At 32.5% G+C, this 72,089-nt stretch overlaps 1 long non-coding RNA gene across 1 annotated transcript; it reads left to right on the forward strand.

The window, feature by feature from the left end:
• Positions 1-2,103: 2,103 nt before the first annotated feature.
• On the forward strand, positions 2,104-29,242 carry LOC116423130. The gene is made up of 3 exons (XR_004233596.1): positions 2,104-2,298; positions 3,661-3,707; positions 28,652-29,242. It is a non-coding gene; the product is annotated as an uncharacterized LOC116423130 (long non-coding RNA).
• The last annotated feature ends 42,847 nt before the right edge of the window (positions 29,243-72,089 follow it).

Below are 72,089 nucleotides of genomic sequence, written 5' to 3' on the forward strand. Positions count from 1 at the left end.
ATGCAGGATTGAACAGGATGGAAGTAGAATCTCTCCATGTCCACCTTCTCCCTTGCCCACTGCTGAGAGTGTGTCCCTGGCTAGCTTTACTCCCCCCACCCCCAGTCCCTTCTACAATCCTCTATACACCAACCATTGAGCCAGTACTGATAGTGGAAAGGACCATTTTCCAAGCATATGCCCATAGAGTACTGTCTATCAATAGTTAGCCTCAAGTGCTTGGCAGTCCTAACCTCAGTGCATCGAATTCAATAGTTTCAACCCTCTACAGTGGGGCAGGCCATTTTTCAAGCAAATGCTAATAGAGTATTGTCCAATTGGTAATTAGCCTTAAGTGCCTGTCCAAACCTCAGTGCATCTGCTCAGTTTCAGCCCATTACTGTTAATGTTGAAAAATTATCCATGCATATGTTTTGAAAATGAAAAGCTTTTTTAAAAAGGGGGAAAAAAAGGAATGTAGGGTTAGTTCCATGCCAAGGTGAATGATGACTTTACAGGAGGATTTTTAGATATGCTATTTCATCCAAATAGGGAGTTCCTTTTTGTAGAGGACTGAAACTCTGAAAAGGTCTACTTGAATCTAGGGCAGCATGGTACTTATAGTTAAGCACCTACTCAGTATGAGATAATGGTTCTCTGTGGTGATGTAATGGTTGCATGTGCTCAGTGTGCTGTAGTGATGTAATTGTATTGAGGTATTCAAGGGAATCTCAGACACAAAAGGCTTTCTCAGCCACAGCTCTCAGCCACAGACACAAGAGAAGACTCCATCCTCATGGTGACTGTCCTTCTTCCTTCATTTCTTAACTAAGACCAAAGATTCATGCTGATCCTGAGGTCCTCCAAAGAGCTAGTCTGGACATTACACCTAGTAAAGAAACGTCCTTCATTGATACAAGTTGGCAGCTCTTCTGCAATTTATACTCTTTTGGAGTTGATGATCAAATTGTCATTTAATGATTTATGCTTCTGTTAAATTATTGTTCATGGTTGCATTTGAAATTTTATGTGTCAGCAGGAGTATTTGAATCCAGGTCTCCCTGACTCCATAAAGACCAATCTCTATATGTTGTACTTTATTGTATCTCCAACCTTCAGTAGGCTATAGATATGGTAGTCTATTTGGTGTGAGGAAAGGTATTATTGAATCTGTAATTTTATAAATATAGGAAGATATAAAAGTAAACTCTCATTATCAATGTAGGTCTTCAAAGGCAATTTAGATTCTTAGATAATTGCCTAGAAGATGTAAAATAATTTACACAAAGACACTATGCCAGAATATTTCAGAGGAAATACCCTGGATCCCATTTTTACCAATGCATAAGCCAGCATCTATTTTTAACCTCACATTATTACTATGGTTGTACAATATATTATGGATATGCATCCATATATTCATACATATTTTAATAAATGTGGATCTATTGTATTAATTATAGATGAATATGTATTCACACATATTTTTATTGTCATTCATCAGAAAATTCTAACATCCTCATATCAAAGATATCCTTCTTATCCTGAGATAAGTGATTTGAGAGAGAATTTGTGAGAATGCTAGGGGCACACATAAAAGAACAGAATTGTTCTAATTCTTTTTAACGTTTGGAAGGAGCTTAAAATTAGTGAAATGCCAAAATAGTATTATCATTCCTGTAGTCATAAGTATCCTATCTTTAATTGTTGAACATTGTGTGAATTCACCTTTAGAACTGGATCCTCCATGAGTATGAAATAGATGGGATTTGAAATATAAGAACTGCTCAGTATTATTTTTAGTAACCTAGTTGTAATAAATCCAGAAAAAGAGAGCATCAGGAGCTCAATCTGAGTTAAAATAGTTTCATCATTTAAGATATTCCCAAAGAGAATCAGAAGAATGCCAAGTAATGCATTAACCCTTATTAATTATCTAAAAATAAAGTTATAAAGCAATCTGATAGTATTCAAAGATCATAGAAAATGACCCCCCAAAAAATCTGAATTAAAAAAAACTGCTTTCACAATATTTACTTTTTTCAGCATCGTCACCTGATGTAACAAGTACAGTTTCTCAGGTTGATAAAGTGTACTTTAAAAGCAGGGGAGGAAGGGTTTAAAGTCCTATTTTGCACATAGGAGTAATTTTATACCATTTTGAAATCAAATGGATTAAGTAGTTACAGACAATTGTTAAGCATTGAAAATAATCATAAAAAAGAATGGATGGAAAAAGAGATCCTTGCAACAGACCCATGTTAATTACCCTTGCAGCTGGGAGATCAATTTGCATATGGAGTCTTTGAAGCCTGTCAGGTATGAATTGAACCACTGAACTGCTACTTTTGATAATCAGGCCTTCTAAAGGTCCCCCCCCCATCTGAAAATGTTGTTTCACTGTATCAGTCTTTTTTCTGTGTGAAAGTACTGACTTTTAAATAATCTGTTCCTATGCATTTTATGTTTTTGATTTGCAAAAGAATTGATAGCAAAACACTCTCATAAAAGCATGAATGTCATTAATTAATTATTAAAAATCCAAATAACAAGAGATTTAGCTTTAGTTGACAACAAAAGCAGAGTGTTCAAAATGTAAGTCTCCTAAGGAAATAGATGGTTTACAGATTTTTAGTAGGATAATATGTTCTCCTATTTAGATTTCTTATATTAATTCAGACAGGGACAGGAGCAGTGGTGATTCACTATACTTAGCAATAACTAAATTTTCATTGGAGTATTGTTTCCATTTCTGGGTTTCACATCCTCAGAAGGAATTCAGAACTAGTTTAGAGGGGAGTCACAGATTGATTAAAGGATTATAGAGTTAAACCTTGGAAGACAGGCTAAAGAACAAATTGTTCGCCTGAGAGAGAGAAGTTTGAGAAGTGATTTATAATAGCCTTCAAATGTATGTAGAGTCTTTAAAGAAAAATGTCCATTTAGCCTCAATGTCTGGTTATGTTAGAACAAAGAAAGCAGACTTATAAGTTTTTGTTGGTAAACATATAGAAAAAAAAATACTGATGACAAGGGTTTCAGGACATACTCCTTCCTACTCAGTCAAATCTTAGCCTTCCTTTAAAAAAAAAAAAAAAAAAAAAAAACTTTCCTTGTCTCTCTTTTTTTCATCATATTTACAACTTGTTACAAGTCATATTCCATCACCTTCATGTACAACAATTTATTTATTCAATCCCCAATTATTGAGCACCAATTTTTTCCCATAATCTTTCTTACCATAAAAAAGTGATGCTATGAATATTTTGGTCTACCTCTGTTCTTTTTCTTTATCAATGATCTTCTTGATATATAAGCAAAGAATTTCTGGGTCAAAATGGCATTTTTGTCACTTCATTTGCATAATTCCATAGTAAGATTTTTTTTTTTCAAATCTTAATCATCTATCTACATGGGACTCCTCTCCTATCACTCAAAAACATTGTTTTCTCTTTTCCTTGAACTTCTAAAACAGTTACTACTTTTAATAACAACATGGATACTTAATTAGATGGTTTTAAATATATTTAACCACTTTACATAGTTAAGCCATGTCATTTCTTGTTTTGTTGCCATTGCTGTAGTACAGACCTTTCTCATCTCATATTTAAATTATTGCAATAATTTTCTAATTGATCTTTCTGCCTCCTATCCATCTACTTCTGATACTCCCCTGTCCAGACATGCTCACTGGAGGATTTCGATATTAACCTGAATCCTGATCATAGGTAAGGAGTGAAGGGGTGAAACTCATGAAGATGGTCAAAATAGGAGTTTGTTTATTCAAAATCCCCTCAGCTTATATGCCCTAATATTCTTACATAACTATAGTACACTGCATATGCACTAACTATATTATGTGCATGTGGGACCACATAAACAACTTGCTATTGTGTGCAAATGCTTCCTTGCTACTTAGTATAACTCTGCTTTAATTACAACATAGATTGTCATGCCCCCTGACTTCTCAGGAAGGCTGAGAAGTCAGTAATTGGGATGGGTAGACAAACCAGATACATTAGCAGGTTCCTTGCTGGGCCAGAGGCCTTATATGCCACCCAGAATTTCCCTTCTATCTGTGACCCTCTACACTCCCCAACCAGAAATATTTTACATATCATAATCTACACCTTTTAATAGGATAAATTCCAAAATTATTACTTTGACTTTCAAAATATGCCACAATCTATCCTTTTGCCTGCTCTGTTTACTCATTTTCTATCAGTCTTCCATTGTACATCCCTACTTCCATACTATTGCCATTGCCATTGCCTCTTAATGAAGTATTTGCTTTATTTTTACTTGATTTGCTTAATTCCCACTCTTTCTTGAAGTTTAGTTCAAATCTTATTAAATATAAATCCTCAGCTGGGTACTGAAGTAAGCAATAGGAATACAAATAGCATAGGATATTCTCACTCTCAAGAATTTTATAATTTATTTGGAAACACAAGGCAGAAATATAAAAGTCACCATATGCCATTTATACTGGTCTTCAAAAATATTTGATTATAAGTAGTGATTCTCATGGTAAGAATGTGTTTTCAATAAGATTGCAAACCATATTTTTCTTTACAAAATGTAGAATGCATAGAGTTGCATATGTGATAGATTCTCAATAAATGCTTGTTGAATTAAACTGACAAAAAGGTTAAAAGGTCACAAAGACTTTCTTACTATAGAGGTTATTATAGGCAAAGCACAGTCTCATTAGTGTTGTATAATTTGGACATCAAGCTTCCTGAGGGTAATTATTGTCTAATTGACCTAAAAGTACTTTTTACAATGCTATATTTATCTAGCCTTCTTTTAGTTTTTATTATGGTTATTTGTCTTTTGAAGAGGACAAAATTGTCAGGAGATTAACATCTTGATTTGCAAGTGAATTTTATTTAGGTGAGTGAGAGTTGTACAAAGTTATAAGACCCCCTCTCTCCTTTAGAGTCATAGTAGTCTAGTGGCAAGACATAGATAGGATGACTAACACTGATTCAGACCACAGCAGGTTTAGTTTCTAATCTATTATTTGATAAACCCCCAAAATCCAGCTGTCAAAAATAGCTTGGAAAAGAAAACTGGAAAATAATATGTCAGAAACTTGACATAGACCTACATCTACCATCCCATAGCAAAATATGGTCAAAATGGGTACATAATTTAGGCATAAAAGATGATACCATAAACAAACTAGGAGAACAAGGGATAATTTACCTATCAATTATTTTGGGAAGGGATGAATTTATTACCAAAGAAGAACTAAAGAACATTATGAGAGGCAAAATGAACAACTTTGATTACCTTTAAATTAAAAAGGTTTTGCACAAAACAAGTCAAACAAAAACAAAATTAAAAGGTAAGTACAAGGTGAGGAAAAAAAATCTTTATAGCCAGTGTCTCTGATAAAGGTTTCATTTCTAAAATATATGAAGAATTGTGTCAAATTCATAAGGATACAAGTCATTCCCCAACTGATAAATGGTCAAAGCATATGAACAGACAATTTTTCAGATGACAAAATTAGACCATCTATAGTTATATGAAAAAATACTCTAAATCATTATTGATTAGAGAAATGCAAATTAAAACAACTCTGAGGTACCACCTCATATCTTGCAGATTGGCTAAGATGACAGGAAAAGATAATAATAAATGTTGGAAGGGATATGGGAAAATTGGTAGAATTGAAACTATCCAACCATTCTGGAGAGCAATTTGAACTATGCCTAAAGTGTTATAAAAGTATATATATATCCTTTGATCCAACAGTGAAATTACTGGGTCTGTATCACAAGGAAATCATAAAGGAGGGAAAAGGATCCACATGTGCAAAAATATTTAGAGGATGTCTTTTTGTAGCAGCAAAGAAGTGGAAAATGAGTTGATGCCCATCCATTAGGGAATAGCTGAAGAAGTTGTGGTATATGAAGGTCATGGAATATTATTGCTTTATAAAAAATGATGAACAAGCTGATTTTAGAATTGCCTGGAAAAATTTACATGATTTGATGCTTACCAAAACAAGCAGAACCAGGAATACATTGTACACGATAACAGCAAGAATGTGAGATGATAAACTATGAAAGACTTTGTTCTTATCAGTGGTTCAGTGATCCAAAACAATTCCAATAGACTTTGGACAGAAAATAGTATCTGCATCTGGGAAAAAAAAAAAAGATCTAAGGAGACTGGATGTAAAACAACACATGTTATGTTAACTTCTCTTTTCTCTCTCTTTTTTTTTTTTATCTCTCCCATGGTTTTTCCCTTTTGCTCTGATTATGAATCTGTCTAGTGAGGGACACCTTCTTTAATCAGAAAAATATCCATGAGGGCTAAATGGTCCTCCAGGAATATTACAGTATTGTTTGTCCTTCATTCTTGAGGAGGACCATGACATCAGAAAGGTGATGCCATGCTGCTATGAAAAGAAATTTGGAAAAGAAAGACAAAAATTAAGAGAAAAATAAAGGTGTGTTTTATTTTTTAAAATTCTGATTTAAGATTTTACAGTTTTAAAAAGTGAAACAAGAAAATCAGAACCGCCCCATTTTCTCTCTCAATCAACCATTCTTTTCTTTCTTTTTTTTGTTGGCTATCAATAGTTACTTATCAATAAATACTTTAGCATTCAATTTTTATAATAATAATGTTTCATTTTTCAAAATACATGCAAAAATAGTTTTCAACATTCACTCCTACAAAACCTTGTGTTCTAAATTTTTCTCCTTCCTTCTTCCAAAAGCTTGTAGGCAGTTGATATAATTTATACATATAAAACTTGTTTTTAAAAAATATATTTCCATATTAATCACAGTTGTTAAAGAAACAGATCAAAAGGAAAAAGAAACACAAGAAAGAATAAGGTAATGAAAGAAAAAATATGCTTAGATTTGCATTCAGAGTTCATCAGATCTTTATCTAAATAGCATTTTCCTTTATGAGTCCTTCTTTTGTACTTAGATCACTATGTTGCTGAGTAAATCATGGCTGATTATCACACAATGTTATTGATACTGCATGAAATATTTTCCTACTTCTGTTCATTTTACTTTGTATCAGTTTGTACAAATCTTTACAGACTTTTCTGAAATTTGTCTGTTTATCATTTCTTATTGCGCAATAGTACTCCATTACATTCATATATCCCATTTATTATTTAGATGGCAATACATTCATTTTGTTTCACTGGCTCCGACTTTATGAAAGTATGTGGCTTTAGTCCTAGAACAGATCTCAAATCCTTATTGTTCCACCAACCTGCTACATTCATTTCTGCTTTGGCCCACCATTTTTTAAAATTGTTGTTGCTGTCTTTTCCTGGAACTGTTGTTATCTCCTCTATCTCAACACTTATAGACAAGCCCAACCTCTTTCAGTCCAAGTGGCTACTGATAGTGGCCAGTTCTGTAACTATTCTCCTCAAGTCCTCTTCCAACTGCAAAGGCTACCTGACTATTCTGATGTGTTCCTACTTGCCTCAAAGTTATGGTATCTAAATCAATACTAGAAATAGGCATAGCATCTTGCTCTTTTGTCATTTTGTTTTTGTTTTTGCTCCAAGCTCAACTGTTTCATAGCTATTGACATTCTAATGTTAGTTATATTGTCACCAAGTTTAGCAACACTGTGCCTAGAGAAAAGTGAAAAGTCCCTTAGTATAAAGCCTCAGGAGTCCAAGGCCAATCCAAATGTATATTTTTTCTGACTGAGAGCAAATAAGATGCCAAGTAAAATGTGATGGTCTCTAAGTAGGAAAATGACAATCATAACTTTCAAGTGGTGTCCTTCTGCTCATTTTGTAAGTAACCTGAGGATTAGAATCATAAGAATCATTTCCTGTGGTCACAAGACAAAGTTTTCTAGTATTCAGTGGTTCCCAAACTTTACAAAGTGCAAAGTGCACAGTGAAAATATATATCTGCTTGATTCAGATTAATACCTTATTACACATGGATGTATATAAGGACTTGTAGCTAAAGTGTCAGAGTGAAGGAGGGAAGAATTGATAGTGAAGGAATTGACATTATAAACAGTGATTTGGGAAGATAACCAATATGTTTATTTCTGACCTCTAAATTGGAATTTCAGATGTATCTTTAAAGGTAAGCTTACCACAGACTTACACAGATATTAGAAAATTAAATCTCTATTTTTATAGGAAGAGCACATGTATAACATGCATGTGTACATACACATATATACAAATTGTTAACCAGAAAAGAAAGTTGAGAGTGTTGGGAAGAAATTTAACTTTTTCATTCCCCTCTTCTTTAATCAAGACAGCAAATGTCTACTGTGTCCAGTAAAAAGGTAAATACCAGGACAGTACAAATTAAGCATAAAAATTCATCTTGCCTTGATAAATTTATAAATTTTTGAACATGTCATATTTTTAAAGAAATACAAAAAGACCATCTATCATTCTGCCAAGTTTAAAAAAAATGTCTCCATGGTCCTATATTATCTGTTCCTTACTATTAACTAACCACCACAATGTCAGAACCTAGTAATAATTATAACAGCTAACATTTACAAAGTGCTTTAAAGTTTTCAAAGTACCTGATATATATTATTTTATTTGCCTTCAGAAATGCTCCTCAGCTTGGCATTCAAAACCTTAGTCAATCTATATTAGTATAAATCTCTCAGAATGGTCTTAAACTTCAGCCATGCTTAGTAACTCACTATTCCTAGAACACATTTATTTATCTACTTATCTCTGCCTCTTAGTTTTTACATTTGTTAAACTCTTACTCTTTCTTCCATAAATCAATTTCTCCCATCCACTTATCAAAATTCTAACAAACTTTTAAGACTCCTCTCTTTCAAATTTGACATTTTCAGTTTAGTATTTCCTGATCCCCCTCAACTATATAGGATCTCTGTTTTGTATAAATTCCAAGATTTCTTTGTTTCCATTGACCTAACACAAACCGTCTTACAAGCCTATAATTGGAATGTTGCCTCTCCTCCCCTTTACTACTTAGAATTCCTAGTTCCTGTCAAAAGTCAATTTTTTCACTCATTACGTTCTGAATAAGCCCATTTTTCATACCTCATTTCTAATTTATTCTAACCTTTTCAACCCTCATGCTGATTACTTTGTATGTGCTTTGGATAGGTTGAAGTCTGAGTCTTTGGACCATCTTATATACTCAGATACATTCCCTCAACTTTTCCCTTCTGAATAGGAGTGGGTAGAGGGTGGGAATTTAGAATAATAAATTCCTCCTTTCAGCCATCCTTTATGGAAGGCAGAAAAATGATTTCCGGATCACTTCAATCTTTATCTTGGCTGTTATCCTTTGTTCTCTAAGAGGACCAAAATGACATCACTATGTTAGTCAAGTGTGTTGGACTGATCAGACCAATATAAACTCTGAATGATCTGCCACAAGTTGAACAGAAATAGTTCCTATGAACATTTGGAGTGGACTTTCCAACTTTGCACATCTTGGTTTCTTCTGAACTATTCATCCACCATTCTCCTTGGCTGGGGAACAAGATACTCCCTACTGTCCCTCCCTCTCTTTCTAGCTTCCTTTACTATATTATCTTTCTTCACATAACTTTACTATGTTATCTCTTCTCATTATAAGTTCCTTGAGGGCAAAGACTGTCTTTCCTTTTCTTATTTATATCCTAAGCACTTAGTACAGCTTCATTGACAAAGTAAGTGCTTAATAAAAATTTATTGAATTGAATTAAATTTGTATGTATATGATAAGTAGCTTGGCATAGTGGATTGAGAATGGATAGTCTCTAAGTCAGCAAGCCCAGAGTTTTACTCCTGTCTTTGATATGGCTTATATGACACTGGCCTAATCACTTAACTTCTCAGGATTCTAAGAAATTTTCTAAAATTAAAACTTTTAGAGATGGTATTGATCTGAATTAGTAAAAAACATTTCCTATCTAATTTTAAATAATAGATCATCAAATCACTATATATGTATGTTTAAACATATATATATATACATATACATTCATATGTGTATATAGATATATACATTCACATATAGATATAGATAGATTTTTCTATATAGATATCTATATAATCTATCTATATCTATATCACCTATTATATATGTATGTATATATGAGAAAAAACACACACTCACATACATATCCTACTCTTTGAGGGTAGAGACTATTTTATTTTGCTTTTCTCTCCTCAGAAATGAGGGACACACAAGAGGAGCTAAAATACTAAAATATATGCTTTGCTTGTTAATTTTTTTTTCCTGCGGCAATTGGGGTTAAGTGATTTGCCCAGGGTCATACAGCTAGGAAGTCCAGATTTGAACTCGGGTCCTCCTGACTTCAGGGCTGGTACTCTATCCATTATGCCACCTAGATCCCCCTATGCTTGTTAATTCTTAACTGATAGATTTATTTATACATTTCTTGTGTTATTGATTATTTAGTGCCTTGAAAAATTGTTATCTATGTATTTGTCTTGTGCCTCCACTAGATTATTGTTATTCCCTCCTTGAATGCAGGAACCATATATTATGTATTTGTATATTTCCACTGGTGCCTACCATAGTGCTTTGTCCATATGATGTCGTTAGTAAATACATGTTAGATTAAACTGAATTCTTTCCAGTTACATTGTCTTATTTATACTCTTCTAAATTTGGATGAATGATTTCAGTAGTATGTTTAGGTTCCAATACAGAACACAAGATACAGTTTTAATGCTCTTTAATAAGATAGATATCTAGCCTGAAAAACATGTTTATTTAATGATTACATACTCAAAGAAAAGAGTATACCTATTCTTAAAGCCAATAAAATATCCCAATCTATGAAAACAAATCATGCTGAGTGAAATAAACTTTCTTTGTGTTATCTTAAACTCTGAGATTTAGTAGGATAGTACATTCCTTGATCTAATGCAAAGAACATAACACACACAAAGTAAGCCTTCTTTTTTATAGTTGGGAGACAAAGTTTATATTATGGAACTGTTGTCTTAATACAGAAAAGAGGAAAGGTAATTACCACTATTGAATATAATTAAAATATTATTTAAATGCATTTTAAGCAGAAGAAGAGTTTTACATAAAACTTTCATTGAGACATAGAAATAAACTGAATGGATATAAGGTAATATTGTGGTACCATGGAAATGGAATTTGAAGACCTAGATTCAAGTCTCTGAGTTTCTACTTACAAGTCACATGACTGTAGACAGGTCCTTTAACTCCCCTAATTTTCCTTGGGTTCTTAGAGTTTCTCTGAAAGGCTGACTGGCTGCAATATTTCATCTGGAATCCTGACTCCAAGGTCAATATGACTAGCACTCCTGGGTTCATAGTTAATTTCCACATGCATTTGAAAAAGCCCATTTCTTGGAGTTAAAGCATAAAAGGACAAAAGGCATGTCCCTTTCCCAATTTATTTCATAACCTATTAGTACATAAATTGTGTGTGATCTTCACCCCCAGGAAGAAGCAGGAAATTGCTACTCAAGGAAAAGAGAATATGCCAGTCTGGATTTTATCAATTTTTTTTTCTGCATCCACTGAGATGATCATATGGTTTTTTGTTAATTTGGTTATTGATATAATCAATTATGTTAATAGTTTTCCTAATATTGAACCAGCTCTAGTAATGCTCAACCAGCATTCCTGGTATAAATACTACTTGATCATGGTGTATTATCCTGGGAATGATTTTCTGTAATCTCTTTGCTAATATTTTATTTAAGATTTTTGTATCAATATTCATTAGGGAGATTGGTCTATAATTTTCTTTCTCTGTTTTCATCATATCTGATTTAGATATCAGTACCATGTCTGTGTCATAAAAGGAATTTGATAAAAGCCCTTCATTCCCGATTTTTTCAAATAATTTATATAGTATTGGGGTTAATTATTCCTTAAATGTTTGGTAGAATTCACATATAAATCCATCTGGATCTGGGATTTTTTCTTAGGGCATCGATTAATAGTTTGTTCTATTTTTTTTTCTGAAATGGAACTATTTAAGCAATTTACTTCCTCCTCTGTTAATCTGAGCAACCTATATTTGTCTAGTTATTCATCCATTTCACTTACATTACCAAATTTATTGGCATAAAGTTGGGCAAAGTAACTCCTAATTATTGCTTTAATTTCTTCTTCATTAGTGGCAAGTTCTCCCTTTTAATTTTTAAGACGAATTGTAGAGAGTTGAAAGTCTGTATGATTGATTTAAACAAAATGTTAACTCAGTGGAATTGATAAGATAATGGTTATCTAGTTTAGCATGGTTGTGATGACCACGTTAGCACCCTGGATACCTTAGAATCAACCAGAGTCAGGATAAGCAAAAATCCTTAGTCTTTATTCTTGGTCTTTAGAGGTAGGATTGAATTAGTTGGAAGCAGAATCTCCACCATCTCCTTCTTCCTAGTCTACTGCCAAAGTAACCCTGGCTTATCTTATTCCACCCCCTAGTCCCTTCTACAGTTCTCTGTATACACCAATTATCGAGCCAGCACAGGATAGTGGGAAGAACCATTCCCCAAGCACATGTCCATAGAGTATTGGCCAATCAGTAATTAGCCTTAAGTGCTCGAATTGACCTCAGTGCATCGACTCAAGAGTTTTAGCCCTCTACACATGGTGATTAATAGTTCTCTAGTTCAGTATGATTGAATTACTTTTACAACAAATTCCCTAGTAATATAATGATTGGCTTATACTCAGTACACTGCATATAAACTGGGACAAACTTAACCAGAGATGATACTGGAACAGACTCGAGGAAGACAGAGGACTGCAGGCTGGAGCACAAGCTCCCAGACTCAGGGAAACTTGAAGACAAAGATCATTGTGGTGGTCCTCCTGCCTTCCCCACAGAAAACAAGATACTTTCTGGAGGACCTCCAGAAAGCTAGCCAGGGCCCCATGCAAGGAGACAAGACTGTGAAAGAGACAATAAAGACTTTTGGACTTTATGTCTGCTATTCTCAAGGTGATTATTCTGATGAAATGAAGGCTGCCCCAAAGACCTCCAGAAAACTAACCAGAACATTACATTTTGGCGCCCAAATATGGGACTAATGATTTACACTTAGAAGTCAAGACTAACATGATCCTCAGTTCAGTAGGAAAGTCTCTGTGATCCAGAAATTAGGGTGAGTACAAAAATAGACAAGAAGGAAACTTTGTTAAGGGTTAAACTAGTGTTTCAGCTGAAATGGGACAAATGTTTAGAAAACAGTCTTCTCCACCACAAAGATAGCGTGCAGAATGAATAGTTGAACTAATTAAAAAAAAAAGGTTTGATTGTAACTTGGGAGCAGATCATTGGACTTTTAGAAACATTATAGTACTCATCTCTTTGGTTTTCAAAGGAAGAAGGATTAAAGCCAGACAAGTGGAAACTAGTGGGAGAGCAATTAATTAAATATTACAATGATAATGGTCCTGATTCAATTCCTAAAGAAACATTCTATACATATAACAATATAATTGGCTTTAAGGAACTACAAAAATTTCAGAAGTAGGAAAAATGAGAAAGATCAGAAGGGGGATACTGACAAACTAGATGAAAAGCATGAAGAATTAAACAAAAAAGGAGTTAAGTACAATGCTGATCAAATTAAGGAATATGGTGCTTCACAGCAGAAACCATTAGGGCATTACTCATCCCCTGACTTAACCCTTTCAATTAACCCTTCATTGTTGGAGGGAGAAGGAAGGGGGGGGCAGTAACACAATCAGCACCACCCATGAAGCAGCTTTGTACACCCCATAAGACACAATTAGAAAAGGCACTAATTAAAACTAAAAAAAGGACAGGATATATCTGATTTAATAAAAGCATACTCTGTTATTCAAGAGTTTGACTCTTCAGGTCAAGTAAGGAGAAGGCACATTCCTTTTGGTCTGGAAATTATCAAAGATTTGAAAAAGGGTTGCACCCTTTAAGGGACTACATCGTCTTATGTTAAGATGGTATTAGAGAATTTGGCTTATGAAATTTAAACCCCAGTGATTGGAAATCTATAGCGAGGACATGTTTAGCATCTGGATAAAACCTGTTGTGGCTTTCAAAGTATAGTAAACTATGTAGAATACAAGCCCAATGAAATAAGCAAACTGGAGTTAATATACAAATCACTTTTGACCAACTAGCCGGTAAAGATCAGTATGCAGCCACTTTAGCACAGATTAATTATCCTTTGATAGCATATGAGCAAATTGCTGCTACTACTATCAAAGCATGGGCCTCCCTCCCAGGAAAACAAGATAGAGGGGAAGCCTTCACGAAAATAGAACAAATTCCAAATGAACCTTTTGCTGATTTCGTGGGATATCTGCAGACAGCTGTCATACAAACAATTGGTGAAAATGGAGCAACAGCATTAATGATAAAACAACTTGGTAGAGAAAATGGTAATGAGGTTTGTAGAAGAATTATTCTAGAATTACACAAGAAGGCTCCTTTAGAGAAGATTATAAAGACACTGTGCCACAGTGGGCACAAATACATTTATACCCAGGCTATGATGCAGGACATGGGAAGACAGGGTCCCTCTCATCAAGGAACTTCCAGAGAGACTTGCCAATGCATGGTAAAGTAAGGCATCTGAAAATTTAATATAGGCATAGAGATAGAGTGAGAAAACAGGATGGGAGAACAAGACCCAAAACCCCATGTTCAAAATGCAACATGGGCTTCCACTGGGTCTCAGAATGTAGATTGACCCAGAGAAATGAGTGGCAGGGCAAGAGGGTAGCCAAGTTTACACCCAGAGAGTCTTTAGAAGTTCAATACCCTGATATGATCAATCAGTCGAAAAGCAATCTGATGGAAGAAAGGGATTACAATTGGGGAGAATAGAGGTTTTATAATCCAACAGAAGAACCGTGTCCAGTGCAAGCAGCTCTAATATAATCTCCAGAAAGTGGTGAATGGAAGGGACTAGATAGGTTAACTGCTTGGTGGAGAGGGTTTGCTTGTATCTCAATAGATGGTGAAGGAATCTGATGGATGCCAACAAGCACCTTGAGAGGAAGAAAAAGATAAAAAGCTCAAAATAAAGAAGACCAAAGAAACAAGTGACACTGAAAGGGTATAGCAAAAATGAGACTGTTACAGAACTTCAAAACCAGCAGGAATCATTGGATTCCCTGAGACATGATACGACTGATATAGGACTTCAAAACCTGCCGGAATCATTGGATTCCCTGATACATGATGAGATTATTGCAGGACTTCAAAACTTGTAGGAATCATTGGAATCCCTGACACATGAAATAATGGACAATCAATTGGTTTTGGACTATTTCTAGGACTTATTGACATATATAATTCCTCATGTTGATTCATGTTGTTTGTTACATCACAACTAGCCTGTGATACTATGTGCTTATGTAATACCTGCCATGTTAATGGATTTATGTATACCTGACTCAAGTGAGACCATTCAGAAACCTGCCAATCTAGTTTGATTCCCCATTTCATTTTGGTATTTTCATCTCCCTTCCTGAGACATCAGAGAGGACATGATCACCTCATTTTTGGGGTTCTCATCTCTCTGAGAAGTCAGAGAGAGCATGACCACCAATGTTCTAAAACAAAAGAAAGCGGGAGATGTAGAGTGTGGAAACTCTGTATGATTAATTTAAACAAGGTGTTAACTCAGTGGAACTGATAAGACAATGGTATATAGTTCTCTAGTTCAGTATGATTGAATTAATCTTACAACAAATAATGATTCCCTAGTGATATAATGACTGGCTTATACTCAGTATACTGCATATAAACTAGGACAAATTCAGCCAGAGTGGGGACTGGAGGCTGGTGCACAAACTCCTGGACTCAGGGAAACTTAAAGACACAAATCATTGTGGTGGTTTCCTGCCTTCCCCTCAGAAACCAAGACTTTATAGGACATGCAATTTTGAGGTGGATCTCAATCTCCTTTGCTTTTGAAAATATATTTTCAAAATCTTTTCTTTGACTTTTTATAGACAAAATTTAATCCTGAACTATTTGAATTGACATTATTTTATAGCTGAGGCTGTATTTACAAACTTTCTTGAGTACTGAAATGATAAAATTCAATTTCTTGTGTGATGAAATCATTAACTATTTTTTCTACTTAATCCATGGGTTTTATTGATCAATATTCTAATCTTCTTGCAATAATATATTTGTAGTTCTACTCAATTTTGATATTCAGATTGATTTATTTAGTATGTATTTGGGGGAACATCAATGACTTTGTCTTGTCATCAACAATAATCACTACCTCGTGCAGAATTTTTATGTTCTTTTATGATACTTCTGCCAAAATATCATTCACTTCTGCAATTTTGGGTTTCAGATGGTCATTCATGTTAGTCATTCTCTTCTCTACACCCTCTGTGACTTTGTAGAGAAATTCTTTTTATGCTTTGTGTTGAGTATTTTATTATTTTTCTTATTTATTTTTTCTTTGAGAAATTTAATTTCCAACCTGCTTTCCATCCTAACACCTTCTTTGAAAAGACTGAATTATCTTTAAAACCATTAAAGTAAACAGAAGTTAAATGACCTAGGGTCACACAACTAGTAAATGTCTGAAGTAACATTTAAACTTTGGTCTTCCTGACTCCAAGACTGAACTATTAATATGTCTTATTCATAATATACTGGTCTTTAAAAAATATTGTATCATTTATCCTTGTTAAATTTGCATCTCCTTTGTATCATCTCTGAGTAACTAGGATTACATTTAGCCTTTTGCTCTTTGACATTTTGTCAATTCACCTTTTTTTTCTATTGCTGGTAATTTATCTCAGGTTTCCCTCCTCACAGATTAGCCTCTACAACTTTCTTTGTCATGGAATCCATATGCTCTCTCTTAAACATCCCTGTTACTGAATGTTCTTAAATTCTGATCTGAATTATCTCATTGTACTCTGTAAACTCTACAGGGAATGGATGGACAGCAACTACATTTCTAGTCTCCATTTCCTCAGGCAAGGTAGCTCTTTTCCCTTTAGCAAGATGTTAGTTCTCTGTAACCATAATTTCCTTACCAAAGTCTCACTCTCTTTGACTCTGACTAAGTAGAATTATTATTTTCTATCTTTCATTGGGTATAGAAGAATATGACTTAATCTTTGTTGGATGAAGGCATAACTTTAGTTATTGCTGAAGAAATTGGAAACACAAAACTTTCAAGTTAGTTACATTAAAAGTGCCTTCTGTAGGTGAAGGTCAAAAGTTAGTTAAGATGAATGTTAATTCTATTTGTCTGCTATTTTTTAATAAGGCCTTTCATAATGTGGAAATGTCTATTGCTTTACTTTTCACAGTTTTGCTAATTGTTATAAATTTGATGATTTTCTTCTAATTTATAGCTTTTCATATTATGCTGAAGAATTATGCTTAAGAAAAAAAATACTCTTTCATTTTGCTAATCATTTGGCCCCCAGATAGTCCTCTCCCCACCTCCAGGATCTAATACATACTGTTACCTAAGACTGAGGTATATCAGAGTTGAATAGGCAGGAGAGGAAAAAAAAAAAAAGGACTTTAGATATGACAGAAAAGTTAAAAAATTCATGGAGTTGCCATGCTGAGTAATTCCAGAAGCATTAAGATCTGCTTCCCAGAAAATTCAATTTGGGAAGTTTGAGGAAGTAAAATTGGACATCATATGGGGATCTCACTGTGAAAAGCCTGGAAAATCAAGCATTAATTTAGAGTTGTTAAGCTAAGTTTTAGGCATCATAAAAAAGTAAGAATGGAAAAAATGATGTAATAAAAGTTATTTAATAAGAATAGAATGGCATGTATCCAAATTAGGATAGCAGGGAGAGAGAGTATAGTTAATTTAGACATTCAGAATAAGTCACATGAATTCAGATCTTAAGAGAATCTAAACTATATGACCTATATTCTCCCATATTCACCTCCAAACAATCATAAAATAAAACACACCTAAAACAAATTCTGAGCATATTTCAAGCTCCTTTCAAGATATCATAAAATAAAAAAAAATCTTAGCTTTGATATGCAGTAACCAGAAGGCTAAATAGACATTGTAAGAATCTACCAATCACCTCAGGAAAGAGATCACAAAATAAAACTAAAAGGAACATTATAGCCAGAAGTCAGTACTATCAAGTCAAGGGAAAAAAATGATGCGAGTGTCCAGGATGAAACAATTCACATATCAGGGAGTTAAAATTAGTATTACACAAGACTTATACTTGCAATATATTATGTTTGGACATCATGGAACATTATATTTCAGAAAGCAAATTCTAGGATTACAACCTAAAATCATTTACTGAGCATAACACTTCAAAGGGAAAATGGTTATTTAATGACAAAGAAGAATTTCAGACTTTTATAAGGAGAAGACTCAAGAGAAGTCTAAAAAGGGGAAAGAAAGAAAGAAAACATCAGGAATTCAATAGAGCTAAACTGTTTACATACATGATATTTGTAATTCTTGAAAAAGTTATTCGTAATTACACGGATAGAAAGAAAATACATAGATAGAGTACAGCTATAAAGTTAATTTGATGGAATGACATAAAAATGATTAAGGGATAATAAAAAGGAGTATATTGCATGAAGAAGGAAGGGAGAGGTAGAATGAGTTAAATTATTTCACATGAAAAGGCATGAAAGACCTATCATAGTGGAGGGGAAGATGAGAGGATGGGTAAGGAAAATTGCTTAAACTTTGCTGTCATTAGCATTGGCTCAAAGAGGAAATAGTACACACAATCAATTGAATACATAAATCTATCTTACCCAACAGAGAATAAAAGAGGAGATTAAGTAATGAGGGACACTAATAAAAGAGATGTCAGACCAGGGGAGTGGTAGACAGAAGCAAAATCCTGTCAAGGAGGGAAAAGGTAAAAGCAGACAACAAACAAGAAGAAAAATAATTTGGAGGAAAATGCACAATTAGTAATCATAACAGTGATTGTGAGTGGGACAATCTCTTTCATAAAATAAAAGCAGATAGCAGAATGGAACAAAAACCAAAATAGCAGAACATGTTGTTTACAAATAACAGAGTTAAAGCAGAGAGAGATTCAAACAATAAAGATAAAGAGCTGGAGCAAAATCTATTATGCTTCACATAAAGAAAAAAAAAAACAAGGATAATGATGCCGATTTCAACAAAGTAAACGCAAAAATAGAGCTAGATGAAACAGACAAGGAAAAAACTATGTTTTGCTAAAATGTACTATACATAATAAAGGATTAACAATACTATACATGTAAGTATCAAGTAATATAACATCCAGATTCTTAAAGGAAAAGTTAAATGATCTACAGGAAAAAAATAGATAACAAAATTATACAACTTTGCCTTCTCAGAATCTGAAAAATCCAAGCAATAAAAAAAAAACAACAAGAATGAAACTAAGGAGATAAATAGAGTATTAGAAAACTCAAATATGACAGACTTTTCAAGAAAACTGAATGGAAGCAGAAAGGAATAGATGTATGTTTTCAGCAACACATGGACCTTATGCAAAAATTTATCATGTCTTAGGGAATAACATCCTCTAAATCAAATGTAGAAAGGCAAAAATATTAAATATATTTTTCAGGTCATAATACAATAAAAAGTTCATTGAACACAAGACAGTCAAAAGATAGAATAAAAATTAAATGTTAGCTAAATAATCTAATGCTAAAGAATAAGTGGATCAAAAAACTAATTATAAAAATAATGATTTTATCAAAGATGAATGACAACAGACCAAAATTTATGGACTATACCTACGCAGTACTTAGGAGAAATTTTATTTCTTTAAATTCTTACATCAACAAAATAGAAAAAAGAACAGATTAATAAATTGGAGATACAACTACAAACACACTAGAAAAAGAGAAAATTTTAAAGTCCTAGTTGAGTACCAAATTGGAAATCATGGAAATTATAAGTGAGATTTATAACAAATCAAAAAAAAACTATTGAGCTAAAAAAATAAATCTAGGGAAAAAAATTAAGATTCCTAAAATGATTTGAATAAAAGAAAAAAAAAAACAAATATTCAGTACTGAAAAAGGATGAATTCACCACCAATTAAGAAGAAATTAAAGCTACAATAAGTAAATATTTTATCCAATTATATGCCAATTAATCTGACACTCTGAACAAAATTAATGAACACTTATGAACATGTAAATTATCTAGATTCCCAATTGGGAAATGGTTTGCTTAAATAACCTCATCTTATAAAAAAGAAATTACACTGAGTGGAGACAAAATAGTAGAGAGTAGACAGGTTTTAGTCTGAGCTCTTCTTGGCTTCCCTCAGATCAACACCAGATGAAGCCTCTGAATTGGTTTTGGAGTGATGGACCATACAAATATTTGGAGTGTAATAAACTTCCAGCATAAGATATTTTGGAAGAACTTCAGTAAAGGTCTGTTTCAATCAGGTGGGAAAGAGGCATGATGCAGTGTAGTGCAGGCAGAGAACAGGGATACAGGGCAGTATAGTATCCACATGCTGAGGGAATCTACTGGGAGGCTCCTAGCCAAAATACAACAGCATTTGCTACTCTGTCTTGGTTCAGAAGACAGTGGATCAGCAAAATAGCTGTGAAACACCCAACACAACTACACAAAGCAAATAGTAATTCCCTGAACCCCAGAATAACATGGGGCTTGTCCATGCTCATCCAACACAAGAAGGAAGTCAGCAGCACTACACCCAGTGCAGTGTGAAGCCACTATTATCTGTAGAGGAAGTTTGATACAATCCCCCCTTTGCTTTAAGGGCAGGCAAATTTAAATGAGCAAAAAGGCAAAAAGAGTTCACCATAGGTGGCTTTTATATAGGTGGGAAAAAACCAGATCTCAAATCATGAGGACAGTAAAGGCAAATGAAAAAGAAACCAATTTATTGAAAAACAGAATTTCTGAAATAGAAAAAAAGAAGAAATGATCAGCAGGATGATTTTTAGAGAGGCTTGGAGAGACTTACATGAACTGATGCTAAGTGGAGTGAGGAGCACCAGGAGAACAGCATATAGCAAAAGCAAGATTATATGATGATCAATTCTGACAGATGTGGCTCTTTTCCCTAGTGAGATGATTGGAACATCCCAGTTCCAAGGGTCTTGTGATGAAGAAAGCCATCTGCACACAGAGAAAGGACTGTGGGGATTGAATGTGGCTCACAATATAGTATTTTCACTTTTTTGTTGCTGTTTGCTTGCACTTTGTTTTCTTTCTTATTTTTTTTTTCCATTTTGAATGCATTTTTCTTGTGCAGCATTTTCTTGTGGAAATGTGTATAGAAGAATTACACAAAATGAGCAAAAAGGCAAAAAGAGTTCACCATAGGTGGCTTTTATATAGACAGACAAAAAACAGATCTCAAATCCTGAGGACAGTAAAGGCAAATGAAAAAGAAACCAATTTATTGAAAAACAGAATTTCTGAAATAGAAAAAAAAAACAATGAATATAACAACTCATAACTTTTAGTTCAATTGGTCAAATACAAAAGAAGATTAAAAAGATAACTGAAGAACATAATTCATTAAAAATTAGAATTGAACAAATGAAAGTGAATGACTGAATGAGATATCAAGAATCAAACAAAACCCTCCCAAAAAAATTTAAAAAAAATAGAAGAAAATGGAAAATAAAACCAGACTTGATCTGATTTCTCTTGTGCAACAAGATAATTGTATACACCTGTCTTTTTTTTTTTACCATGCTTAACATATATTGGATTACTTGTCATATAATGGAGGGGGTTGGGGAAACGAGGAGGGAAATTGGAACACAAGGTTTTTCAAGGGTCATTGTTGAAAAATTATCCTTGCATATGTTTTGAAAATGACAAGCTTCAATAAAAACAAAACAAAATAAAATAAAAAAAGAATTCACCAGTCACCTTCTGAAAAAGACCCCAAAATGAAAACTCCAAGGAATATCATAACTGTTTCAGAATTATCAAACCAAGGAGAAAATCTTGCAAGCAGGCAGAAAGAAACAATTCCAATATCAAGGAGCCTATCCTTGGATTACCAAGGACCCAGCAGTTGCCACTTTCAAGGACTGAAGGACCTGGAATGTGATATTTCAAAGGGCAAAGGAACTTGGATTGCAGTCAAGAATCAATTATCCAGCAAAATTAAGCATAATATTTCAGGGGAAAAGATGGACATTCAATGAAACAGGTGACTTTCATTTATTTCTGATTAAAAGGCCAGAGTTGAACAGAAAATTCAGTTTTCAAATACAGAACTCAAGAGAAGCACAAAAACTGTATCTCTATTATGGATATACCAGAGAGTGTAGATAGAATTTGATTTTATTGTGATGATATAAAAAAGAAACTAGAGGCAAAGAGAGGATTGTACTTGAAGAAGAGGAAAATAGAAGTAAAATGGGATAAATTACATATCATGAAAAGGCACAAAAGATCTATTACAATTGAAGGAAAGAAAGTACAGGGACAAGCATTATGTGAACCTTACTCTCATTGGATTTAGCTCAAAGAAAGAATATCAGACATATTTAGCTTCACAGAGAAATTTACCTCACCCTACAGGGAAGTAGGAGAGGAAAAGAGGGGAGGGGCTGTAAAAGAAGGGGTGTTTGAGGGAGGTAGTAGTCAGAAATGATCCAACAATTCTGCACAGCAATATGTAATTAGGCCCAAAGGACTACCAAATTGTGCATACCTTTTGATCCAGCAGTGTCTCTACTGGGTTTATATTCCACAGAGATCATAAAAAAGAAAAAAGGACCCACATGCGCAAAAATGTTTCTGGCAGCCCTTTTTGTAGTGGCAAGAAACTGGAAACTGATTGGATGGCCATTAGTTGGTGAAAGGCTGAATAAGTTATAGTATTTGAATGTTATGGATTATTATTGTTGTTCTCTAAGAAATGATCCACGGGATGATTTTTAGAGAGGGCTGGAGAGACTTACCTGAACTGATGCTAAGTGGAATGAGGAGCACCAGGAGAACAGCATAGAGCAAAAGCAAGATTATATGATGATCAATTCTGACATATGTGGCTCTTTTCACTAGTGAGGTGATTCAGCCCAGTTCCAATGGTCTTGTGATGAAGAGAGCCATCTGCACACAGAGAAAGGACTGTGGGGATTGAATGTGGATCACAATATAGTATTTTCACTTTTTTTGTTGCTGTTTGCTTGCACTTTGTTTTCTTTCTTATTTTTTTTTCCATTTTGAATGTATTTTTCTTGTGTAGCATTTTCTTGCGGAAATATGTATAGAAGAATTGCACATGTTTAATATATATTGGAGAGGGGGTGGGGAGAAGGAAGGGGAGATATTTAAAAAACAATTTTTAGCAAGGGTGAATATTATTTATGCATAGGTTTTGAAAATAAAAAGCTTTAATAAAATAATTAATTAATTGAATTTCTTAAAACAGAAATTGAACAAGCCATCAGTGAACACCCTAAGAAAAGAATTCCAGGGATAGATAGCTTCATAAGTACAGTTTACCAAATTTTCAAAGAACAATTAATTCCTAGATGATATAAACTTTTCAGAAAAACAGGCAAGGTAAGGACCCCTACCAAACTTATTTTATGATATAAATATAGTACTGATACTTAAGTAAGGAAGAGCTAAGACAAAAAAATGAAAATTATATACCACTTTCATTAATAAATATTAATGCAAAAAATTAAAATAAAATAAAATAAAATATTTAAATAAAATATTTTAAATAAAATATTTCAGGAAGGCAAGGTTGGATCAATACTAGGAAAACTATCAACATAATTAGCTGTATCAATAACAAAACCAACAGATATCATAAGATCATATCAATAGATGTTAAAAAAGCTTTTGACAAAATGTGATATACATTCCTTTAAAAACATTTGAGAATATAGGAACTAAAGGAATATTCCTTAAAATGATAGGCAATATCTATCTAAAACTATCAGCAACCATTATCTATAATATAAATAAGCTAGAAGCCTTCCCCATAAGATCAGGAATGAAATGAGGAAGCTTATTATCAATACTGTTATTCAATACCATACTAGACATATTAACTGTGACAATAAGAAAAGACATAGAAATGGGAGGAATTAGAATAGTGAATTAAGAAACAAAAGTAACAATCTTTACAAATAACATAGTGGTATACTTAGAAAATCCTAGAGAATCAACTAAAAAATTACTTGAAACAATAATTTCAGCAAAGATGCAATACATAAGATAAAATTACATGGATCACTAGCATGTCTTTATATGACCAACAAATCCCAGCAGGAAAAGACAAAGACACTCTATTTAAAATAACTATAAACAATGTAAAATACTTGGGAGTTTATCTGCTAAGACAACAAAGCCAGGAACTATGTGAACATAGTTACAAAACACTTTTCACACAAATAAAGTCAGATCTAAACAATTGGAAAAATATCAGTTTTTCATGGGTAGGCCAAGCCAAATAATAAAAATGACAATTTTGCTAAAATCTACTTATTCAATATAATTTCCATTAAACTTCCAAAAAGTGTTTGATAGAACTAGAAAATATAACAACAAAACTCATTTGGAAGAACAAAAGGTCAAGAATATCAAGGGAATGAATAAAAAAAAATACAAAGGAAGGCATTCTAGCAATACCAGCTCTCAAACTATATTATAAAGAAGGAATCATAAACAATATCTAGCACCACCTAAGAATAGAGTGATAGATCAATAGAACAGATTCATTAAACCAGACACAGTAGTCAATGAACACAGTAATCTAGTCTTTTTTTTTAATAACTTTTTATTGACAAAACCCATGCCAGGATAATTTTTTACAGCATTATCCCTTGCACTCACTTCTGTTCCAATTTTTCCCCTCCCTCCTTCCACCCCCTCCCCCAGATGGCAAGCAGTCCTATACATGTTAAATATGTCACAGTATATCCTAGATACAATATAATGTGTGCAGAACCGAACAGTTCTCTTGTTCTACAGGAAGAATTGGATTCAGAAGGTAGAAATAACCTGGGAAGAAAAACAAAAATGCAAACAGTTTACATTCATTTCCCAGTGTTCTTTCTTTGGGTGTAGCTGCTTCTGTCCATCATTGATCAATTGAAACTGAGTTAGATCTTCTCTTTGTCAAAAAATCCACTTCCATCAGAATACATCCTCATACAGTATCGTTGATGAAGTATATAATGATCTCCTGGTTCGATTCATTTCACTTAGCATCAGTTCATGTAAGTCTCTCCAAGCCTCTCTATGTTCATCCTGCTGGTCATTTCTTACAGAACAATAATATTCCATAACATTCATATACCACAATTTACCCAACCATTCTCCAATTGATGAGCATCCATTCATTTTCCAGTTTCTAGCCACTACAAACAGGGCTGCCACCAACATTTTGGCACATACAGCACCTTTTCCCTTCTTTAGTATCTCTTTGGGATACAAGCCCAGTAGTAGCACTGCTGGATCAAAGGGTATGCACAGTTTGATAACATCTTGGCCATAATTCCAGATTGCTCTCCAGAAGGTTGGATTCGTTCACAATTCCACCAACAATGTATCAGTGTCCCAATTTTCCTGCATCCCCTCCAACATTATTTTTTTTGCCTGTCATCTTAAGCAATCTGACAGGTGTGTAGTGGTATCTCAGAGTTGTCTGAATTTGCATTTCTCTGATCAATAGTGATTTGGAACACTCTTTCACATGAGTGGAAATAGTTTCAATTTCTTCATCTGAAAATTGTTCATATCATTTGACCATTTATCAATTGGAGAATAGCTTGATTTTTTTATAAATTAGAGTCAATTCTCTATATATTTTGGAAATGAGGCCTTTATCAGAACCTTTAACTGTGAAAATGTTTTCCCAGTTTGTTGCTTCCCTTCTAATCTTGTTTGCATTAGTTTTGTTTGTACAAAGGCTTTTTAATTTGATGTAATCAAAATTTTCTATTTTGTGATCAATAATGGTCTCTAGTTCATCTTTGGTCACAAATTTCTTCCTCCTCCCCAAGTCTGAGAGATAAACTATCCTATGTTCCTCTAATTTATTTATTATCTCATTCTTTATGCCTAAATCATCTACCCATTTTGATTTTATCTTGGTATACGGTGTTACGTATGGATCCATGAATCTAGTCTTTAATAAACCAAAACACTACACCCTTTGAAGTAAGAACTATTTGACAATAACTGCTGTGAAAACTGGCCACAAATTTGATAAAGACCAATATTTCATATCATATATCATAAAGTCAAAATGGATGCATGATGTAGACATAAAGGATATTAACATAAGCAAATTAGAATTTTCAAGTAATAGTAAACTTGTCAGATCTATGGGGAAGAGAAGGATTCATGACCAAAAGCAAACTAACAAAAAAAGAGAACACTGCAAAATATAAAATAGATATTTTTAATTATATTAAAATTAAAAGATTGGCTTTTTTGGTTTTTGAGGGGTTGTTTGTTTTTGGTTTTGGCTTTGAGGGTTGTTGTTTGTTTGTTTGTTTTTACAAATAAAATTAATACAACCAAGATTAGAAGGAAAGCAGAAAGCTAAAAAAACAATCTTTATTGGTAGTATCTCTGATAAAGACTTCATTTCTAAAATATATTCAGAACTGAGTCAAATTTTCATAAATAAAGGGCTTTCCCTAATTGATATTGTCAAAGAATATTAAGAGCAAGTTTTCAAATGAATAATTCAAAGATATTTATAAGCAAATGAAAAAGTGGTCTAAATCACTATTGAATAGAAAAATAAAAATTAAAACAGTTTTGAGGTACCCCCTCACAACCATAACATTGGCTAATATGACAAAAAGGAAAAGTATAAATGTTAGAGACAATATGGGAAAATTGGGATATTAATGCATTGTAGATAGAGTTGGGAACTGATCCAATCATCCTAGTGAGTAATTTGTAACTTTATCTGAAGGGCAACCAAACTGTACATATCCTTTGATCCATCACTATGACTATTAGGTTTGTAACCTAAAGAGATCATAAAAAATGAAAAGGACCAACATGTATGAAAGTATTTATGGCAGAGTCCTTTTCACAATGGCAAGATACTGAAAATTTAGGAAATGTCCTTCAACTGGGGAATGGCTGAATAAACTATGGATGCATATGATTGTAATGCAATATTATTGTGAAATAAGAAATTATGAATAAGCAAATTTCAGAAAAATCTGGAAAGATTTGTACAAACTGATGCAAACTGAAATGAACCAGGAAAACACTGCATACAGTAAGAGCAAACTTGTGTGATGATCAACTATGAATAACTCACCTTTTCTCAGTAACATAATGATCCAAGTCAAGTTCAAAGCACACATGAAGGAGTGTTATCAACATGCAGATAAAGAACTTATTGACCCTGAATGCAGATTGAAGCATATTTTTTCACTTCCTTTATGTTTTTCTTTTTTTTTTTCTTTTGATCTATTTCTTCTTTCACATCTATGACTAATTTGGAAATATGTTTTACATGATATCACATGTATAACATATTAAATCTGTGTATCTCAGAAGAACAGAGGAGAAAGACAGAGAGAAAAATTTGAAACTCAAAATCTTATAAAAAATGAATGCTAAGAATTTGTCTTTACATGTATTTGGGAAAAAATACTATTTAAAAAATGGTTGTTACCTTCAAGAGACCATAAAGAAAGAAAGAAATCCTGTCACTTACCTATAATTTAAGGGATAAGAAAAGGAAAATGAATCACTTAAGAAAAAAATAAAGAAAGATTAGAGAGATGGGAGGACCAGGATATTTGTCATTATTGAAATTCAGGAAGAAAGATTTTTCAGAAAGGGAGTGGTCAACAATTCAAGGACAGTAGAAAACTCTCCAACAACCTCTTAATCTACATATAAAAATACATTAGGGGGAATGGCAGGCAAAATAAAAAGAGACAATGCATATACATGAGCTATGGTGTCCTTTAGGATGAAAAATCCTGTATAGGACAGCAAACTTAGCTCTTCCCTTAGGCTAAAAATTTAGTTTTACAAATGATAGTACCCAGACTGGGCACCTTTTAAAGGCCATTTTTCAAGCCTGATCACAAGCAGTCCAATTATAAAGGAATTCATCTTTTTTTAAACTTATTCTTAAATTTTTTATTTTCCTTCTTAATTAATTCAATCTCCTTTCAAATGAATGAATCATCAGAACACACTGTGACCCATTCAGTCACAATGGAGATAATGTTGTATTATTGGAATGGACCTAAGAGAATTCAGGGGGAACAAAGTTAGCCAAGGTCAAATTGAATTGTCTTAACTCAATTTCTAAAGTAATCCCAATGTTTATTGTACATTGCAGTTCAGACAGCTTAAAAAGAATATTTATTATGTCAAACTCAAGAGACAATATATATTTTTTATCCATGCCGTAGTTTCAATCAGAATGGCAATAAATTTAACAAGCCACTTCCCAAGGTTGCAAGTCATTTTGTTGATTATTCACAATTGGTAAACTTAATTTTCTTTAAAAAAAAAAAAAGTTGACAGTCTAACATTCATAGAATTCATAGAAAGATCCAAAACTGTTAAATTTTCAGTTTTGTTTGCTATTATTGTTTTGGTGGAGGGTATTTCTGGAGATCCTTTTCTTTTGGTGGGGTGAGGGAAGAGGTGTTTTGTATATTGCTTGGTCAATTTACTTTCTTTTATTTCTCTTTGTAGAAAGCTGAAAAGAATAAGACCAGGAGAGCAACCCTCAACCAGAATTTCTTTCACATTCAATTTTGGGGATTTTCTTCTTCAGCCTCACAGCATCTCCTACCCCACCCCCTCAGCTCAGAAATGTCTGACTGCACATTTGCCAAAGGGTGTTTTACTATGGTAATCTTCAGGCCTATACAAAGAACATAGTCAAAATAAATAGCTCCCTTTAAATGTCATTATGTGGAGTAAAATTCTATGTGGTGTATTAATAGGCCTCCCACAGCTAAATCCTAGCACACCACTTTGAAAAATGTCCCCCTCGTGTGTATCACTTAAACTGACAGAAGTGAGGGAATTCAAGAGTTAAGAGGGAACACTGTGGCTCTTATGAAAATTAATAGAAGGCAGAAGAGTATGAATTAACAAATGAGAAATAAGCAAGCTTTGTTTTAAAATGTATTTTGCTTTTTATGCTTCCTAATGTTATTTTAATGTGTGAGAACTGATGAGAGGGCCAGCTCTTTTCTTTGCCATTTAATTTGTTCATTTTTTTAAATTTAACAAATCTTTAATGGAAGTAGAAATCAAGTCATTGTCATGAAGGAAGAAGAACAGCCATATACTTATTTTTGTCACAGCTATCAGAAATAATAACAACGATGATGATGATGATATCGGATAAAAATGGTAATAAACCCGAGTAGCTTTCTAAGTGAAGAATTTACCCATACCTTATATGTTCACAGCATGCAATGCATCCTATAGGGATATATCAGTTGCTCACTTTTAGGGCTTATTAAGGAATAAGCTAATTTTAAAAAGTTATTAAGGAATTAGTCAAACTACCTAATAGACCTCTGGAGACACCCTGATTCACAATAAAAGTATAACTCTAGGATAGTATTGATATACAGTTGGAAATCTTTATGAAAATATTTTAGATCATATAATATGTCTTTATTAAATCTACTTATTTGTGTGTATTTTTTCAAAATTAAATAGATTAACCATTGTTTTATTTTCTCACTGTCTTGAGCCTTAGGCAGCTTGTTTCAATTCGTACACCAACTCACTAGAATAGCTGAGAAGCTTCACCATCCATAACATGTATATATAAAAAAAAACTGAAGATAATCACAGCTGCAAATAATCAGCCTGTTTAATGTAGTGCAGTTTTTGAGGGCTTTATTTTTCTCCCTTCAACCCCAACTGTATTCCATCTCCTAATACCTTTTTTCCTGGTCACTCCAGTGCTCTTTCTAAATGACCTGCATAAACATTGAAAAGGAAAAAGAAAATAGACCGTGACACCTCATAGAAGAGGGAACAAATTTGGATGCTTTTTGTTTTGTTTTAAAAAGTAAAATTTTGAATACTCCTTTTCCAGCTAAGTATATAGTTATCTTTTCCCTTTGTATTCCCCAAATAAGGTTCAGGATTTCAAATCTTGAGCCACCATGCTTAAAGTTTTAATAGTTTGAACATCACTTCTTTATTTTTTTCTGCTATTTTCTATGACCTGTCTATGAAGCAATTGCATGGGTATAATAGTCATTTGTTCTCTAAAGTACTAAAGAGAAAATGAGAGTCCTAAATACATATCAAGTCCTGGATTTTTAGTTAAATGTAGCATCAATATTTATTAGCCATAACTCTTGACAACTTTATCATCTGGTAAGTATGTTTATGTGTGATTTTGCATGCATAAAATTATTTCCAATGATATTTAAAAGTCTCACTTTTTTTTCTTTTAAAACATATGCTTGGACAATTCTTCAACATTAGCCCTTGCAGAACCTTGTGTTCCAATGTCCCCCTTTCCCCACACCCTCCCCTAGATGGCAAGTAGTCTAACATATGTTAAACATGATAGAAATATATGTTAAATCCAATATATGTATACATTGTCATACAATTGTTATGCCGCTCAAAAAAAATAAAATCAAACCACGAGAGAGAGAGAGAGAAGAAAGGAAAGACAGAGGAAGGGAGCAAGAGAGGGAGAGAGAGAGAAGCAAAATAAAATGCAAGCAAACAACAACAAAAAGAGTGAAAATGCTACATTGTGAACCACACTCAATTCCCACAGTTCTCTCTCTGGGTGTAGATGGCTCTCTTCATCACTAAACAATTGCAACTGGTTTTAATCATCTCATTGTTGAAGAGAGCTATGTCCATCATTTTTCACTATTTCCCTTAATAATCTTCAACTTTCATTCTTCTATAGCATTTCTTTATTTTTTCTACTTCTCTACATTAAACGTGTACCAATTTGATTCATACAAGTCATTTAGGTAGTATTATCATTTTCATTATACTAGCACAGTCCAACCATGAGCAATTGATATCTCTCCAATTATTTAAATCTTTATTTGTATAAATTGTGATTTATAGTTGCTACATATAGTTCTTATTTGTCTTAATAGGTACTCTCTTTAATATGTTGTAAGTACTGTAGTTATTTTGAATGATCTTTCTCTATTTCATCTTTCTGGTTTGTTATTGTTGTTGATATATAAAAAGACTTGCATTGATTTTTTTCCCTGAGGTAATTAGGGTTAAGTGACCTGCCCAGGGTCACACAGCTAGGAAGTGTCTGAAGCCAGATTTGAACTCAGGTCCTCCTAACTTCAAGGCTGGTGTTCTATCCACTGCATCACCTAGCTGCCCTTCACATCACTTTTATGGAAATGTTTTACCTAAAGTCACATGTGCCTTCTCAATGGGGAGGAAGGAATAAAATCTAAAACTTAAAGTTTTAAAAACAAATGTTAAAAATTGTTCTAAGTGTAATGGAGAAAAAATGTAAATGGAAAAAAAATTTAAAGCTCATAATTTGTGGGGATGAATTTTATATGCTATTATTTTACTGAAGTTAATCTTTATATCAATTATTTTTAGTTGATTTTCTAGAATTATCTCTGTATAATAGAATGTAATCTGCCAAAAAAGTGATCATTTTATATTCTCTATGCTTACAATTGTCCCCTCTATTTGTCTTAGATAATTGCTAGAGTTAGCAGTTCTAGCACTGTCAAATAATAAAAAGTAATGATAATAGACATTTTTACGCAAGAAATTAGATCTTGTTTAGGTGTTAATTTATAGCATATTCCTCTTGAGAATAAATAAAGAAAAAAATGGATACAGAATAAATTCACCTTGATTGTCCATCTAAAATCAGAAAATAACTCATCTGCTCTGTTTGATTTGATTTATTTCTCATTCTTGTTATTTCTATGCTCTTCAGATTCCTCAGGAAAAGGATAGTCTGAAATCATTATTTTTCTCCATGTTAAAAAATATATGACTAATAATTTAACTTTTAGTTAACTCCTTCAACTGAATCTACAAGTTTTAACTTTGACCATGGCTTACATATGTTTGTAATTACACGCATTAAAAATAAATTTGGTATTCAAAACCAGTGTTTTTCATTCGTGGGAATAAATCTGGATGTCCATAGGCTTTGGGATGGCATCTGTGTGTGTGTATGTGTGTGTGTGTGTGTGTGTGTGTGTGTGTGTGTATTTTGGAGAGGTGTATTTTGCATGGCATGGGGAGCCTTTTTGCCCAGTAAAATTGGAGATTAAAGTTGCTTTGTTCCTCTTTAAAGATTTGCTTGTGCCTTGGAGGCATCTCAAAAACTGCAACATGCACAGAGCTGAATTAGTAAAACTTAAAAAAGCTATTTTCTTAACTATACATTGTTTGCTCATTAATTTCAAGTTTCAAAGAAAGCTCCAGATTCCATTCAAAAAGCTACATATTATCATCAACTTCCAAACATTTTAGCTAGTCATATAATGTCAACTGTAGAGTACTTATGTGAGAAAAAGAACACATATGAAAGACCAGCTTTATATTGGCTGTGTTCACAGATATTTCTTCTTTGTTTACAATCATATGTAGACTACTTTTTAAAAAATGGGACAGAGTTCCCTTATAAGAACAAAGAATGGCACTATAATGTAATTGAAAAGGTATTGGTATTAGATTCAGAAGGCAGATTTTAATACAAGTTCCAATATTTTCTAGTCAGTACATTTGTCTGATTTCTAATACAAATTATGTTTGTACATAGTTGTTTGTTTGTTGTCTCCTCAATTGGACTGATCTCCTTAATCAGGAAATGAATTTTACCTTTGTTTTGAATCTCTGGAATTTAGTAAAGTATATGGTATACAGTGGGTGCTTAATAAATGTTTATAGATTAAGTCTCATCACCTTCATCTATAAAACTGAGATAATAAACAACGTTATTTACATGACAAGATTGTTGTGATTAGATAGATATAGATGTTCATAAAAAGTACATTTTTCTTTTTCAATAGACGAATGTTATAATTTATATAAGTTTTCAAATTTAAAAACCTATATTTATATCTTACCTTAACAGTAAATAGATTATACTATAAGCATTTTGATAAGTGACTATTATTGTGTGATTTATGTGAAAGTATAGTATAGTGCATAGAGAATCTGCCTCAGAGTTAGGAAGACCTATTTTCAATTCATGCTTCTGGCATATTAACTCTATAACAATGGGCAAGTCACTTAATATCCCAATGCTTCAGGCAAACCTCCAAAACAATAAATTTCAAACAAGCTTCTAATGCATGTAAGTGTACAGACTTGTCACACCAGGAGTTATCCAAACTTATGATATTATATGTTGAAACTAGAAAATTATATTATTTAGGATCATTGACAATGGAGTGAGAGCAAAAAGGACTGACATCATCTAAATAAAATGAGGGTCAAGGAAGTTAAATGATCCTCACAAAGCCAACATGAAGATAATGGCAGAATCAAAATTGGAATTCAGCTCTTGTGACCCTAAATCCAGCATTTTCACCACTGCCCTGTTCCATACTGATGTCTGTTCCCCAGAACCAGATATTTATAGGAAATAGAGCATGATTTATTTCTTTATTCAGACAAAGGATATAATAATGACAAATGATCTGAAATTAACAAAATTATTATCAGTTGTCCTTTGGTCAGTTTTACTAGGCTTAATTCAAAAGCCCAGTACTTGGTGATGAGCCCTTTTCATATAAAAAAAAAAAAAAATAGAATAGTGTCAGGTTTACTTTACTTGCTCCCAAATCCATTGGTGATTGTTAATCACTATTTTTTTCTAAATCATGGAAATGATGACAAAATGGTGTATCCTAGCACAGCATCATTGCAACAAAATCAAGGTATCATATGCCTCTGAAGGCTGAAAAACACTAAGTATCTGAACATGTATTTTGCAGATATTTATGAGGACCATTTGTCAAGAGCTAGAAAATGGGGAAGGAGTCTCTGGAGATCCTACATTTTATTGGGAAGTCCTTTCTGCCCATTAAGTGCTTTTATATTCTGGCTTAGGGAATTATAACAACAATACCATGGCCTTGACTTCAGCAGGATCCAGTAGCTTAACAGTCTGTCCTTAAGTAACCCATCATGATTAAAAGGTTAGGTACATCTGCCAATAGTATCTCTTGGTTCCAGCTCATCTTGCCATCCAACATACAGCTGGATAAGCTTAAACTGATATAACATACGTGCCTTCTGTGTTTTGTGTATGTCAATAGAGAGAACATTTAAAGGGATGGGGAGGAGAAGATTGCATATCCCTCTAATTATTCCTACAAGGTCTTTCCAAGGAGTTTCTTATCTTTATATATAGTTTGGACCAGCATAGTTAGGATAATAAGGACCAACTTAACACATATTTAAAGAGTAGTTAGCAACATTTATTATCTTTCTTGGTTTTTTTCTTTAAAAACCAAATTTCCTTGATGATCTTTATTCAAATTGCAAGTTGTAGAAACTACTATTAATTGAAATTATAACGCTGACACATTATTTTCAAAGTTTCCAGGTCTTAAAGCTTGTCTAGAAAAGGACCTGAAACTAGAAAGGCACATAGCAAAAACAAACAAACAAACAAACAAACAAAAAAATGAGGTAATAATAAAAAGAGAAGGACTGGACTCTTTCCAAATCTTCCACAATCTTTAAAAAAACTAGTTCATTCTTAATTACATTGTTTCTTTGGTGAGCATTGTGATACCATAAACATATTTCCAAAAAAAAAAAAATTAAACTTGCTGCTTAGGAACAGTTAGAAAATAATTTATCCACAATTGCTTTTCATGCATTGTCTGTATTCATGTGAAAACAGGCTTGTCACCCATTTTCTTCATTTGAAATCTAAAAGCAATCATGAAGTAAAACTTTAGTATTAACTAAATACTATTTGGATACTTTGATACTTTATCAAGAGGTGAGCCTGTTGCTTTTTGGAAAATATCAAAGGCCTTAGAATTATATATTTTTTTAAAAATTAATCAAACAAAGAAAACAGTAGCTTACTACACAAAATCACTTTGTTAATTAAAAAAATTAAAATTCACGGTTTACTCACTCAGATCTACTGGGAAATTTGCATGCTGCTTAATTAGACTCAGGGAAAAAACCTGAATATCATCAGCTTCCACCGTGAAAGGAAGCAAGCTGCTGCCCAACCTCTAACCTAAGGAAAAGCCATAGTCACATTGTTTAGTACAAGTATGCTGTACTCTTACTGGAACCAAACTTGTCCCTTTGCCCCTCCCCCAATTCACAACAAACACAGGACCCTTAAATACGTGTGCAAATGAGATAGGCTGCATCCACCAAATTGTGTTCACCAATAAATCAGTGTAATAATGTCAAAATGCAATGGATATCCTTTCTACAAATTGGTAGGGCAGGAAAAATATAATTTTGACTGCATGCTTTGTCTTATTTTTTGAAGTTGGAAAATAGAGGAATAGATTGGTGCTAGTTACCATCAGGGTCATTTATCAGAATTAAAATCCTGAAATCATAGAGCTGAAAGGAACCTCAGGAGGTCATCTGGTCCAGCCCCCTCTGTATTAATCAAAAGGAAACACAACATATGCCCTAACATGTACTATTATTTGTAATTTGAAATTGACATGGTATGGATTTCTGGAAGCCCTGGGCAAATTACCTTTCTCTCTTTTTGCCTTAGTGTCCCCATCTGTAAAATGAGGACCTTAATAACAATCATCTCACTACCTCAAAGAGATGTTGTAAGATGAGCTGAGCTCCTTAGAAGAAAGTGTATACATAAGAAAACAAGTTAATTTCTTAGCCTATAGCATTCAAAAAGTTCCTTTCAGAATTTGTCACAAAATAGGCAAAAATATTGTTTAAATATGTAAATGAAAAGTTTACAATGTGGAGAAATGCTCCCGGTGATAATATTTTCATCAGCAAATCTTTATGTCTTTCTGATCCATTCAGCTGAGATGATCTTTTTATCAAGTTCCCATGTCCCTAATTTCAGGGCATTTAGAAGTATACTAGATATCCCTTTACCTATTGTTCAGGAAAGCAGTTATCAATGTGGACTTGTGGGGGGAAAGGGGAGTTTAAAACAAAGATTAGCCAATAATTAGCACAAAGAGACGTATTTACCTACTATGAAATATGGGCTCTTGTGACTAGTATAGAACATGAGTTTCAAAATGATGCCTTTGATTCTGTCTGATTATGCAACTCCCTTCCTCACCTCAAAAAACTGCCATGACAATAGATGAGTATCACTTGCTACTGAGCATCAAAGCTGACAGTGTCACCCCAGAGCAGGTGGGATTGTTTCCATTTTCTCTAGGCTCCCTGATGAGTGAGAAGAGGAACAGCTTTTAGGCTGACTATAGCTCAATCAGCTCTGTGATCTGTCTAGGAAAAAAAAAATGCTATTCAGACTCAGAGCTTCTTGCTTACTACAATGTTGAGTCTTGGACCTTAATTTTAGCAGTTAACTGTAGCCATTCGAACTTATGAGAAATGAGAAAAAATACAGTTGAATCATATTTTCAAGAACAGAAAAGGGAATAAAATGAGGGAGCTAAACAATTATCAGAATAAAGACAGAACCAAATTTCTACCAGTCTCTGTCCTCTAACTCTCAATGAATTGATAATGTCTACTCTGTTTTACTAAATATTAGATAATAAACAAAATTAACAACTACCACTAAATGAGTCAATAAGTCAGTCTTCACTAGCATTCTTAAAAGTACTCAGTTGCTAGAAATGACATCCAAAAGATGAACTATTAAAAATTTCCAATGACCCTCTATTGTCTCTGAATCAAACACTATATCATTAACCCTGTATTTAAAATGCTCCACAGTATCAGGCCCACATACTTTTCACTCTCTCCCCCCATTACTTCCTTCTAATATTCCAGAGAGTTTGACTTGCTAGCTCTTCCCCATTAGTTGTTACGTCTGTCACTTTATTGTCTGCAAAATATTTAAACTAAACTCTCTCCTTATTTCTATTTCACAGAATTCTTAACTTCTTTCAAAGTTGTAACTCAGTTCCCATATCCTTGAAGCCTTTTCTTATCTCAGTCATTAGAACTTATCTGATTTAACTTACTCTGTATTATTGCATCTATGTACTATGTATGATCTTATTTATCCACTAATTTTATTTCCCATGTAGAATGCTATCTTCTTGAGGGAAGATTTTGTTTCATTTAAATCCTTATATTCCCAGTACTTAGTAACATGTTTAGGAGTTATAGAATGTATTTACTTAATTGAGATTGTAAACTGATCTAAACAGTATTTAACCCTGATATTGTTAGAGTTCAATCAACAAAATTCATTAAGCACTCAATTAATATGTGAGAAGCATAAATATCATTTATCACAAGACATTATCCAATAGATAAATTTAAAAGGATATGAACAGAATTTTCAGATTAAAAAATTAAAGCCATTTCTAATAATATGAAAAAAATTCTCTAAATCACTATTGATTAGAGAGATGCAAATTTAGACAACTCTGAGATACCACTTCACACCTCTCATATTGCCTAAAATGATAGGAGAAAAGATTGATAAATGTTGGAAGGGATGTGGAAAAATAGGGCACAAATACATTGTTGGTGGAGTTGTGACCTGCTCAACCATTCTGGAGAGCAATTTGGAACTATGACCAAGGAACTATCAAACTGTGCATATCCTTTGATCCAGCATGTTTCTACTGGATCTGTTTCCTGAAGAGATCACAAAAAAAGGGAAAAGGGCCTACATGTGCAAAAATATTTGTAGCAACCATTTTTATAGTGGTAAAAAACTAAAAACTGAGTAGATGCCCATCAGTTGGGGAATGACTGAATAAGTTATGGTGTGTGAATATTATAGAATATTATAGTTCTATAAGAATTAATCAACAAGATGATTTCAGAAAGGCCTGGAAAGACTTACATGAACTGATGCAAAGTGAAATGAATGGAACCAAGAAAACATTGTACACAACAGCAACAAGATTATGTGATGATCAACTGTAATGGATTTGGCTCTTTTCAAAAATGAGGTGATTTGCTCCAAGTCATTATTAATCACAGAAATGCAAATTAAGACAACTCTGAGATACCACTACACACCTGTTATATTGGCTAGAATGACAGGGAAAGATAACGCACAATGTTGGAGGGGATGTGGGAAAACAGGGACACTGATACATTGTTGGTAGAATTGTGAATACATGCAGCCATTCTGGAGAGCAATTTGGAACTATGCTCAAAAAGTTATCAAACTGTGCATACCCTTTGATCCAGCAGTGTTACTACTGGACTTATATTTCAAAGAGGTTTTAAAGAAGGGAAAGGGACCTGTATGTGCAAGAATGTTTGTGGGAACCCTCTTTGTAGTGTCCAGAAACTGGAAACAGAGTGGATGCCCATCAATTGGAGAATGGCTGAATAAATTGTGGCATATGAATATTATGGAATATTATTGTTCTATAAGAAATGACCAACAGGATCATTTCAGAGAGGCCTGGAGAGACTTATATGAACTGATGCTGAGTAAAATGAGCAGGATCAGGAGATCATTATATATTGCAACAACAATATTAAATGATGATCAATTCTGAAGGACCTGGCCCTCTTCAACAATGAGATGAAGCAAATTAGCTCCAATAGAGCAGTAATAAATTGAACCAGCTACACCCAGCAAAAGAAATCTGGGAGATGACTATGAACCACTACATAGAATTCCCAATCCTTCTAACTTTGTCTGCCTGTATTTTTGATTTCCTTCACAGGCTAATGATACACTATTTCAAAGTTCAATTTTTTTGAACAGCAAAATAACTGTTTGGACATATATACTAATATTGTATTTAATTTATACTTTAACATATTTAATATGTATTGGTCAACCTGCCATCTGGGGGAAGGGGTGAGAGGAAGGAGGGGAAAAATTGGAACAAAAGGTTTGGTAATTGTTAATGCTGTAAAATTACCCATGCATATAACTTGTAAATAAAAAGTCCTAATAAATAAATAAATGAGGTGATTCTGGCCACTTCCAATAGACTTGTGATGTAGAAAGCCATCTGCATCCAGAGAGAAGACCATGGGGACTAAATGTAGGTTGCAACATAGTATTTTTGTTGTTGTTGTTGTTGTTTGCTTATTTTTCATTATTTTTTTTCCTTTTTGATCTGATTTTTCTTGAGCAGCATGATAAATGTGGAAATATATTTAGAAAAATTACATATGTTTAACTTAAATTGGATTATTTGCAGTCAAGAGAAGGGAAGAGGTTGAAAGGAAGGAAGAAAAAATATGGAACACAAGGTTTTACAAGGGTGAATATTGAAAACAATACTTGCGTGCATTTTGAAAAATAAAAAGCTATTATTAAAAATAAAATAAAATGTATATAGCATTCTGCAAAAAATAGCATTTATCCTTAACTATACAGTAATTTAAATATTGCAGTCTTCATTTTATTAACAGAATCTGAGATAGCAAAATTGAATCATAACAAAGCCAATATAATTAGAGAAGAAATTAAAGTCACATAATTTTTTTTTCAAAGGACATTTTAGAATGGAATAACTAAACTTATGTTTAGTCCAACAAAATCCCTCAAACCAGCAGGACTCAGTAAGTAACAGTGAAGCTGGGAATATATTCTAGAAAGAGGAAATCTTCAATTCTCCTGCCTTTTATAATTTCCACACTCTAGTGTTATTTGGACACAAAGTTGGGACAAAGTGTTTTTTAGAAAACTTCCCAAACCATATTTAAGAATTAGTGTAACAAAACACACAAATAATTTATGCAATTATAAAATTGCACAAGTAACAGAAGCCTGGATTGATTGAAGAGATTTTAAAACTATATCATTATAAAGGAAAGGGACCTGATCTAACCAGTTAACTTTACAAGTAAAGAAACTCATTTATAGTAAGGCTAAGTAACTCCAAAGCCAGTGACTTTTCCATTTTATCATAGTATTTCTGAAATAACTCAAGTTGACAAAAATGAAATGATGGAACAAATTAATCTACAGATGTCTTGCTATACTGTTCAAATCTACAGAATTAGATAAAATAGTAATAAAAGTCAGGTGGAAGAATAAGTGGGTAGAAATATCAAAGGAAAGTTATTAAAAAATATAGGAAAAATGAATTGTTTTTATTCTGATCTCAATGTATAATAAAAAAGAAATTCTCAAAACTGCCTGCTACTGAATCACAAATAGAAAAGTAGGTAAGTGGAACAGATAAGATAGATAAGAAATATAAGCAATTACATGGGTTCTACCAAACATTTAAGGAATAATTAAGTCCAATACTATATAAACTATTTGAAAAAATAGGGAAAGAAAGACTCCTACTAATTTCCTTTTGTGACACAGATATGGTGCTGATTCCTAAGCCAGGTAAGCTGAAAACAGAGAAAGAAAATTGTAGACCAATTTTTCTAATAAATATTGATGCAAAAATCTTAAATAAAATATTAGCAAAAAGATTACAGAAAGTCATCCCCAGGATAATACACTATGACCAAGCAGGATTTATACCAGCAATGCAGGACTGGTTCAGTATTAGGAAAACTATTAGCATAATTGACTATATCAATAACCAAACTTACAAAAATCTTATGATTATCTCAATAAATGAAGAAAAAATATTTGATATAATTTAACAACCAATCCTATGAAAAGCAATAGAGAATATAGGAATAGATGAATATTTCCTTAAAATGATCAGTAGTATCTATTTAAAACCATCAGCAAGCATCATATGTAACAGGGACAAACTAGAACCATTCCCAGTAAGATCAGGAGTACAACAAGGTTGTCCACTATCACCATTACTATTCAATATTATATTAGAAATGTTAGCTTTGACAATAAAAGAAGACAAAACGATTAAAGGAATTCGAATAGGTAATGAGAAAATGAAATTATCATTTTTTGCAGATGATATGATAGTATGCTTACAGAACCCTAAAGAATCAACTAAAAAACTACTAGAAACTATTCACAGCTTTAACAAAGTTGCAGGATACAAAATAAATCCAAATAAATCATCAGCATTTTTATATATTACCAACAGAATCTGGCAGCAAGAAATAAAAAAAGAAATTCCATCCTAAATAACTGTCAATATGCCAAGAAAAAGTCAGAAACTATATGAACACAATTCCAAAATACTTTCCACACAAATAAAGTCAGATTTAATCAGATGGAAAAATATCATGTTATCTTAGAATTTTACCCATTTGGCAGTTCACTTATGGCTTGTTTGATCTCTTTTTTTGCTGGAACCTTATTTATTCATCCATTAATTCATTCATTAGTGCATTGATTTGTTTGTCTATTCTCATTCATTCATTTATTTTTATTTTCAACAACTATATATAAAATAATTTTTTTGTTAAACATGTACATTCATTTTTTACATACTACCTTATGAATCACTTTCAGGGAGAAAAAAAATAGAACAAAAGGCAAAAACCATGAGAAAAATAAAGCAGAAGAAAAAAAGAAAAAATGAACATAGCATGTGTTAATTTACATTGTCTCCATTTCTCTCTGGATGCAGATGACATTTTCCATCCAAAGTTTCTTGTTTCACTGAAATTAATCTTTCATAGTTGATCATGGCACAATCTTGCTGTTACAATGTACAATGTATTGCTGGTGCTGCTTGTTTCATTCAGCATCAGTTCATGTAAATCTTTCCAGGCCTTTCTAAAATCAGCTTTTTCATGATTTTTAATGGAACAATAATACTTCATTATTTTCATATATCATGACTCATTCAGCCATTCTCCAGTCGATGAGTATCTATTCATTTTCTAATGTTTTGCCACTACCAAAAAAAAACCCCAAAATACAAAAAAACTTCAAACAAACATTTTTCACATGTGGATCCTTTCCGAAACTCTTATGATGGCACTGCTGATTCAAAGAGTGTAAACAATGTTATATAGCCTTTTGAGCATAGTTTCAAATGGGTCTCCAGAATGATTGAATCATTTCACAATTCTACCTACAATGCATTAGTGTCCCAGTTTTCCCACATTGCCTTCAACATTTATCATTATCTTTTCCTATTACCTTGGCCAATCTTAGAGGTATGTGGTGGTATCTCAGAGTTGACTTAATTTGCATTTCTCTAATCAATAGTGATTTAGAACATTTTTCACATGACTAGAAATAGTTTCAAATGACATCATCTGAAAATTGTCTGTTCATATCCTTTGACCATATATCAATTGGAGAATGACTTGATTTCTTATAAATTTGACTCAGTTTTCTATATATTTTAGAAATGAGGCCTTTATCAGAACATGTAAATGTAAAAATGTTTTCCCAATTTTCTGCTTCCTTTCTAATCTTGGCTACATTGGTTTTGTTAGTACAAAAACTTTAATTTGATATAATCAAAATTATCCATTTTAAATTTTATATTGTTCTCTAGTTTTCCTTTGGCATAAAGCCCTTCCTTCTTCACAAATTTGAGAGGTAAACTATCCCTTTTTTCCCTAATTTATTTATAGTATTCTATTTGTCTAAATCATGAATCCATTTTGACCTTAACTTAGTATAAGGTGTTAGATGCTGGTAGATACCCAGTTTCTACTATACTATTTTCCAACTTTCTCAGCAAATTTTCTCAAATAGTGAGTTCTTATCCCAAAAGCTGGAGTCTTTGGATTTATCAAACACTACATTATTATAGTCATTGACTATTGTGTCTTATGATCCTAACCTATTCCAATGATCAACTACTCTATTTCTTAGTCAGTAACAAATGGTTTTGTTGACTGTAGCACTACCTTCATTTGCATTTTTTTATTAATTCCCTTGAAATTCTTGACATTTTGGTCTTCCAGGTGAATTTTATTAATTTTTTTTTTACTCCATGAAGTAATTTATTGGCAGTTTAATAGTTATGGCACTGAGTAATTATTTTACTTTAGATAGAATGTTCATTTTTAGTATATTAGACCAGTCTATCCATGAGCACCTGATATTCTTCCAATTATTTAGATCTGGCTTTATTTATATGTAAAGTGTTGTAAATGTGTGCATATTGGTTTTGTCTTGGCAGGAAGATTCCCAAATATTTTATATTAAAAACAATTATTTTAAATGGAATTTATCTTTCCTTCAATTGCTGCTGGATTTTGTTGGTAGCATATAGAAAATGGTAATGGATTTATTTTGTAACATGTAACTTTGCTAAATTTGTTAATTGTTTCTATTAGTTTTTTAGTTGATTCTCTAAATATACTATCATGTTATCTGCAAAGAGTGAAAATATTTCCTTCTAATTTCTGTAATTTCTTTTTCTTCTCTTATTGAAAAAGCTAATAGTTTTTATACAATATTGAATAGTAATGGTGATAATGGGCAAACTTGTTTCACCCCTGATCTTATTGGGAATGCTTCTAGTGTATCCTCAGTACATAGGATCATTGTTGATGGTATTAGATACTACTAATCATTTTGAGAAAAAAACTCCATTTAATCCTATGCTTTCTAGCATTTTTAATAGGAGTGGGTATTGGATTTTGTCAAATGGTTTTTCTGCATCTATTGAATTTATCATATTATTTTTGTTAATTTCATTATTGATATAGTTTTCCCAAAATTGAATTAGCCCTGCATTCCTAGTATAAATCCTACTTGGTCATAATGTATTATCCTGATGATATATTGCTGTAATCTCTTTTACTTAAGATTTTTGCATCAATATTCATTGGAACATTGGTCTATAATTTGATTTCTCTGTTTTGGCCTTTCTGATTCAGCTATCAGATATAGATCTGTGTCATAAAAGGAAGTTAGTGGTATTCCTTCTTTACTTATTTTTTCCAAATAGTTTGTATAATACTAGTAATAATTATTCTTTAAATGTTTGGTAGAAATCATTTGTAAATCCATCTGACCCTGGAGATTTTTTCTTAAAAATTAATAGCTTGTTCAATTTCTGTTTCTAAAATATGACTATGTCATTTATTTTCTCCTCTGTTAATTTAGACATTCTATAATTTTGTAAGCATTCACCCATTTCACTTAGATTATCAGAATTATTGGTATAAAGTGGGGCAAAATAGCTCCTTATTATTACTTTCATTTCTCCTTCATTACCTTCTCTAGTAAATTCAATCTTTTCATTTTTGATCCTGGCAATTTGATGTCCTTCTGTCCTTTTTCTAATCAAATGAGCTAAAGGTTTATCTATTTTGTTGGGTTTTTTTCATAAATCAACTCTTAGTTTTTTTATTAGTTCAATAGTTTTCTTACTTTCAATTTTATTAATCTCTCCTTTTATTGTTAACATTTCAATATTGGTATTTAATTGGGACTATTTAGTTTGTTCTTTTACTATCTTTTTTAGCTGCATGACCAATTCATTGATCTTCTCTTTCTCTGTTTTATGTAAGTAAGCATCTAAATACATAAAACTTCCCTTAAGAACTGCTTTGACTGCATCCCAAAAATTTGCTAAGTTGTCTCATTTTCATTCTCTTGGATAAAATTATCAATTGTTTCTATGATTTTTTGCCTTGCTCACTCATTCTTTAGGGTTAGATTATTTAGTTTCCAACTAATTTTAGTCTATTTTTCCTAGCCCTTTATTACATGTAATTTTTTGCATCATAATATGAAAAACATCATTTACTATTTCTGCCTTTCTGCATTTGATTTTGAAGTTTTATGATCTAATACATGGTCAATTTTTGTGTAGGTTCTATGTACTTCTGAGGAAAAATAAGATTTCCTTTCAACCCCCATTCAATTTTCTCCAAAGGTCTATCATACCTAACTTTTCTAACATTCTACATGTCTCCTTAACTTCTTTCTTGTTGATTTTATTTTTTGGTTCAATTTCTCTAGTTCTGATAAGAAAAGTTGAGATCCTCCACTAATATAGTTTTTCTGTCTATTTCTTCTTTTAGCTTTCTTTACTTTTCCTCTAAGAATTTGAATAATACACTATTTGGTGCATATATATTTAGTATTGATAATACTAACTACTAACAATACTATATTACTTCATAATTTATAATACCCTTTAGTAAGATATAGTTTCCTTCCTTATCTCTTTTAATTAGATCTATTTTTGCTTTTGCTTGATCTGAGATCATAATTGGTAACCCTGTTTTTTGTTTGTTTGTTTGTTTGTTTTTACTTCATCTCAAGAATAATGGAGTCTTCTCCAGTCTTTTACTATTATTCTGTAGGTATATCTCTACTTCAAATGTGTAATTTTGTGAACTACGTACTATAGGATTTTGGCTTTTATCCACTCTGCTATTCACTTCTGTTTTATTACTGTGTCCATCCCATTCACATTCACAGTTAAAATTACTAACTCTATTTTTCCTATCATTTTATTTTTCCCAAATCATATTTTTCTCTCTTTTTCCCCTTTCCCACCTCACCAGTATTTTGCTTCTCACCACCATCTCCCTAAATCTGTCCTCCCCTTTTTCAGGGCTTCTCCCCTTTTTTATCTCTTTTCCTATCTATTTCTGTCCGCCATTCTTTTAGCTTTCTCCTTTCCTTTCTCATTCCTCCTCCTACTTCCCCATAAGATGATACAAGTTTCTATACAGACATCAAATATGTATCATTTTACCTCATGAAACAAATCTGATAAGATTAAGGTTCAAACAATGCTCATACCCATTCCTTCCTTGTCTCAACTTCATAGGTCTTTTTTTACCTCTTCATGTTATGTTATTTACTCCATTTTACCTCCCCTTTCTTTTTCTTTCAGTACAATCTCTTCTCCACCCCTGTTTTTTATATTATCCCAATAAAATCAAATTGCACCTTTGCCTTTTAAGTATACCCCTAATATACAGTATTCAACATATAGCATCTTCTCATGTAGGGATGTAAACCTTTAAACCTTTAAAAAAACAGTTTTTTTCCTTCCCATTTTGCATTCTTATGCTTCTTTTAAGTTCTGTTTTTGAAAATCAAATTTTCTGTTCAACTTTGATCTTTTCATTAAAAATAATTGAAAATTCCCCATTTCATTGATGTCTATCTTTTCCCCAGAAAAATAACACATAGTTTTGCTGGACAGTTGATTCTTGGTTGCAGTCTGAGCTGCTATGCCCTACAGAACATCATAACCCAGGTCCTTAGATCCTTTAAAGTGGAAGAAGCTAGGTCCTGGGTAATTCTGATTGTGATTCCTCAATATTAGAATTGTTTCCTTCTGGGTGCTTGCAGTAGTTTCTCTTTCATATGATAATTCTGGAATTTAACTATAATATTTCCTTGAGTTTTTCTTTTGAATTCTCTTTCAGGAAGTGATCAGTGGATTCTTTCCATGTCTATGGTTCTGGTTCTAGGACAATCATGATGATTTCTTGAAAGATGTTGTCAAGGATCTTTTATTCATCATGATTTTCTGATAGTCCAAAAATTCTTGGATTTTCTCTATTGAATCCATTTTTGAGGTCACTTTTTTATCCAGTGAGGTATTTTACATTTTCTTTTTTTTTATGTTTTCAGTTTTGTTTGATCAATTATTGATATATTATTGAGTCATTCCCTTTCATTTGTTCAATTCTAAATTTTAGTGAATTATTTTCTTCAGTTATCTTTTTTACCTCCTTTTGCATTTGACCAATTGAACTTTTATGTGAATTGTTTTGTTCTTTGGATTTTTCCCCATTTCACCAATTCTATTTTTTAAGAAGTTGCTCTCTTTTTCCACTTCACTAATTCTGTTTCTCAGAGTTGTTTTTTTTTTCCATTTTGCCATATCTATTTTTTCTTTTTCTTTCTTTCTTTCTTTCTTTCTTTCTTGTTGAGGCATTTGGGGTTAAGTGACATGCCCAGGGTCATACAGCTAGAAAGTGTTAAATGTCTGAGAATAAATTTGAACTTAGGTCCTCCTGACTTCAGGGCTGGTGCTCTATCCACTGCTCCATCTAGCTGCCCCTATCTCTTTTAAAATGTTTTGTATTCTTCAAAAAGAGCCTTTTGACTTGGAAATCAATTTGTAACTCCTTTTGAAGCTTTATCTGGAGACATTTTCCCTTTAGTATTTTCAGGATTTGAAGACTGTTCTTCCCTATCTCCATAATAGCTATATATGGTCAAAGCTCTTTTTTGCTCATTTTGAAGTCTGAGGTCTGCTCCTTCTGTAAAGAGCTTCCTCTACAGGGCTTTATGCTGCACTGGGACTAGTGGTCCTGCAGGGCTTTCTCCCCAAGTTTGGCCAAGTCCCAACCATTATGCTGGAATTCAGGGACTTACTATTTGTCTCTATATTTGTGTCAGCTAATCTGTTGATCCACTAGCTTCTGAACTGTGACATAATAGCCAACACTGCTGTATTTTGTCTTAGAGCCTCTCACTAGATTCCTCCAGGGCACAGAGGCCTCTCAGCCCTGAGTCTCCCTGCAGTGAACCTTCACTGGGCTTCATCCTCTCCCCACTTCCACTCCCCCCACATTGATACAGACCTTTCATGAAATTCTTCTAAGATATCTTCTGCTGAATATTTGTTACACTACAAATATTTGTGGGTTCTGTCACTCCAAAATGTATTCAGAGACTTAATCCAATTTTGATTTTGAGAGAAGCCAGAAAGAGCTCAGGTCTACTGAGTTATCTACTCTCAGTCATCTTGTCTCTAACCTTATATTTCTTTCTTTCTATTTAATTAATTGTACTTTTCAAGGTGTTGTTCTCTTCAGTGAGGGTTTGTTTGTTTTTGTTTTTTTTTTTTTTTTTTTTTTTGTATTTAATCAATTGTGTTATTTAAAGAATTGTTTTGGGGCCAGCTGCATGTCACAGAAAATAGAACCTCAGTCTTGAAGTCAGGAAGACCTGAGTTCAAAACTGGCCTCAAACACTTAACATTTAACAGTTTTGTAACCCTGAGCAAGTCATTAACCTGAATTTCCTCATCAAACAGTAACAGCAGCAACAACAGCAGCAACAATAACAGAATTGTTTTCCATTTCTGAGCTTTTGACTCTCTTCATCATACTTTTATTTATTTTTTCATTTTTTTCTTCTCCTCTTATTTGCCTTTTAAAATCCTTGATGAGAATGCACAAGAAAGCTCTTTGGGCTTGAGATTAATTCATATCATTCTTTGAATTTTACCATGTGAGGATTTTGTCCTCATCTGAGTTGCTATTGTGGTCTTCCCTATAACCACAGTAGTTTTTATAGTTGAGTCTTTTCTGTTTCTTGCTCACTTTCCTTCTTTCTTTCTTTTTTTCTATTTTGCAATATTTCTCTCTGTTCCCGGGGTACAGGGGCCACTGTCCCAAGCTTCTTGTGCAGTTCTGACCATTGGCTTTGAGAACAGGGGTCCCTTGTGTTTGCTAGCTTACTCATGGTCGGGGTAGCTTTACCTGTTTTCTCCAGGCAACAGTCTTGTTTCCCAGGCAGATACTTTGCCTTCTGTGGTGGAACTGGAGGTTCCTCCATTCATCTGCTCTGAGCTAGAAAAGAAAGTTTTATTTGCTGATCTGCTATGTTAAATACCCTCTCACTGGCTTTCTTAAAATCTGTCTGAGTTGAACTGAATACCCCTTTCACTTCAGTAGGACTGACCTTTCTTATAGTCCTTCTATTCTGTCTTGAGCTGAAAAAGTGGTCTCATTCCACCAGACTATTCAGAGCCTGGTTTCATGTGGTTTTTAAAAGGGAAAATGTGGAAAGTTTAAGTAGCTTCCTGGTTTCACTCTGCCATCTTGGCTCCAACCTGATCACTTTTATGAGACAGGGTTATTGACATTATTATTTATTTTCTGCTAATTTTTCGATTTTAAAGGTTCATTTATTTAAGTTCTTGATTTTACTGGCATATAGTTGAAAAAATGGTTTCTAATATCCTCAATTTCTCCATTTGTTTTGAATTTTCATTTTTCACTTTTGCTAAAGGTCATTTTTTCTTCTTTATTACTTTATTGATCAAATTATCTCTTCTCCCAAAAAAATCAAGCTCTACTTTTATTTATTAATTTGTTATTTTTCTTTTTATTTCAATTTGTTTAGTCTTTTCATTTTATAACATAATTTATTAATTTTATTTTTGTATTTTTAAGTTTCATGCCCTATTCCATGATGTTTTTTTTTTGCTGTTTTCACTGTTTGTCTCTCTTTCTGTGTATTTATTAATTATTGAAATCCCTTAAATATATACATTTTTTTCCTTTAGGAGTCTTCAACAATTTATGTATATTACCTCATTCTTGTTCTTCAATTATCTTCAGTGAAATTAGCTATCAAATATTTTTTTTTATGATTTGTTCTTTGACCTACTATTTTTATATTAAATAATTTGATGTTCAATCAATTTTATTCTTTTTAGCAGATGTATATTTTTCATAATTTTGCTTCCTCCTGGTCAGTAAAAGATTTATTTAAAAGTTTTGATGTTCAATATTATTTTAGGATTTCATGCACTAATATATGGACACATTTTGTAAACGTGCACAACTGTGGAATATGTATGCTCTTTTCTATTTCCATTCAATAATCACCAGAGGATTATAGTATCTAAATGTTCTAAAATACTTTTTTTAGTTTTTCAACTTCTTGATAATTTTAAATAGATTTATGTAGATAAAAGGGAGAACAAAACTAGAAAAGTCCCCTTATTAATTATAATTTTATTACTTCTACTTGAAAATACTTTTTCTTCATTTTTGTATTTGTATTTCAAATCTCCTCTTCAGCTCTGTTCTTTTTATCATGAATGTTCTAAATCCTTTATTTCACTGTTATTTTGTTTATTTGTCTTGTTACTTAGTTGGAGTTCTCCTTTGTTTCTGGATGCGTACTACATTAAGATTTTTTTTTCTCCTGGAACCAATTAAGCCCCTTCTACTTGCTTTTTGCTTATTCAAGAGACAGTTATTATAATTGAAATATTTTTCTTCAGCAAATGTTTTTCTCCAATCTTATGGACTACTTACCAAAGACAGAGACGTAGGGCTATTAGTATGATAATCAGATTATATTTTAATGGTGAGGGAGATCTAAACTATATATTTTTTTCCTCTTCCACTATCTTAGTCATCAGTAATTTTGGGGAGATAAAAAATTATGCCAAAAATATATGGCCCAAATTAAAGAATGATTCAGCAAAGTATAGTATGTTTTTGTCCCAATGTTACTTTGTGTGCTCAATGGACAAACTTTACCCAAAACAATATTGTATTAATGTAATCAAACATATAATAAGATAATGTAATTGTGACAAAAAGAATGACAAATTTGAAAAATCCACATATGCATGATATGATATATTATTTTTTTAAAGGAAAATCTAACACAATACAAGCTGAAACTATGTAAAATAAAAACTACATTAAAAGGTAACCAATAATAAATCATATAAAATGAATAATATTTGCATATTCAACCAAAATTAGATATTAGAATACTCAGAAACATTAAGATTAGAATACTCATCATACTTATGTTACTATGGGTATTTTAAAAATGCTTTAGGTGTAGCTGGACAATGCAGTGAACAGTTTTGGACTTGAAATTAGGATGACCTGAGTTCAAAACTGGATTCAGATATTTATTATTTGTATGACCCTGGGCAGGTCAATTAATCTTAGTTTACCTCAATTTCCTCAACTACAAAATAGAGATAGCATCCAACTCCCAAAGTTTCATATTTATAGAGTGCTTAACATCCCTGGCACATAGGAAATGCTACATGGATGTAAAGTATAAGTTATTAAAACTACATATATATATATATATATATATATACATATACATAAATCTACATATATATAAATGCATATAAATATATCTACATATACATCTACATATATAAAAATCTATACATATATACATGTATACATACATATACATATATATGCATACATACAGATTTATGCATATATAAGAATGTTCTATGAAAATGTATATATGTATATTCATTATATATAGTTGTATATGTATGCATATATAGATGTTAAAACTAGTATAATTATTTTTGGTCAATGCACTTGAGCATGGGATAAGTTGAGGGAAAGTATGATGTCTAAGCAAATGATCAGAAATATACATTGTGAGAAGAAAAATAATTAAAATCAAGTTTTCTAAAAGAGTATTCTTGTTAATCTTAGTATTTTAGACAGATCTTATTTATTTCTGACTTATCAAACATTTACTTTAAAAAAATAGTTGATGTTATGTTCATATTAATATCATTTTAACCTACTTCCCTCAAACAGCTGTGGCATTGTATATCATTCCAGATATTATATCTATATAACTAAATTCAAATCATTCTCCTCTATTTTGTGACAAATCAAAAGTCAGGTTTCTTTCCCTCCGTCCTTCATTTTCTCTCATTCTTACATACCAATAAATATTTAGATCTTTTCAGCAGTATTAAAAATGTATCTTCTCATAACCATGTATTTGGTAAGCAATATACCTTCAGGTTATAAAGTATGACTCTTTCACTGAAGTCCAGTCTATGAAGCATCTGCATGCCCCAGTTTGCTTTTTTATGGCTATTATAAACTAAAAAGGATAAATTCCCTTCAAGTATAAAAAATGAGCTTCCATGATAATTAAATAATGGAACAAATGGATCTTCATGTGACTTCTTCCATGATAAATCTTAACTATCAATAAGTATAAGAAATATATAGTTGGATTTTAATTTTTTTTTTATTTTCAACTGCTAATGGCAAAGAACAGTTGGTATGCAAATAATTATAGAAGAATCTGCAAGCCATTTAAGAATTGGAACTGATAGACAAGAGTCAGCAATATAGTAAAGACAGCCTATGATACACAAAACAGAAGAAAGTAAGGAATGTTGAACATACAAATATTGTACTTGGCTTCTCCTTGCTCTTTCCAATGGCAATTTAAAAAATATATTAATATTAATGAAGAATGCTTGAAGGATGCAGCAATTGATTGGGAGCTTTGATTTTTGATAGTGACATATATCGCAGTAATAGGTAAACTTGGCAAAAAAGTAAAATAACTTGATTGTAATTGATAGTATATCATTTTCTCCTCTTGTAAATTATAGGCCATTCCTAAAACACACCCCAAAGATCAACAATAGGAATCCAGTTCTATTTCACAGTCTCTTTTTAGAAGTAATCCCATCAAAACTGAACCAAATCAAGGTCAGGAGGTGAGTGAATATTGCAAGGCATCTCAAATAAAACTATGGATAGAGAGTGGTTACTTTTAATAACTACCTATTAGAACTCAAAAATCAATTATCTTATATACTATTTGTTTTTATCCAAGTAAATCAAGTACCAAAAGTTCATTTTATCCATTTTTGAAATATTTTCTGTATTTGTTCTTCTATTGCAATACCGATCTTACTAGCTCCCCTCCTACCTCCATCCCCAGCACAAATAGACCATATGTGGATCAGAGCCTTTGATTATTTCTCAAAAATAAGATGCAGTATTTTACTGAGTCACCTTGAACCTACACTGGCAGATTGACTCACAGTCAGACTTTATGCTTTATAGTTTGTTGGGCAGATTTCCATCTGCATGACTGGATTAGATATAAGAATATCTCCACCATAGCCACTGTTCTCAGTATTGCTGGACTATTTTGATGCCCTTCTTATAACCTTCATTTATAAAAGCAAGTCTTACTAGACAATGCATCTTCTAGCAAAATAATGTTTCTCTCAATGTGTGAATGTGTGTGTGTGTGTGTGTGTGTGTGTGTGTGTTTCCTCATAACTCAGGAACAAAGCCAGAAAAGTCACAGCCCAAGTCTGAACAGCAAGTGCCTTTGACTTATTGCTGTGATTACTCTAATTGCTCATCTACTTAGTGGGAGGTTGCAGGAAACTGTTTGGGAGTAATCAAGCTGAGATGGGCCCTTCTATTTATGAGTCCTGAAAAAATTGTTGCTCCCCCAAAAGAATTTAATTGAATTTTCTCTTAAAAATAAATTGTATTCTCCCCTGTCCTCAACCCTGGCCTTTACCTAAATCCCTCATTTATTATCTAAATAACTACAAATTTTAAAAGACTATTCTTTGTTTTAGATATTTAAATGCAAACTTTATAATGCTTATTAAGTTGAAATCTAATGCAAACCTTCCACAAATATGAGGATTTTTAATTTTTTTTTTGTATTTTCAATCTCCCTGAAGAGCTATCTTCTATGTATATTTAAGTTTTTGTATCATTTATGATCTTCTCATTGATGTCTACTATAACTCAAAAATTCAGTTAACTTAATTATCATTTGTTTATATGAGAAAATATATTAATTCCTAAAAGTTTATTCCTTCCCTTTTTGATTTTCCATAACAAAGTTTTTTCCCCCTCCCAAAACAATATTTTGTCAATATAAAATAATTATATTGTAGCCAATGCTCCAGTAAATAAGTTAATCACCAAATACTTATTAAGCACCTGCTATGTGCCAGGCACTATGCTAAATCCTGATGATAGATATGTAGATGCAAAGGAAACAATCTACCACAATCTTAAACATTCCAAAAGACAAGGCAATGTACATGTATGAACATACAGACACATGTGTGTGCATTAGACACACATAATGTATAAATAAAGGTAAAATAAATAAATAAATGTAATATAAATAAAAGTTAGTTTGATGTAGATAGCCCTAATAATTTGGTTCTGAGTAAGAGTTCCATATATTCTAAGTGGTGCTTACTTCCATCTTGAAGGATGGGAATGATTCTATGTGGTAAAAATAAAGGAGAACATGCTGACTCTCAGCTAAGATGGTAGTAGAATGGATTGATGCTTTAGGCTTGAAGAAAGAAGATGTTTAAAATTACTTCTGGAGGAATACAAAGATTACTTTCCTACAGTGAAGGACATAGAACAGTTTTACGTATTTTTTTTAACAAGAATGGATACTGTTTCAAAGTTTAATTTCTTAATGTTATGCAAAAACTGAATAAAAAATTTGAACCTATCTAAAAGGTACAGGAAAAGATGTTTCTATATTTTATTTTGGCATACCTTTGAAGAAAAATCATCCTTTTAAAAACCAATCAATATATAATAGTTAAATGGAAGTGAGATGCTAGTCATTGGCCCTTTAACAGTAGGAGGAAAATAACCAGTGAGAGTTCACAAACTCTACTGAGTACTTTAGAATTCTGTAAGATAACCTAGCAATCCTAGCAAAACCAAGATGAAAACATTTTCTTCTTGTTTTTGTTCTTCAGCCTTTTCAGTCATGTCAGACTCTATGATCCCATTTAGAGTTTTCTTGGCAAAGATACTGGAGTTGTTTGTCATTTCATCCTACAGCTCATTCTACAGATCGGAAACTGAGGCAAACAGGGTAAAATGACTTGTATAGTTTACACCCTGTATGGACATATTTAAACTCAGGTCTTTCTGATAAAAGAAGGAAGGAAGGAAGGAAGGAAGGAAGGAAGGAAGGAAGGAAGGAAGGAAGGAAGGAAGGAAGGAAGGAAAGACATTTAATTTTAATTAATTGAAAACCCTGGAAATAATCATAATCACAGTAGCTAACATGTATATAGCACTTATGATGTTCCAGTAACTATGCTATACATCTGTTACCTCATTTGACCCTCACAATATCCCTAGAAGGTAAGAGTTGTTATTAATCCCCTTGCACATATAAGGAAACTAAAGCAATCAGAAGTTAAATGATTTACCCAGGGTCACACAGTTAGAATGTATCTGAGGCCAGAACTGAATTCTGTTTTTCTTGATTTCAAGTCCAGCATTATAGCCTCTATGCCTTCTATATTTCCCTAGAAGAGATAATGAAATTGTAACTTCTTCCCTAATGGAAAGGGAGGGGTGGGCTACTAAGATAATATATACATTGCCCTATCTGGTCTCTAGTTTGAATTTTTCCCTTAATTTTTAGGTAGTGGTTTAGTCACACAAAAAAATGATTATTTGATTTTCTCCAGAGGAGTGGGTGGTAAATGGCTATGATATAAAGAAAAAAGGCATTCCTAAAGCATATTTTAAAAAATTAAAGAAAATCTTGGGTTTAAGTCCTTCTTTCCACAAATATTTTCTCTATTAGAAAGCCTCGTTTCTTTAAGGTTTCCTCATCTGTGAAATAGGGATAATAATACTATTATAATTATACATAATATATTAATTATATAAAATTACTAATATTGATATATCATAATGTATAATTATTAGTTATGTTATTATATATTATATATATACTTATATATAATATAAAATATTAGTTATGTATATACTTGATGTTATAATCATTAGTTTATGGTTATTCATGTTAATATAATAATTATACAGAATAATACCTCATCAAGTAGTTGTAAGGAAGATATTATGACCTTTAAATTATATATAAGTGTAAGTTATTGTAAGGGCAATTTTATTAATATCCCTGGCCTTGTACATACAGTATTAACTCTGAACAGTTATCTAGCTTTGAGTTTTCTCCGATCACAATGAGGGAAAATTTTCTGAGTCAAGACTCAAAGTCTAGCTGTTGTTGAGTCATTTCAGTCAAGCCCAACTCTTCATGACTTTCTTGGTAAAGATACTAGTTTGCCATTTCCTTCTCCAGCTCATTTTACAGGTGAGAAAATTGAAGCAGAGTTAAGTAACTTGTCCAGGGTCACACAGCTATATGAGTGTCTGAGGCTATATTTGAACTCGGGGGAAAAAAAAAAAAACTTTCTTACACTAGGTCCAGCATTATATCCACTGCACCACCTACTGGCTCTAATAAACTAATTTAATTGAACTAAAATGATATTGTATTGAAACAATTAGTGCAGGTGAAGTAGTATTGTATAGTATTCTTAGGGAATGAAAACTACAACCAATGGCAAATTCTTTGCTGACTATTTCTGTGCTTCCTCATTCTAAGAGTTTTTCTAGGGGCAACTAAGCGGTACAGTGGATAGGGCACCACTTTAGAGTAAGAAGGATCTGCATTCAAATCCAGCCTTAGACAGTGAGTAGCTCTGTGATCCTGAGCTAGTCAATTAACCTTGATTGCTTCCGGAAAGAAAGGGAAAAAAAAAAAGAACTGTTTTAATATTCTTAAATAAACCTTTCTTATATCTTCAAATGTAAAAAAAAATAAATAAAAACCTTTATTTCCTCCCTCAAATACAAAAATGAATGCCTGATTTGGCCCTTTAGATCTAGTGTGCTGATCCTAGAATAGCAAAAAGATCCTACAGTATGACGGAAAGAATAGTGAAATTTGGAGGTAGATGATATGTCTTCAAATGCTAGGTCTGTACTTTGCTACTTTTATGACCAGGTCAAATCATAGAATATCTCTAAGCTTCAGTTCCCTCATTTATAAAATAAGGAGACTAGGTGGTATAGTAGGAATTTCAGTAGATATGCTACAGGAAAAACTTGAGTTCAAATACTGCCTTAGATACTTACTGCATATGCCTGGGAAAGTCGCTTAGCCTCTCTGTCTTAGAAAATTCAAGTATAAAATTGAATTTTATGGACTTGCTAGCTTCTAAGGTCCTTTCAAATTTAACTTTGAATCTATAATCCTATGATCTTCAAGCTTTCTTGTTCAAAATATATGATCATACTAAACTGAATGCTTAATAAAACATTTCAGAGGAGAGAAATTTTTTTTTTTAACTTAGAACTGTGTTTAGTAGTCAATTCCCATCTGAAATGAGTTTGGCTGTTATGTATATAAAGCTCATATGAATAGATTATAAAATCTTTTTAGGAAATGACTATATCTTTCTCCTGGCACTCTTATCAGCTGCCATTTACAGTGCTATCAGAGCTGTGGGCACTTAGTAAATTTAACCCATCTGATTGACTGTTCTATTTCTTTCTCTTTGGTCTTAACTAGTGTTCAATAAATCACATCAATTCCTTTTGTTTGGGTCTTATAGCAGTCAGGCAAAGATAGATATTCTCCTACCACTTAAACACTATTTTATACTAAGATCACAGATTTGTGCAGGTCTCTGAGTCCTACAATGATAGGCATTATATAAATATATAGATAGTGAGATAAAAAGCCCTGATAAGCAACCATATATTTTCTGTGTGTGAACACTGAAGTGCTACAAATAAAGAATTCAAGAAATTTTATCCATTTTCTGTTAGATATTTTTCTGAATCAGAAAACTTATTTCTGCACTCAAAATCATAGGCCATGTCAACTCTTATTTTTATAAAGTAATCCGTTTTTAAGATAAAAATATATGTGCTAGAATGAATAGAACATTGTACACAATAATAACAAAATTATGTGATGATGAACTGTGTTGGACTTGGCTCTTTTCAACAGTGAGATGATTCAAAGCAAATCTAACAGACATGTAATGGAAAATGCCATCCGCATCTAGAGAGAACTATGGAAACTGAATGTGGATTGAAGCATGGTATTTTCACCTTTTGTTGTTGTTGTTATTTGTTTACTTTTTTATTATTTCTAGTGTGTTTTCCCTTTTGATCTGAATTTTATTGTGCAGCATGAAGAATATGGAAATATGTTTAGAAGAATTGCATATGTTTAACCTATATTGGCTTTTGGATTGCTTGCTATCTTGGGGAGGGAAGTAAATGGAGGGGGAGAGAGAGAGAAAATTTGGAACATAACATTTTGCAAAGGTGAATGTTGACAATTACCTTTGCATATATTTGGAAAAGCATAATGCTATTTAAAAAGAAAGTATAAGTTCTAAATATCAATAATTAATAAGAAAATAGATTTAAAGGTAGAAAGGGCTTTAGTACATGGAGTCTGGCCTCTCTGGTTTATAGAAAATGAATGTTAGTTCAGAAAGGTAAAGGTAAGCTCTGGTAAATGCAATATCTGAGGTGGGATTATCACCCAGGGTTAGCTGACTCTCACTCTTTATGCCACAATACTTCCTGCACACTATTCAATCAAGAAATCAATAAATATTTATTAAGTCTTTACTTGGTACACTGTGATAAGTGCTGGAGGTACAAAGGAAAAAAGGATAAACAGTCTCCTTGAGGATCTTATTCTACTGGGGGAAACAAAATATGTATAATTTAATTGTTTTATGTTTGTAAAACAACTAAATTGAGGAACATAATTTCAGTTACTTTCAACATACTGTAACTACTTCAGTTTTATTTTTAAAGAAAAGAAACTATATACATCATTAAAGTATCACATCCATTTCTCAGAAATGATAGGATTAGTCATCTTTAATGTATTATAAATATTATCTAGTCTGATTTCCTCAAACTGCAGGTAAGAAAACTTAGGTCCAGAGATGTGAAAAAGGTGAAAGTCATCCAGCTAGTTAATGATAGACTAAGGGACAGATTTTGGTTCTATCTCTTAGCCTCTTATTTTTTACATTATACCCTATGACTGGTGAAATAATGATCAGAGTCAACAAGCTTTGTCTTTGATGCTGTGGAAACATTGTAGAAGACTTCATAAATAATGGCTGAGGAAAATATTGTAAGCAAGTTAGGGCTAAGTGTCAGGAAGACTAATAGAATATCTCTGTCTAAAGGACCAAGAATGATTATTTTATTACAACTAGGGTAGATAGAAGGTCAGAGTAGAGATATTTGTAGAGAGATCAAATGTCCCTTATGATCATAACATGCCTTATGAGTAGACAAGTGTAACATATGATTAAAGTAGCATCTTGAAGATTAGGAGAATAACACTCACTAGTAAAAGACTCTAGCTTTGATTTTATATCATAAACTGATGAGATACTAGTAATTTTTTTTATTTGAAGAACAATACCACATGTTGACTTGCAAGATCTGACAGGTCTATTGTCAGATGTGCCTGCTGTTCTTTTCCTTGATGTGACATAGATTGTAAAGGTATCATGATGTATATAAGCCATGAAAAATTCCACTGAGTGTCATTATCATGAGAAATGCAGAGTCTATCTGCTCTTGACAGTCAGTGATGCTATTAGCTGGCCTTCTGGAATTGTAGTAGAAGAAAATGCAGTCAACATATTTTTACCTTCAGAGTTATTCAGGCACATTCTGATTTTACCAAGGGTTGATAAGAAGCAAAGTACAAACTTGGCATCAAACAGCTGTTTCCAAACAACTAATAAGAGGTGGGGCCAGTCTCTACATTTTTTTTCTGTTTTTAGATCAAGTCAATGCCTTTCAAGGCTACGATATCAACAACAATTTTCCATTACATAAAACCTAAAGGAGTAAGCTTTTAAATGCATCAAAACTAAGCAATGCAATGGAAAAGAAAAAAATAAAGAAAGAATAACTTAGATGATATGATGTAAAACCAAGTAGCACCTGAGTAAAAGCCACTTATAAAGACATTAAATGATAGAATACATTTCATTATCATCCAAATTAAATTTCATCTGTGGAGAGTGCACTTAATAATAAGTGGTCTTCTTTACTATATACATATATGCACATATACTTATTATGTCTTTTCAATTTTTGTTTATAAGGAGCTGCAATCTATTTTCAGTGTATATGCTCAAGAGGGGAAGAAAGGGGAGGCTGACCAAACCATAGGGTTATATTGGAACTACATGAAGCGTGGGAGTGAATGCAATAATTCCACAGCTTCCTACTTGGAAATGAGCCCAGTTTGGAGAAATAAAAATAGAAGTGTCTGAATACAACTGAAAAGCCCTGCCACATGGAAATAAAATGCCTGTTTTCTTCAGAGCTGTTTTCAGACTTCAAAATTTCCAGATCCCACAAATTCTCAAGACAATATGTAGAGTGTGACCTCTCATTCTCTCTCTCTCTCTCTCTCTCTCTCTCTCTCTCTCTCTCTCTCTCACTCTCTCTCTCTCCTTTCCTTCTTTCCCTTCTTCCTCTTTCACTTTACTATCTCTTTGTGTCTCTTATTTTTTCTAATTCTCAATTTCACTTTTCATTTCTATTTCTTACAATTCTCATCTGATATTCATAGGTATAGTTATCTGAGCTGGAAATTAGATCTCACTTAAACTCAAGGTCACATTGATTTAAAAAAAAAACCCCACTGAGCAGTTTCCAAGCTGATTGCACTCATTTTTCTAAAAACAATTATACAGAAAAGTTTCCAAATGTATTTAGCAACCTGTTTCTGATTTACCCTCAGGGTCTCACTTAGCATATAACTAGTATCAGGTATTCAAAGTAGAAGAACTGAAAATAGAAAACAGATTTGAGAAACCAAGCCCAAACACTTGTATAAGATAGTAATAATAATAATAATAACAATAACAGTATTTTCCACTTTTAGGGCACCTTATGATCTATAATGCTTTCACAAATGGCAATTGACTTAAGTTCTGAAAATCTAGATTGCAGCTTTGTCTCAGCTGCTTGCTTTATCAATTAATTTAACTTCTAAGATTCAGTTTCCTCCTTGCTAAAATCATCTTTGTTTCCTTAAAACTCAAATGATTTTACTCTATGATCTTATCTTATCTCATCCTATCTCACCATTATTCTACTAAATTCCAATTCCATTAATTCAGAGTAACCTGGACATAATCTGGGATTCTCAAAGGTTATGTCATTAAAAATGCAAGCTCTGGTGAGCCCCATCAACTTAAAAATGCTTTAAGGACAATAATAATAATATTGATAACAAATGGTATATCTATTATCCAAAGATCAACTTACCCAGATTTAGAAAGCATTTTTCCCACTTTGACCACAGGGTGATAGATTTTTCAACTATAATTTCAGATGGCATTCCATTAAATGGTAGAGTTGCTGGGGAAAGAATTTCAATATCAATACTATAATTGATCCTTGAAATAGCCTTCAATCAGTCCAATGATTGGCATTATTAAACACCTATTATGTACTAGGCACTAGAGATGACCAGACAAAAGTGAAACAGTCTCAGTCCCCAAGAAACTTACAGTCTATCTTGTGAAATAGGTAGATTGGGTGATATTATCATTTTAGAGATAACAAAACTGAAGCTCATAAAGGCAAAATTATTTCCCTTGCACCAGAACTAAGAGTCAAAACTACATTATAATGATAATAAGTTCTATGTTACCAAGACAACCCAAGACCATTATGTTTATTAGTTTCTCTTACTTTAAGTCTTCACCTACTAAAAAAAAAAAAAAAAAAAAAAAAAAAAAAACTTTGTGCTATCTGACACACCCTATCTGTTACATCCTCCATAGTTCATTGGTCTGATGACTTAATGGATCTTATTTGGAGTCAAAAGAAGCCCTGTATTTAGAAGAGTTAGTAAGGGCACAAAGTAGGATAATCTAACTCAGGACATTTTAAACCTATGTTTATCCACAATTCACTGGTTTCATTTTTAGCATATGTATATGGTTTCCACCACCACAAAACCTCACAAGTGTTTAGATCTTAGACTTGTAAACAGGTTTGATTTTCTTTTATTGAGCCTCTTCCTTCCTCACCCTTTATTGCAATCAGATGGCTCTAATTCCTTTTCATATACTTAGGGTAATGAAATATTTTGTCTGAATTAAGAATAATCATGTGTTCAAGAAGATCAATCCCAAAACAGCAAAAAAGAGAATTGTTTTCAGCAGATCTATTTACAGTGACTGAACAACCAGGGTTTAGATGAATAAATAAAAAGACCAGTAATTTTATTGAATTATATTGTTCAATTTCAATTGTGTCTCCTAACATAAACAGCTCTGTGATTGATGTGTTATTGAATATTTGTGGAGTGTGTCTGTAATGAATGTGTTTATGAATGACCCTCTGAGAGTAAATCAATGTTAGAAAGAGACCTCTGTTGATTTGGAGCTTAAATGATTATAAATCAAATTTTAAAATGTCCAGATTTTAACTAACATTGCTTTCAAATTTAAGAGAAAAGAAAATAGAAATTGTAAAGAGAAACCTGAAAACCTTACTTATTTAAAGATTTAAAAGAGGCATAAAGATTTTCATTTTCCCTTAAGCTAATATTTTAAGCTAGAAGTAACAGTTCCTTTTCTGATGACAGAAAGACATGTAGATTCTATTTTCATGGAATGGTTGATCTTTTTCTAAAGTTTATTTACAAGATAAAAAATGGCAATAGATCATGATAAACAGGAGAGAAATAAAGAAGAGAGAGAGAGAGAGAGAGAGAGAGAGAGAGAGAGAGAGAGAGAGAGAGAGAGATCCAGAAATTTCTTAAGCTCATCTTTAGAAAAAAAAATTCTTTTCAACAGAGTAGACAAAGTAAATATTTCTTAAGAGAAAATGTCATAGGCTGGATCTCCACTGAGGATCTAGAAGTAGATTAGATGGCATACAGACCTGCCATGGGGGAATAGTTTTATATCGGCCACAAGATTATCTATGTCCTAAATCGTGACCTTAGTTACCCAACCAACAGACCATATAGTCATTTGGCCAGCTAGTCTCCTAATGCTCAAAAATCTGTTAAATGTCTGTCTACTGCTGTCAAAGTTCTTGACTCGTGATTCATTCAATCTTTTCTTTTCTTCCATCTGAGAAGTGAGGATCCATTATTTGTGAAATGATGGATGCAAAAAAAAAAAAAAAAAAGATCTAAAGCAGTCTTGCAATGTAGGAAGATCAATTTTACAGTCAAATGAAAACTAGACTGGAGTGGGGAGATACTTGAGATAAAAAATCACCCATAAGGCTATTTCAGTAGTCTAGGAGTGAAGTAATGAGAGCCTAGACCAGGATTGTGGTAGTAAGAGGAGAAGAAGGCATTTATGAGATATGATTCTAAAATGGAACTCAAAGCACAACTATGTCAACTGTTTGAATGTATGGTAGAAGGAGTTGAAAAGAAGTGAAGAGGCAAGAATTGACATATAGATTATTATCCTGGGTGACTGAGAGTATTGTAGTATCCTATACAGTAAAAGGAAAATTTGACTAGGGGGAGAATTTTGGAGTAAAGCTAATGAAATTAGTTTTGGATATGGTGAGTTCAATATGTTTAGATCACCTAGTTTGAAATGTCAAACTTTCCAGCAAAGAAGAGTAAGGATTTTTTCAGGTAGGTAAAAAGAGAACCACAAGAGAGTAATGGTATCAACATCTAGGTAAAAGAGACTTTAAAAAAGAACAGGGTGATGAATAGGAACAAAAGCTAAAAAGCCATGAAGATAGATAAAAGGACATTGGATTTGGAAATTAAGGGATCATTATTAATTCTGGAGGGAATTGTTTCAATTGAATTATGAGATCAAAAGCCAAAATATGAAAAGTTAAGAAGAGAGTGGAAAGAAAGAAAGTATAAACAATGATTGTAGAATTTCACCTCAACAACTTCAACTTGAAGAAATATAGAATGATAGCTACTAGAGACGGATGAACCAAATCAGGGTTTGTTTGTTTTTTTTTTTTTTGGGGGGGGGGATGGTTGTTTTATGAGAATGGGGTATCATGGACATATTTGTAAGCAGTAGAAATACAATTATCAAACAGAGCATGGTTGTATATAATAAAAGAATAATTAAGGTAGAAAGGGTAGTCTGCTGGAGAAAATGGAATGAAATAGGATAATTCATGCATTTAGAGGAGTTTGTCATGGCAAAAAGAACCACCTCTTCATGTGAGAAAAGGATGGATAAAAAAACAATAGTGTAAGTCATCTGAGTATTAAAAGATAAGAAAAATAGTGCCTTTTCAAAGAATGGCCTTAATGTTTTTCATCAATAATATAAAAGATAATTCTCTGAGCAGAGAGTGAAGAAGGCAGAGTGATGGGTAATTTAAAGAGACATGTAAAGTCTGTATTGATTTGGATGATGGATCAATTAGGAAAAAGCAAAAACATGGCCTTGCTGCAGTGTGGGTCCAGTTGAAGTTATATATCATAAATTTGTAGAAGTCTTAGCCACAAAATGTCATGATTTTTTCTTTATTAAGTATGATGTGAGTAACAGCAAAGGCAGCAGATGGTAGGAGTAATATGTGGTTGAGGATTGGCAGAACTACATTGTTGGCAGGGTTAGGGGACAAGGGATTATAGAGAGGACTGTAGAGTTGAACTAGCTGACCAAAGAGTTAAGATGGAATAGGGTGGAAAATATATTAAGTGCTGGGTTGATAACCTAGGAAAGAACCTGAGAATTGGAAGCATTGGAAGTCACAGTGAAAATGAAGAATGGAACTAAGGGATGCAAGACAAAGGGAAAGATACAATGACAATATATTTCAGATAAGTATAAATTAAAATTTATAAAAAAACAAATAGAAAACTTGTAAGCAATGGCAAAATCAATATACGTGAAGATTTATCATATATTTCTGGACTTATTCATTAAAAGAAAGAGTAACATGTATTCAGATATTATTCACATATATGTACATCTAAATATACATATATACACAGACATGAAAATCCACATAAGATGCATGTTACCATACAAACTTTGTGTGTGTATCTATCTATATCTATACTTATATATATGAAATATATTATGATATGAAAAGATTTAGTGGATAGTAAACAGCCTCAGAATCAGAAATACATGGTTTCAAGTCATATCTGTATTACAAACTACTTTTGTGAGCTTAGAAAATCACTTTATGACTGAGTGTTTCAGAGAAGTCTCCTTGGCTTGTAAGTAGAATAAGTAAAGATCTGTATTGGTAAGGGGAGTTTTTCTCACTAGGAGTTCCCTACATTGATTAAATCACATGTTTCATAACTCGCACAGCTTCAGTGATCACCTTCTTATGGGTGATTTCCAAACTGAAAGTGGTTATATTACAATGGAAGAAAACTTAATTGAAGTCAGAATACACGACACCCAAAAGTAAACTTTATTGGGAGTTTGAAACTGAAAAAAAATTTACCTGGATGAGTCAGGCCATAATAATCATAGCAATCAAATATATTATAACAATAAAACATAATAAGCAGTAATAATTATCATAAGTCCTTCTGGGTCTTCAGCCAAATAGAAACATTAAGCTTGTGCCAAGCACTGTACTAAACACTTTACAATTATTTATGTCATTTCATCCTCACAATAACTATAGGAGATAGGTGCTGCTATTATCTACACTTTATGATGAAAAATCTGAGGCAAACAAGTTAAATGTCTTGCCCAGGATTAGAGAATTAGTAAATCTTTGAGTCTGCATTTGCATTCAGGTCTTCCTGTATTCCTGTATTCAGGTCCAATGCTTTATTCATTATGCCACCTGGCTGCCCACATATGTTTCTTTTATGCATATGTTTCATTATTTTCGTGATACAGATTTGAATCCAGCATTGAAACATTCTAAGAGGAAGAGCTGGCAGATATCTCCTAGGTACCAAACCTTTCAATAGAGGTAAGAATTTGAAGAATGAATTGTAAATCTGTATGTATGTATGTGTGTGTATGTATGTATGTATGTGTGTATTATCCAGTTGTTCAGTTATGTCTGACTAGTTGTAACCCAGTAAACCATAGCAGTTTAATACTGTCCATGAAGTTTCCTTGACAAAGACATTGGAATGGTTTGTTGTTTTCTTCTCCATTTAATTGAGTTAAAGAAGTTAAACTTGCCCAGGGTTCCACAGATGATAAGTTTCAGAGATCTGACTTGAACTAAGGTCTTCTTGACTCCAGACCCAGTATTCTATCCACTAAGTTACCTAGTTGCCTCTATACTTGTCTGTGAGTGTGTATACATATGCACATACATACACACACATATCCACGCATATATATACACATACACATGTGTGTTTATAAAATGATGAGTAAGTAGTCAACCTACAATCCTTCATTTCAAATATATAACTAGAATTTTTCATGTACTTCAATTTAAATGTCTAAAACTGAACTAATCAATTTTCCTTCTAACTCAGCTCAATCTTCTGACTTTCTAATTTGTTACTACTATTAGCATTATTCTAGTTACACTGTCTCAATTCATTTAAACTATGTATGCATGCATTAAACTTTCTTTCTATGTAGATTCATTTTCTATAAATTGAAAAAAATTAAGGATTAGATAAAACATAGTCCCTGATCTTTTGGAACTTGCAATCTAGTATATGATAGATACAAACAACTAAAATACATAATGATATAAAATCAATGGTCATTTAATCAAACCTTAGACAAAAATTCCCTCGATAACAAATCAACGTATTATTGTCCAGCCTTTGCTTGAAGATTCCTAGTGATGAGGTATATATCATCTTTTGGGGGCAACACATTACATTTGGGATCAGGTATAATTATTAAGAACCTTTCCCTATATGAAACTTGAATATTCCTTTTTGCAACTTCCATTCATTTCTCCTACTTCCACCCTTTGTGAAAAAGCAGAACAAGTGCAATTCCTCTACCAAAAGATAGTTCTTTAAACATTAAGTAAGAGTTAAGTTTAAGAATTCAATTCAAAGTCTTTTAAGTATTAGTTATGCCTCAATAAATGATAGTTTGTTTTTCTTTAATTTATTTTGCATGCAAAGTTATAACAAGGACTCATTAAGTTTGAAATGTACTAAAACTCCTAGATCTTCTTTACAGGAGCCATTTTAAATCCACATCTATATTAGCCTGTATTTGAGAAATTATTATTTTAAAGTCAAATGAGGAGAATGGGTTCAAACTTGCAGCATCAGGATACTGAAACATAGCTACAAAAGAAACTTATGTGGGCAGCTAAGTGTCATAATGGATAGAGCACTAGACCTGGAGTCAAAAAGAATAGGATTCAAATGCAGCCTCAAAAATTTACTAATTAAAATAGTATTAAACAGTATTCTATATATTTGATGTTATATACTAGATTTTGTCTTAATAGATTCAGCCTATCTTACTAACTTACTAAGGTCTTTTTTATATATTGCCATTAAATATTAAAAAATATTATCCAATTCTTCTTGATACCAATCTATAATTCTAACAAGAATAACTTGGATAGCGTTATTCATTGTACCAAGCATAGATCACTGACAGATTCTCTAATTACCTCCCTTCAAGATGGCATTGTTTCATTATGATTATCTTTGGGTTTCACCAAAGTTCATGATAAAAAAAAAACATTTCTTAGTCACCTTGATATCCCCTACAATACCTATTCCATCATTTTATAAATTACAGACATGTAATTTGTTTTTGTTAAACAAATGGATAAAATATTGAAGTGAAGGAAGCACCAAAATTTTCATAGCAATACTAGAAAGCTATACAAGTACTCAATATTTTCAAATATTAACATACAATTAGTGTTCCAGAGGATGACAACATGAATGATGAGAATTATGAAAATTACATCATGTGTAAAACAAATGAAATAAATATATTCTTATTTGGATAAGAGGAAACTGAAAAGGCAGATACTTGCCTTTAGAAAGATAGACATGTAGAAGGGAGTTTTATAATTGTGTTTTGCTCCGGAGGTAGAACTATGTAGGACCAAAGGATTGAAAAATATTTGGAAAAAGATTTTAGTTGAATATAAAAAAGGCCTTTCTTACAATTGGAGCTGTCCAACAATAGGGTAGGTTTCCATGAAATATCAAGGTTCCCTTCACTGGGAGTGTTCAGGCAAAGATGTGGCATTATCAGTTGTCAAGGACATTGCCTAAGGGTTTCTGCATTAGATTGACCTCTAAAGTCCCTTTAATTCTAAGATTCTATGATTCATTTTTCTCAGAAACACATAATGCCCACTGATGTGAACCAGAAGCTACCCAATTATGCAATTAGAATCTTAGAAAACACATCATGCTTCAGCTGGGTTTTTTCCACACGTGGATAATAAAAGCCACAGATTCATACTTGGAAACATATGAATGATGATGTGATGATGGAAACCAGGGAGGGAGAGAAAAAGAGAAAGAAAAGAATACTAAACAAAGTAATCCATTTCACATTTGTGGAATAGGCTTAATGGTAAGTTTGACAAAATTAATTTAATAATTACATTTTATTACTATCAAGAACTTAAACATCCTTAAAGCCAAACAATCTACTGATAGGTATGAAGAATATAAACTCCCACTATGCTTATTATTTGTTAACTTTAAAACACATTTGATTTCACAGAATAAAAGATCTTAAAAGCTTCCTTCCAGCTAGTGTCTATCATGCAAATGCCAAAATCATCCAACATTCCTTGAAAGATTTAATAAAAGATTACATTGATGGATTACACTGGCTTGTTGTTCCAGTGATGCGATATAGCTATAAGTCATAGAATATAACAATTCCTATGAAATTATGTTATAATTGACACAGGATGATTTGGGGTGTGAATAGACCACAATGTATTACCAAGTTTAAAAAAAATACACAGGAGAAGAAACCACATTTATGTTCTTTTCACCTTGCAAATGATTGTGTCCTTTCAGCATAATAGAGAATTCAATTCAACAAACAAAATTGCCAACTATGGTGCTAGGCTGAATTCACTGCCAGAAACACAATTCTGTTTTTCTCAGCAAGAATGTCCAATGAGGCCAAAAGACATTGCTACAGAGTTCCTATAAATAAATAATTGAGGGAAATGAACCAAAACATCCAAAATCATATCACCAATTATGGTAACCCAAGTCCCACAATTCCATAATGTTTCTTTGGAAAGAAGCATCAAGACAAAAAGAGTAAAATTGTTTGGTTTGGTTTCTAAAAAGAGAGCAAAAGAAGACTATTAAGATGCTAAACTTTAAGCCAAATGTTAGAAGGAAGGAAGGAAGGAAGGAAGGAAGGAAGGAAGGAAGGAAGGAAGGAAGGAAGGAAGGGAGGGAGGGAGGGAGGGAGGGAGGGAAGAAGGGAATGCTTTACTAATTGATGTCTTTGAGTTTATCTAAAGCCTGGGAAATTTTTTCAGACATTGAAAATTCAGTAGGAGAAAATCTACCTGGATCTCTAATTGCTTGCTGCTATAAAACCCTTTCCACTATTCTCTAAGTGATATTACATGTTAATAATTCCAATCCAAGAATCATTTATAAGGCATTGTTTCATATACTAGTGATATGATAATAAAACAAAATGAAAAAATAAAAATAATCAGTCTATACCTTCAAGAATGATACTTTTTATTGTGGGTGTATGTGGTGGAGGTGTGGACATTTTTTAGTCATTTCAGTCATAGAACTTGTTAAAAAAAATACACATATATAGATAGATTTATTTGACAATCTGAGGAAAAAGAAACAAAGATAGAAAGGAACTTCTAGACAATCTAGCTTTATATCCTCTCAATTTTCCAATTAAGAAAGATGAATGCTCTATGATTAGTCAATGACTAATTATAGAAGTAGTTAATGGAAAAAAATATGATTTGAATTTATGTCCTCTGACTCCAGATCCAGTATTGCTCTCACCATACATGATTACAAGACTTTAAGAATAAGAAGATACTCAAAAAAGGAATAGTCCATAATATCAAATACTTCATCAAGGTCAAGAAAGATTATAAGTTTATGAAACACTATAATTCAGGTCATCCAAAGGGCAATGATAAGATCCATTGTTGCATATAAATAGGCTAAATACATAATGCCAACAATGGCTTACACATAAAGGAGTTGGCATAGCAGAAATAATGAAATTTTTTTAACCAGTAAAGGAAGTAGGCTTTTCATGTAATGATGATGGGGGAAAACAGAATGAAAGCCTAAAGTCTATGTTCAAACCATCAAAATGTTAAGAAAACTAGAGAAAGCCTTTAATATCATTGAAGGGGCTAGTCTATGGAAAATTAAGAGAAAAACCTAGAAAGAATCACACAGAATCAGAAAGTATGAAGGAGAAGAAATCTACACCACTGAAAAGAATATTCACATGATTGAAATCTTGATCTTTCTTCTCTTTAAGTTCATTCTGTTTTATGGAGACAATCTTCAAAAGAATTTCTTCAAACAATCCTTTCACATTTACATTATCAATCTAGCACAGAAAAAAATTCAAAATATGATAAAAGATAAAAAAAATCTTTGAAAGGGAGTAGATGGTTCAGTAGATTGAGCACTGGCTCTAGACTCAGGAGGACATGAGTTCAAATATGACCTCAGATACTTACTAGCTGTGGGATCCTGGGCAAGTCACTTAACCCCAATTGTCTCTCAAAAAAAATCATAGAAAGAATTGAATGGATATTTTCCTTATTTATTAACTATCTAGATTGGTCATGGCAATGATACTAAATTTGTAATGACTTCTATATACATTTTGAGCTAGAAAAATTATTTCAAAGAAGTAAAATAATATTTTAAATTACAGTATTATATAGTCACCAAAATCTTATAACAAGATTCTTTTCCATGCATTCTATTAATGAAAATTATGCAGTTTCTTATTTTTTTAATAAGCAAAAGGATTTACCTTACCCACTCCATCAAAAAAAAAGCAATATAAAAGAATGTTTCTTCTAAATTCTTTGTTCATAGATCAAATATTGCCTCTTACTTGAGTCTTTTGAGGCCCCTCCCCCAGATGTTAATGTTTCCTTCTGGAAGCCAATTTGGATTAATTTTATGTAGATTAAATATTTGAAAATATTTAATTTCCACATTAAATGCCAGCTTCTCAAGTTGGATGAGATTAGGAAGATGACTCATCTTTCCAGGGTAACGTCCTTGAAATAGACAGAGACACAGATACAGAGAGACAGAGAAAGGCAGAGTCAGAGACAAGTTATTGACTTTCTTACACAGCCAAAAAGCATGTCAATGACAGAATTTGAACTCAGAGTTTGTTTGAAAGGCAGATCTCAATTCTGTATGCTATTCTTTCTCTGGTTATATATTCAAAATTTGAAACTAAAACTCATTTTATTTTTCAATCTCAAGCACATAGAAAATTCTATTTTCAGACTTTTTTTTTTTTAATCCTTTGCCTCCACAGGGGAAAAAAAGTCAATTAAAAAGTCTAAAAGTCTGTGCTGTAGTTTCTACCAAATCCCAACTGGCTAGTTCTGTCAGTATTACTTCATAATTCCTGTTGAATCAATGTAGAATTTGGTAGATTTTTATGCTTTCGTCTCTTTGCTTTGATGAAATCAATACTGTTCTGCTATGTGTTTGTTGAATATCGTTGACAAGTATATTTTGCATTTTGCTCCTCTTTAAAAAATTCTAAAACCAATAAATACAATCTGAGAAGCAAACGTTCATGGGGACAAATTGTTCCAATAAAGACTAGTATCAACTCAAGACATCAATAGCATTGAACCATGATCAATTAAAGAAGCCTAATGTTTATGCAATACACATATAATTTGTGCTACTGACTAAATCCAGCTATTCAAGGGATTTTGAATGATAACATTTGCCTCTTCCATGTCCAGTGGGCAAACCCATAGAATTTGAAGAAATATGGCACCAGGATGTATCTTTCAACATGATTAGTTAAAATTACAGCAGCCAGGATTTTGAAAGCTTGATGTATTTTTTCTATTCTTAACATACATTAAAGTTCAAAAAATATATACAAGAAAAGAACACAAAAGATCCCATACTGTGAGTAAAAGATTATTGTATTATTTAAATAAGAATTGTAAATATATACTATTTCAAAGTAGTCTACTGAAATAAAAAAAAAATGTCTATTTACAGTGTCTTTTTATCAATTCTCTGTCATAGTCAAGTCTACTTGGGAATGTAAAGAAAATAAGTCATGTTTTAGATTTGTTCCTTCTTGCCTTTTCATCCATTTATTCAATAAACACTTGGTAGATACATGTTATATCCAACATTCTATACCCAATCCAAAGAGAATGTTTAAAAAGAATGAAATACTTTCTCCCACCAATAGAAATGTAACATTCTAGGGGAAATAAGATTAAATCAATTTGCACTAATTCAAACTAGTATTTAAGAGGAAATGTACAAGTGATATATAATGAATTTTCAGAGGAAGCTGAGATTTTTGACACCAAGAGATTTGGTTCCATAATTCACTTTGTCTTTGTCACCATCAAATAATCAAACTGTACAAAGCAAAACAATAGACAGTGTTTGAATCTTTTTGGTAGTTTTTAACCTATATTAACAGACTTTTCACTGTCTTGTCCCCATCCTCCCCTCTTTCCTCTATTTTTAGTTTCCTTTTATGTCCTGTCTTCCCCAAATAGAATTTAAGCTTCTTGAGAGTAAGGGTTGTCTTTTTTTCTTGTTTTTATTTCTCCAGAATTTTGAAGGCCTGACACATAAGAACTTAATAAATGTTCTATCTAT

The sequence above is a fragment of the Sarcophilus harrisii genome, chromosome 4 (genome assembly GCF_902635505.1).
Source record: "Sarcophilus harrisii chromosome 4, mSarHar1.11, whole genome shotgun sequence".
NCBI lineage: Eukaryota > Metazoa > Chordata > Mammalia > Dasyuromorphia > Dasyuridae > Sarcophilus > Sarcophilus harrisii.